This window comes from Pelophylax lessonae (genome assembly GCF_965119305.1).
Source record: "Pelophylax lessonae genome assembly, chromosome: 2".
Taxonomy (NCBI): Eukaryota; Metazoa; Chordata; class Amphibia; order Anura; family Ranidae; genus Pelophylax; species Pelophylax lessonae.
The window spans coordinates 252,245,335-252,317,423 of record NC_138769.1 but is presented as its reverse complement, the minus strand read 5'-3'; positions in this window follow the sequence as shown (position 1 = coordinate 252,317,423).

Sequence of the window (72,089 nt, the reverse complement as noted above, 5' to 3'; positions counted from 1 at the left end):
GCCCCAGGCCGAGAAGGCCTTCAGCGCTCTTAAGTCTGCCTTTGCCACCGCCCCAGTTCTGTCCAGACCGGATCCTACTAAGCCGTTCTACCTGGAAGTAGACGCATCCTCTGTTGGTGCTGGTGCTTTGCTCATGCAAAAGACTACGAGAGGCAAGTCGGTTACTTGCGGGTTTTTCTCTAAGACTTTCTCTCCCGCTGAAAGAAATTATTCTATTGGGGATAGAGAATTACTCGCCATCAAGCTGGCCTTGGAAGAGTGGCGGCATTTACTGGAAGGATCGGTACATCCCGTGAACATCTACACGGATCATAAAAATTTATCTTACCTCCAGTCTGCTCAGAGACTAAATCCCCGCCAAGCTCGCTGGTCTCTATTTTTTGCCAGGTTTAACTTCCGGATCCACTTTCGTCCAGCGAGCAAGAACCTCAGGGCCGATGCCCTCTCTCGTTCGTCTGATGTCACAGGAGAGGAAGTCAAGCCACAGCACATTGTGCCCCCAGAATGTCTGGTCACCGTGGCACCTATAGACTTGCGTAACCTCCCTCCCGGAAAGACCTATGTTTCTCCCCGTCTTCGCCTAAAGGTTCTTAAGTGGGGACATTCTTCTCTTCTCGCAGGACATCCTGGCATCCGAAAGACTCTACAACTTATCTCCAGGAGATATTGGTGGCCATCCTTGGAGAAGGACATCTCTGAATTTGTACAGTCCTGCTCTGTATGTGCCAGAGACAAAACCCCTCGCCAAAGACCCGCCGGCTTTCTCCAGCCACTTCCCATACCAGAGACCCCTTGGTCCAATATCGCGATGGACTTTGTTACGGACCTACCACCATCTCACGGGAAAACGATAATTTGGGTCGTTGTAGATCGCTTCTCGAAGATGGCGCACTTCATCCCGTTGCCAGCCTTACCATCCGCACCTCAGTTGGCCAAGCTTTTTCTCCGACACATCTTCCGGTTACACGGCCTGCCTTCACATATTGTCTCCGATAGAGGAGTCCAGTTTGTGTCCAAGTTCTGGAGGGCTCTCTGTGGACGGCTTAAAATCAAGCTGGATTTCTCTTCTTCATACCACCCCCAAACCAACGGACAAGTAGAACGTGTCAATCAAATCTTGGGCGACTACCTTCGCCACTTCGTTTCCTCCCGTCAAGACGATTGGGTCGACCTCCTCCCATGGGCGGAGTTCTCCTATAACCACAAAGACTCTTCCGCCACCAACAAGTCTCCCTTCTTCGTGGTTTACGGTCGTCATCCTCTGCCTCCTCTGCCGTTATCCTCCTCCTCCGGTGTACCTGCAGTGGATGACCTGGTGCAAGACTTTTCTGCCATCTGGCGTGAGACGAGCCTGTCCCTCTTACAGGCCTCATCCCGCATGAAAATCCAAGCGGACAAGAAACGTCGGTCTCCTCCTGTCCTGGTTCCTGGGGACAGAGTTTGGCTCTCCTCCAAGTACGTCCGCTTCAGGGTTCCTAGTTACAAGCTTGGTCCTCGTTATTTGGGACCCTACAAGGTCAAGAAGAGGATCAATCCTGTGTGTTACCAACTCCATCTCCCTCCCTCCCTTAAAATTCCCAACTGTTTTCATGTCTCCCTCCTCAAGCCTGCCGTCTTTAATCGCTTTTCCCCCAAGAATCTTCCTCCCACGCCTGTATCCGGTACCTCGGATGTCTTCTCCGTTCAGGAGATATTGGCCTCTAAATTGGTCAGGGGGAGAAGATATTTTTTGGTGGACTGGGAGGGCTGCGGTCCTGAAGAGAGATCCTGGGAGCCAGAGGAGGATATCTTGGACCGTAATCTCATCCTCAGGTTTCTGGGTACCAAAAAGAGGGGGAGACCAAAGGGGGGGGGTACTGTAACGCTCGCAGCGTTCATTCCAGATCCACTCACCTGTGCCCGCTCCGGCTCCCTCCTCCGCTCCCCGCTCACATGGTTCCCGGAGTGCGCGCCCCTGCACCATAGGGCGCGCGCGCAGGTCGTTTGAAATTTAAGGGGCCTGTGCACCAGTAATTGGTGCCTGGTCCAAACCTCCCTTCCTGTTTCCTGTGACCTGTTTCCTGTTTCCTGTTTCCTGTGACCGGTTTCCTGTGACCTGTTTCCTGTGACCCGTTTCCTGTGACCTGTTTCCTGTGACCTGTTTCCTGTTTCCTATATAAGTGACCTGCCCCTTCCAGCCATTGCCGGATCTTTGTTGCCTTGTTGCCTTAGTGAAAGCGTTATTTGTGTAATCCTTTGCCTGTTGCTGAACCCTTTGCTAACGACTATCGCCTCTGAACCTGTGCTGCCTGCCCTGACCTTTGCTACGTCTGACTACGCCTCTGCCTGTCCCTTTTGTACTACGCCTATATCAGCAGTCGGTGAGGTTGAGCCACTACCAGAGGACACGACCTGGTAGTTACCGCCGCAGCAAGCCCATCCCGCCTTGCGGCGGGCTCTGGTGAAAACCAGTAACTACTTAGAACCGATCCTCCGGTACGGTCCACGCCAATCCCTCACTGACACAGCGGATCCACTCCCTGCACCGCTCCTGCTACCAGTCCGGACCCTGACAACCACATCTTATAAATGCAGAAAAATGATTGATACCAAAATTCTGGCAGGTAATGGAGAGTCCAACAATAAGAGACTGGGTCAAAAGAATAGACTACATCTATAATATGAAAGAATTATATTATAATAGAGAAGATAAAACAGAAAAATTTTGAGAATCTGGACAGAGTGGACTGCAGATTAAGAGCTCAAGGAAATATACCAAACTTGTTGTAATATAGGGGGGAAGATGAGGGGACCGAGACAAAGAGTGAAGGCTGAGATGGATAGCGGAATAGTACTGAGGAGGGAGGAGAGGATACACTTATTTATTTGTTTATTTATTCATTTCTGATGGTTTATTGGTGTAAGGGGAGAAAAGGATTTAGAGGGAGGGAGGGAGGGGGGGGTGGGAATAGGGTAAAATGTTGTGCTGCGATAGGGGCTGAGATGATATTATATGTCATTTGCATATTGAAAATGTTAAAAAAAATATATAATAAACAAAACATTTTCAAGACAACTTTTTTTTCAAGGGGTTGTCAAACAAATGGCATGATTATTGAGGAATATACAGTATCAGCCACAAAATAAAATTAAAAACAAAAAGCCCCAGTAATAAGAAAAAAAGACAGCAAGAGGGTTGATTACCCAAATAACTACAGTAGTATTCATAAATAAAGTACAGTTTCCTAATCATCCCAATATATCCCTATGTGGTTTGTCTGCTTTCCCTGCAAAAACATCAAAATCACCCCTAAATTTCATATCTTCGTATTAACCTCACGCCTACAATCTCTTTAATGGCTAAATATCCCTCTTGTGTGTCCAAGATTCGTGATTTGCTTAAAGTTTGGCGCTCATAACTGATATTCTTTCTGGGTAAGGTCACAGGTGAATGTTAATATTAAGATGAATGTTTTGCCTAAGCTGTTATATCTTTTTTACAGCTCTACCAATTGTCATCCCAAAATATTGTATTAATCAGTTTCAACATGATATAAGTAGATTCATATGGCAGGATAAATGTCCTCGATTTTCTAAATATATCCTTTATAAATTACAGTCTGCTGGCAGTCTAGAATTACCCTAATTTTGGCTATATTTTTTGTTTTTCCATTTTTCTCAATAAGCTGACTTGGAACATCATTACCTCTAGTTCTGTGGGCTACATTTGAGGTAGGCTCAATACGCCCATATAACCTCCCTGGTTTTATGTGGTCTTCATCCATTTCCAGTCATAATCTAGTCTTTATTAATACCCTAGTTGCTCAATCTCTACGCTCAGGGTCTCTATAAAAATGCACCTCCTATTTCACCAGTGTCTTCCTCCTTGAGTGACCCTGTTTTCTTATTGGCCTTAACTTCCCCCACAGATTTCTTCTTGTGGCATGTTTTGATTATTTGCACACACAGAGAAGAACGATCTGAGCTGTTAGTTTTATCGCTTTTCGCAAATTAGACAGTTTTATTCCACCCACTGTGGTCTCTCTCCTACTTCACTAATAACACATTTTGAAAGGCTTTGCCCTGATTCTTCAAGAGGGAAGTGCCTGATATTGGATCGCTATTGCTTGGTTGTTGGGACCCTGTTTTCTAATTCTCTCCTTTAAATGTCTAAATGGGGGACCAATTGCTCCACTCAAATTTCTTCCGAAGACTGAGACACGATGTTGCATAATTCATGCAAATTTACAAAATCATTATCTGTAGGGGAGACTGCCTTTAAGTTACTTACTAGATGGTACTACACTCCCACTACACTTCATGTTATTTGCCCAGGGGTCTCAGACCTGTGCTTTCATGGTTGCTGATTGAGTGTATCATTAAAACATATGTTTTGGGAATATGAAAAACTGTTCATAGAATGGCATACAATTTCTGCTATAGCTTCTGCAATTTCAGGTCAGACCCTTAACCTAACAATGCCTATATACCTTCTAGGTACTACAATTCCAGGGATTTTACAAAGGGAGGGACTTATTCATACCATTTGTTTAGCAAATTTATGGACTGTAGCCTTGAAATGGAAATCTCACGTAGTCTCTTTGTCTTTAGTGTTTGGATAAGGTTGATTAGATTTTGATAATGGGAAGGATCCTTTATATTCTACAAGATAAAACGCACCTGTTTTCTTGCAAGTGGGATTTTCTTGCAAGTTGGCCCACTCATCACCATATGCTCATACCTTGAATTTATTTTTTTTTTCAATTTTTTTCCCTGTCTCACCAATCCTTATTCCACACACTCTCACTGGATTGATCACCTGCACTCAATCTGTATCTGCAACATATTGCCCCGTGTTCCTTGTGGTGCATTTTTCATATTAAAATCCAACAAGAAAAATGTTGTTGTATGTTCCAGCACAACCATACAAAGGTAGTCCCCTAATTAAACAGCCAGCCCTGGCAATCCTCAGCTACTGGTTGATATAATAAACAGTGCATTAGTGAAAAGATATTGAAAGCTCAATAATATAATATTGCTTCTAATATTTGGTTTATATGCAGGTGTACTCTATGATATAGATCAGAGTCTCTCACTCAACAAGAGCAGTCTACTTTGAACTTTTTTTTTTTTTTTTTTTAACAGAAGGCATACACAGAATGCTTATACAGAAGGCCTTGCCTTCTGTACATAAAATGATGCAATAACCAGCTCACTATCAAGTAAAAAACATTTGATCAGGAGTATCATTGGCCACCTGTTCCAATTTCTGCCCACAACTACAATTCCTATTGCATGAAAAAAATTGTTTCTACAAGCAGCATGCACGGTGAGTGGAAGTGATGGCACCACTTGCTTGATACCTCCTCCGGGTTTCTAACTGTAGCTGTTCCTTCTTCCTGGGATTTATGATGTGACAGAATTTTAAATTGGCATTTTATTATGTACAGATGTAATTGATGTTATGCAGTAAATTTACTTGTGTCCAAGATTACAGCTTTACAGCTTTAAACTGTTTATTTCAAGATAAAGCCTACTTTGTCTCATTCCCTTACATTTTGGCGTTATTAATCTGCTTACATACCGTCTAGCCACAGAGCAATAGTTGTGGCTAATTGTCTCTCAGATAATATACTCTAATTTTTATTCCAACTTGCCTCGTCTCTCCTTCTTTCAACATATATTGCGGCCTAACAAACCAAATGTCACTGCCAAAATGATCTAAAAAATATTTTTTTCAAATTAAAAATAAATCAGTGCTGCTACTGTTTTTTAACTCCATATTTTAGTACACTTTAAATAGTTTGTTTGGGCCAAGTTAATCCAAATGACAGCTATTTCATATGTTAAGGAATAAAATAGTTCAACACTATATGAAGTGTATGTAGCTTTATTAGTTAATATTAGCAAAAAACAGGGACAAAAAATACATATGTATCCAGGTTTGTTACAAAATTAAAGTCATATCTGTCCTGAAAAAAAAAAATCCTAATATAATACCAACATGTAAGGGTAGACTAAAAAGTCTAAAATATATAATGTGAAGAACTGAGACATAATTTAAATGATCATTTTAATAATGCTCTGAGGCATCTCCCAAGCCTTTAATTTAAAGAACTGATTTTTTTCAATGTTTGATGTCCCATGGCAGTGTCCACCGCCATACTGTATGCATGTTTAACAACAGATTGCCTATTAGCCTTGAAAACTGCCAGAAGTTAGTATTAAGATATGCCCCTCCACCCCCATAGGCCCTAAATGGATTTGCTGGTAAGTGTTGGTTTTGTGAAATTAAAATAGTATTTGATGACCCCCCCACAAATTCAAACATGGGCAGATACACCCAAACATATTCAATCAATAGCTCAGTATTATAAACATCTAAATCAGGGGTGGGGAACCTTTTTTCTGCCAAGGGCCATTTGGGTATTTATAAAATCATTCGGGGGCCGTACAAAATTATCAACTTAAAAATGTGCCTGTTATATTTGGTCAAAAATTTAATTAACTCACCCCTAATGTGATGGCTGCAACTACTTCTCTTTGGTGAGGTGTGTGATGTTAGCTGGTATTGATGATGTTGCTACTTGCAACTGGTTTTCCAGGTGTGCGTCGGTCAGTCTGGAATGCAGTCGACTTTATGGTGGTAAGCTTTGAAAAGAACTGCTGGCGGGTAATGCTGGTGGGTATAGCTGGCTGGTACTGCTGGTGGGTACAGCTGGCTGGTACTGCTGACTTGTACTGTGGGTACTGCTGGCTGGTACTGCTGGCTCAGGCTGGTACTGCTGTGGGTATTGCTGATTCAGGCTGGTACTGTGCTGTAGGTACTGCCTTGGGTACTGCTGGCTAAGGCTGGTACTGCTGGCTGGTATTGCTGTGGGTACTGCTGGCTGGTACTGTTGTGGGTACTGCTGACTCTGGCTGGTACTGCTGTGGGTACTACTGGCTCTGGCTGGTACTGCTGTGAGAACTGCTGGCTCTGGCTGGTACTGCTGTGAGTACTGCTGGCTCTGGCTGGTACTGCTGTTGAGTACTGCTGGCTCTGGCTGGTACTGCTGGTTCTGGCTGGAACTGCTGTGTGTTCTGCTGGCGGTAAATGCTGGCTAGCAGCGGCGCCGCACTGGAGGGGAGGAAGTGGCGATGTTTCCTGTATTGGTCACAGGCAGAGTGCATTTGATATCACTTTGCCTGTGACTCACTCAGACTGTCAGAATGGAGCCAGAACTATACAGGAAGCATTGGCTCCGTTCAGACAGAACAGCTGAGAGACAGAGACTCCGCTGCATGGGGGGCCGGACCAAATGACTTCGAGGGCCGCAGGTTCCCCACCCCTGATCTAAATCTACAAAGAGTGTAAGATTTGAATGTAAGAGTGTAAGATTTTTTACCAAAAATAAAATGATCGATCAGATTCTTTTGCAAAGGGCAAGAACTTATCAGACATCGTTTTGACCTTAGCTGTGCCAAAACTTGTCCTCTGCTTACTGTCCCCAGGATATTCCTATTAGCCAGCAAAAGAAACCATAGTGATGGGCCAATAGCAATTTGTAGAGGACAAGAACCAACAAGAAGCCACAGGGTTTAGCCATAAGTGTTTTGGTGTCTGCTACACGTATGTGCACTTTATTCCCGTAAAAAAAAAAAAAAAAAACCTTCTTGCATTTGACATGACAGCAAAGTTGTCCCTTATAGAGGACAGGTTTCCACACATTTCCTGAGCGTCTACGGGGAGCAACTGTGGTGCTCTGCTCAGTGGTTAGGGGATTTCCCTTGCCAGGATCAGAAGACTTTGCAAGGTTGCAGCTGATAGATTAAGGTAAGTATATATCAGAGGCAAGGGAGGATAGGTACATTTAGATTACCAAGACAACTATGATTGCTGTATTTTTATGAGACAGTACAATAATGCCTTAGGGAAAGATTATATTTACCAAAATACATACCCATCAGTGGACCCTCTTACACGTAACATGCTTCTGACTAAAATATCTTGCACACCCCAACAGATGCATATGCTGCTCACAATTTTACAAAAGAGCTAGTGAGAACCTCAAAAATACATCACACATTTCAAAACATGTATGGGATCTACTGAACAAAATGATGTTATATCCTTGTCCTGTAAAACCAATTTACACTTTGATTCTCTTTGTGGCACCTCTTACAAGCTAAAAAGACCTGTTTATTTTTTTGACAGCAATTACACTCAGATCACAAAGTATTATACCGTTCTATATGTTATATATAGAAAAACTAGTCAAGTCACAGCTGTACTGTCTGCCAGGTTGATGTGTTATCGCAAAGCAGCAATTGCATTTTAGCAACTTTTGAAGGTTTGCTTTGAAACTAGATGTAAGCTTTCAATAGAAGTTGTGTTAAAAAAATAAAGAATTTCTGGTCTTCCTAATTAAGACACAAAAAAAAATCATTAGGTAAACAACAGGTCAAGCAAAACATAATAAAATAAACTGAGAACTATTTATTTTTACTGAGGAGTGGATAGAGAGCAATTATGACACAATGAAAGAACCTCAGAGACCCTGAACCTGAGGGTGTAAAAATAGAGCTATATGACTAGTGCCATTACATGTTGGTATGTGCAGATTAGCCCTTGTATGGTGAAGAGAGGTTGTCAAGCACATGCAAAGCAATTAGCTTTAAACTGTCCCTCAGTTCAAGAAATGCCCCTCTTCTGGAAGTAAATGCCTTTGTCCCTCTTTCCTCCTTAATTGAACCTTTTTTTTTTTGGTCCAATTTATAAACTAAATAATTAAATTAAGTTTTTAAAGTGGTTGCAAACCTCAGGAATGAAATATGAACAAAGCTTTATACTGTGTACTCGTCTCAAAGCATTAAAGCGGTAGTATACTCTGCTTTTTAACTTTTACCTACAGGTAAGCTTATAATAAGGCTTACCTGTAAGTAAAATTAATATCTCCTAAACCTGCACAGTTTAGGAGACATTCACCCTGCATGCAGCCGCTGACACAAGCGGCGCATGTGCTCTGAAGGTCCGGCGTATCTTGCCGGCTCCTTGTCAGAAAGTGAACTCCCGCGCGCATCTGTGGGAGTGATGTCACCGTGGCTCTGGCCACTCACAGCGCCGGAGCCGTCAAACCCAGAAGAGACACCAAGGGGACATGTCTGCTCCCTTAGCGGTGACCGCGTCAGGGCTTCATTCTAAAGTAAGTATTTCATAATGTGCTAGTATGCGATGCATACCAGCACATTATGCCATTGTCCTGCAGGGTTTGTTTTTTTGGGGGATACAACCTCTTTAAGAGTCATTTGTGTCTGCAGCTTTGTTCTTCTGTTATCAGCATGAATCACTTCTGAAAATGGTGACAGGGGAGGCACCTCCAGCATGAGGACAGCCTCAACTCTGTTCCTATGAGCTGTGTGAAGGGGGTGTGTCTCTTCCCTCCAGTCAGCTTTCAGACTTCTCCTCACTGAGCTCTGCATAGTGTAACTTCAGCTCTCTGCTCCCTTTTTCTGAGCTCTCAGACAAACGTATAAATTCGGAACTTTGAATGGATGTAGAGAAGAGAAGACCGCAGAGAGACAGATACAATCTATGTATGAAGATTTATTTAATCTCTGTGTATCACCTAAGTATAGTCCCTTCCCTGGGTATATGTAGGGGTTTATAATTAAATTAGGTAAGGAAAAGTGAGAGAAAAATACTCTTTTCCAACCTCTAAGATATTGCTTTTGTAATTTTGAAAACCAGTATAAAGGAGCAGTGAAAAACCTCTTGTGAGTTTAAACAATCATTTAAAGTTTTGATGATAGCAATGTAAAAGTGGAATGAATACACTGCACCTGACATGCTCATTCACTTTGCACAAGGTGTGCTGTGGTAGTGATGTGTGCAGTGTAACAGTGACAGAGATACACAAACTTGTCTTCAGAAAAATGTACAGTTACACCTATAAAGTTACAGATATAAAGAACACAAGGGTTTGAAATATATCCAACTGTTGTCAGATTTTTTAGACGCTTTCTAAGCAGCACACTCTAACTTCCATGTGTTAAGGCCCGTACACACGTACCGATTGTCGGCCGTAAAGATTTGGCAGACGACCGATCGGCCGATTGTAGGCTTGTTAGTATGATGCTTCCGACAGCGCATTTTCGGCCAAACAGAATCTGTCGTGCAAGCATTAAAATTTTTGTTGGCCAACACCAGAACGGCCGATTGTTCGCCAGTCAGTACAGATTTCGGCCGACAGACAGCAGATTTGCAAGACTAGGCATGCTCAGAAAAGAAAAAAGACAAGGAAAGTTAACCATCACATGACATCACTTCTGCAGTCGGCTGTTGTTGGCCGACAAAATTCGTGTGCAGTCTTTTGCACTTTTCAACAAAGACAGCCCTCGGACAAAAGACGGCCGATTGTTCGGCCGACGATCGGTACGTGTGTACGGGGCTTTATTGTGTTAAGTGTCATCAACTTGGGTCCAAGTCCTAGTGATTTGATGAATTAGAAGCCTAAAGTGAAGTCTGTTTTGTGCTAGTCTGGTGAGATCATCCAGTGTCATCCCCACAGCTGCAGTTAGTGCGTCCTACTATCTAGAAGCTGGTCGCCCCCTTCTCCTAGTTCCTTCGATCTTACCAAACTTTATTTCCTTCTCTTGTGATTTATTTTTTCTGACAGTGTGACCAAAACAGGACAGTCGTAACTTCATGATTTGGGCTTCTAGTGACTTAGCCAGTTTGATCTCCTCCAAAATCCATCTGTTAGTTCTATGGGCTGTCCACAGCACACAACAAATTCTTCTCCAAAATCAAAGCTCAGATGAGTCAATCTTCTTTCTGTCCTGTCTCCGTTGTGTCCAGTTTTCACTGCTGTAATTGGCAACTGAGAAAATAAGTACATGGACAATTCTGATCTTAAAGCGGAGTTCCGGGCACAGAAATCATTTTTCAACAAACATACCCCCGGGACAGTCAGGGCTAGTACATTCCACAATGGCTAGCCTCTGATCTGTCCCGGTTCGCACTTACCTTTTAGAAGAAATACTCACTTATAAAATTTCTTCCACAGCGTTTCCATCTCTCTTGTGGGCAGCTGAAGCCGGCGCGGTCCTCTTCGGCGTCTTCTTCCGCTTCTTCTACTCCCAGAATGCGCCTGCACCGGCCCCTCTCGTCACTTCCGGTGCGGCGCCGTGGCATGCCCAGAAGCTGTTTAGCAGGGGAATGCGGCATCGCCCGGAAGTGACGAGCGGGGCCGGTGCCGTCGCATTGATTCCTGGGAGCGATGACGTTCAGCTCCCAGGAATCAGTGCAAGCCCGGAAGTGATGGCGGAGCCGCGGCACAGAGGGAGGAAGTGAAGACTAGGTGAGTATATTCGATCTTCAATTGCAAGGTGAGTAAATTAAAAAAAAACAAAAAAAAACAAAAAAAAAAAAAAAAAAAAAAAAAAAAAAACATAACTATCCAATTCCTTTTCAGGTGATGGAGAACTAGCGGACGGGCACAAAAAAAAATATCGATTTTGTGCCCGGAACTCCGCTTTAATGTTAAGTGTAATTTCTAACGTCCATACACATGTTTTGTCTTTGACGTAGGGTATACCACAGTCAAACCAGGACTAGAATAGAATGAACACTGTCTGAGGTTGATTTCAGTAGAAGGCAACCCTTTTCAAAGAAGCAGGTTCATAAGTCAAAAGTAAGTCCATACCGGCTATATGTGTATAGCCATTTTGGTTACCATAAAGGTAACTGGGGCTGCCTACATGCATGGGGACTTTTTAGGTGTTTTAGGTCTGGTTGCAAAAATTCAAACAAAAATATAAAATAACCAAAATATGATCATTTGCATCAGTAGGTTAAGCCACAAATTTTCAAAATTGGGGTGTTCCTTTACACCTCTCATTCAACAGCGGGGGGTTACGCATGATAAAAGCCTCAATTCACTATAGCCATAAGAAGCTATAACCTGCCATAATGATTATTATCTTTAGCAATGAGAGGCAATGATAGCTGAAGATAGGTGGAAATAACAGTCATTATGGCAAATGACACATGCATTATAATTTAGTGAATTGAGACTAATTTGAGTTTTTTTTTATAATGTCAGTATATATTTTCTTCTAGCTTTTTAGTTAGACTCCCTCTTTAAGAGTGAGTAGTATTAACATTTTTGGACACTGGCTTCTTTTTGTTATTAATCCTATAGTTTAATAAACAAAGGTCTGCTGAAATAATATGTTCAGGTAATCATTTTGCCCTCTTTTATTTCATGGGAAAGAAGCTAATATACAGGAGAAAGCACCCTGAAACTCTTTGGGCTTAGTCTCTGCGTTCACCTCTTCTTTTAATTCTAGCTTGTTGAAGGACATCTATCATTAAACAGGAGACATCTGGCAAGTGTACTAACAAAATTAATTTTTTTTTACTTAAGTTTGAAGAACCTGTCATAATGAAAATATAGGGACCACTATTGTTGCCTAATAAAAATATTTAGTCCCCGGCTAGTGTTCTGAGTCACTAGCTTTAAAGTCATACTAATCTCTGGTTTAAAAAAAGCATGTATGGAAGCATGTATTCCTAACTCAAAAAAGTACAGTAACTTTTATTGTTCTTAGGTTTCTCCAAATCTCCAAATCCAATTTATTTGCTGCTGTAATCTCATTTTCTGTTGGAAGGTGGCTACATGTGTTTATCATGGTCCTTATTGTTTTTAGGAATGTAGCCACCCACCCTTTCTTGCTCCTGAAATGGACTATGGGATCTGTAGTGTGCATAGAGCAGTGCACATGGCCCGAACTAATGTGTACTGCTGGTTCCAAACAAATGGAAGTGAGCGGAAAAAAGAAAGGTTTGGTAGCTCATGGAGGACATTACAAGGAGGCCAAGAACCCCAGAAAAAATTATTTAGTTAGAAATGGATTACATCATTACAATATTAGGTATTGGATGTGTATGGATTATTTTTGTAGAAAAGGATATTTAGTATAAGGGGAGTTTTGGGACTTTGAATGAGGCCAATGACATTCTATAGTGATATGCCTCCACCCCTGAATCTGAAATTTGAAAGGAAAAGGTTTGTAACTTAAATGAAGCACGTGACACATAGCTGGTAAAGGGTTCAAATGCATGATGGCATATTTATACTTTCATATACATACAGATATCATGATGGCGTATTATCATTATAATTCATATATTTACACAGATTTTATGATTAACACATTGCAGTATAAAGTATAATTGTTGTGGGCTCGCTTGTGATCTTTAGCATAAAATATATAAAAAAATAATTAATGATTGCAGAAAATAATAATAATCTAGGCTGTAAACGAATGATTAAAATGCATCTAAAAAAGCTTGACACGTGCATTTCATGGAATTCACTCCACTTCTTCAGGAGTGGATGCAAGTGCGTACCTGCAAAAAATATATAGATAACAATGTAGTTTGATGATTTACTCAAAAAATAATAGGTGGGAGGAAAGGGGGAGGGGCAGGGACAGTGACGGCACCCGGCGGCTAGGCAGAACCAGCTCCCAGGAGTGTAGGCTGACAGCTTTGCAGGCACGAATGCAACTGCTGTTGGAGGATATTGTGTGTTTAGACTGGTGCGCTGGAAGCACCAGCAAAATGTGAGTACCCATATTTTTAATAAAGATATGCTTTTAAGGGTATAAGCACTATTGAATTTTTTCTTCGTATATGGCATTGCAATGGTGCTGTGAAGGAGTGGAGTGAGAAGACAAGCAGTATGTATTGGGGCTAACTGGATGCTCATCCCCAGGCTGGGGAGAGGCAAAAAGGCATTATTAGACCAAGCTTAGGTGCAAGGTCACATAATTTGCAGGGATAACCCAACAATAAGGGGGGGAGCACTCATTGTGGTGGCAAATAGATGTGTTCTTTTAACTGGAGAAAGAAGACCCAATACAACACGGATGTTGGTGGCGGGAAGGATTATCACAATATATTTACATAAAATTGACATAGTTGTGGACTTTATGTTTTTAAAGAAGCATCCTATTATATCACAAGTATTGATAATTCACATGTTTTTTTATAGTATAGAACACATTTGTCACAACCGAGCTTTTAGTAGTTGTTATTATTCATTAATTTTTAAATAAGTTAAATTGAATTAACTTTTAAATTGTGCCTTTTGTTGAAATGGTGAAAATCGATGCAGACAGTGTGAGTTCAGGGACATTCACCCACACTGATGTCAAGTTGGGAGCAGTGGCTATGTCCTTGCAGCTGCTGCGTCTCAATTGACAGGAATTGGACTGCCTGCACTGGAATGTATTGAACACCTGTGCATTCCTGTGCAGCTGCTGTGTCCCAATTGACATCGATGGGACCGTCTGTATGGAGATGCACAGAACACCTGTGCATGTGCAGCTAAACACAGCCCTGTAGTAAGTAGTATGCCCTGCGTGAACGAGACCTTAGGCTTTGTTTAGACTTACGGTTGGGAAGGGGTAGCAAAAATGCACAATTGCTTTTCTGCCACCCACCGACCACACCCCTCAAGCTTAGATAGGCAGCAGATAGAGGTATTAACAAACTAGGGCTCCAATTCTTTGTGCCCATGGCAATGTTGACCTGACTTGAAGCGATGCTGCCTGTCGAACGCTACACATTCAAATGAATGGGGAAGCGTCATAAATGCCCCGCAACTGCGTGCAATGCATGAAGTTGTGGCCCATTTGTCGGCAAAAATGGGGTTAAAACAGGCGGTGAGGAGGCATTGCAACGCTTTCTCACCAATTGTCAGTAGCCTCTGGAACGTAGCCTTGGGCTTCAGAGGCAAGGGTGATTTAGACGCATGTGCTAATATACTCTTAGAGCCCTTTTACATGGGCTGTCCGATCAGGTCATCGTGTCAGACCTGATCTGACCCCCCATTCACTCCTATAGACTGGTGGATGTCAGCAGTGACATATTCGTGGACATCTGCCGCTATCCAATCTGATCCTGCCTGCTGAGCAAGCAGATTCCATCCCACAGAGGCGCCCATGTGTTGATCACATGTTTACCAGCCCCCCCTCCCCTCCCCTCCATCCTGACAGTCAGCAATGTGGACTCCCTTCCAAGCATCAGTTGCAGCCATCGGGAGGCGGGGCGGGAAATCCAGCTGGCTGTAGTATTGGGAAGGGTTGCAGGAAATTGGGAATGGGGGGCACTACGGACGGGAGGGGGGCAGAGTACCGGTGTGGGGATGTGGTCGATTTTTTCCCCTCATTTTTTCTTTTTTTTTTAAGTCCGCGGTGGTGCAAAAACCCATAAGTGAACAAAAAGCGTGCATGTGGACACACAGTAAAAAATGCACTTAAGGGTATGCTTTAGTTCACCCCCTGAAGGGGTAGGACTCCTACCCTGGTCCCCCAGGGCACAAGGCTCCTCACAGGGATTAAGGTTTCCATGGTCTGCCAAGCCAGAAGGCCTGGGCCTCATGCCTCCCCTCATGTAGCATTTACGCTGGCAGGAGGACAAAGACAGGAAGCTGCAAACTGCAGGGAAGGATCCTGTTGTGGAGGGGCGGGAGTTAGTGTACAGACTTAGTGAGAGGTGAGGTAGGGATTAGTTAGGTGGGGAAGGTCTGTACTTTAGGGTAAATCAGGACACATGTCAGTGTGGCAGCGGGGGGGGGGGGGGCACGTTTTTGGGGGAATTGCTCTGATCAAGAGATTGTCATCCGCTGATCAGAGCTATGGTTTTGTTCAGCAGAGTCTGCTGAACGGTTCTGATATAAGCACTAAAGTGACCATAAGCTTTTAACACAAGTATCTGACCCGCTGGAAGCAGTTCAGACCTAGTAGTGGAAGTGTTAACAATTTAATATGTGTTTAATGATATGGATATGTGTGTGTGTGTGTGTATATATATATATATATATATATATATATATATATATATATATATATATATGTGTGTGTGTGTATATATATATATATATATATATATGTATATGTATGTATGTATGTATGTATGTATATATATATATATATATACATATATATATATATATATATATAGTATATTCAGGGCTTTTTTTTTCAGCTGGAACTTGGTGGAACTCAGTTCCACCACCTTTGGCTCAGGCCCTCTGCTCACTGCTCACCACTATCACTCATAAACACAGAGGTCTGGCTTCCTGTGTTTTCCAAGTGCAGTATGGGGACAAAGAGATGCTGGTTCCTGGGGTGCAGTACGAATGCTGGCACCCCCACTGGATGATCTCCCTGCCATTTAGAGAGGTTACGCCATCTACAGTGTGTGGGGAGGTACTAGGGAAGAAGAGCGATAAAAGTGAGATGTGGATGGGGGAAGCAGAACTAAGCAGCTGTGGAAGAAGGCTGAACTCTGCACTCTGTGTGTAGCCCACCCCTGAACTCTGCACTCTGTACATAATGCACTCCTGGTATTTGATGCCCTAATGAGGCCCTCCGACTGTTAGTGAAATGTTGACCATTTTTTTTTTTTTGGGGGGGGGTCGTGGTTGAGTTCCTGCACCTTTTTTCTCAGAAAAAAAAAGCCCTGTATATATATATATATATATATATATATATATATATATATATATATATATATAATATTATAATGATAATATGCTATCATGATATCTGTATGTATATGAAAAATAGATATCATCACACATGGACCAGTCACCTCACCACCTTCCTCAGTTCATAGTAGGCCAAGCTGTCACCATGTCAGTACTGTTTGTAGTAGGAGAATCACATCTGATGCATGTGGATTGCCTTCACACCTTTCCACCTATCTCTGCCCTTCTATATCCTGCTGTGCACCACTCCAGTGTGCAGCTACTATTTGTTTAGGAGCTCAGTATGTTGACAGTCATTTGTGAGGCATCAGTGTATTGTTCTTGCTGTCTGAAACACTCTGCCTCTCTCTACCCCAATTTTCCCATTCACCCACTTACTGAGCTGCCACTAACCCTCAAGAGGCAAACCACAGACTGTCTACAGGGCTCTTGGTAGTTATTGTTTGGCATGGCGAGAAGACATTCTGAAATAAGCAGATGTATTGTGTTTACAGGAGACATATCTTTTGGGTCCAGAAGCTAGAAAATTAGGAAAAGGCTGGATGGGGGAGTGATAGTTTATTCCTTGGTTTGGGACTACCAAATATAAGGCGCTACAATAAATAAAAAATCAAAGGAATGTGAAGTGCTTCCTATCCTGCTATATCAAATAATTACATATAATGCAAATGCTTGTTAAATATTAATGATATAAACGTGGCAATAGTGGTGATGACCTTTCAGTGGTCAACAAAAACAAATTAAAAGGCAATAGTGACATATCATACTTGTGAACCATTTGATATATACTATACTCAAAAGTAACATACAGTTGAAAAAAACATAACAACTCAGCAATCTTAAATGGATACTGTAAATCGTCCTTATAAAAAAGTGATCATAAAATCCAGTCTATTCATCTAGTGTACATGCTCATACACTCTCTGTGAATAATCAGAAATCCAGTAATAAACTTCAGTTCAAATCAATGTATTTCTCTTGGAAAAAAAAAAGTGCCCTCCACCATTTACACTATTCACTCACCTCCAGGGGAGACCTTCCCAGGGGTCTACAGTAGTGATGTCGCGAACCTAAAATTCGCCGTTCGCGAACGGCGAACGCGAACATCGGCAAATGTTCGCGAACCGGCGAACCGGGCGAACCGCCATAGACTTCAATAGGCAGGCGAATTTTAAAACACACAGGGACTCTTTCTGGCCACAATAGTGATGGAAAAGTTGTTTCAAGGGGACTAACACCTGGACTGTGGCATGCCGGAGAGGGATCACGCAAAAAAAAGTTCTTAAAAATTATAATTTTTTGATAGAGAGCCAATTATTGGAAAAATTAAAAAAAAAATAAAAATAAAAAATTTCTTTGGATTTAGCATCTGGGGGGTCTAAAAAGTGTACCTGTGAAGTTTCAGCTCTGTAGCATGTCCAGAACCCCTAAAAAACAGCATTTGTCTTATATTTTCAGGAATATGGCTTCTCTGCGGCTGGCTTTTTCTCTTGCAGGCATTTATCGGGCATTTTTTTAGGCAGGCATGTCATTTTTTGTATTTAGTGTCTGGGGGGTCTAAAAAGTGTACCTGTAAAGTTTCAGCTCTGTAGCATGTCCAGAACCCCTAAAAAACAGCATTTTTCTTATATTTTCAGGAATACGGCTTCTCTGCGGCTGGCTTTTTTTCTTGCAGGCATTTAGCGGGCATTTTTTTAGGCAGGCATGTCATTTTTTGTATTCAGTGTCTGGGGGGTCTAAAAAGTGTACCTGTCAAGTTTCAGCTCTGTAGCATGTCCAGAACCCCTAAAAACAGCATTTTTCTTATATTTTCAGGAATACGGCTTCTCTGCGGCTGGCTTTTTCTCTTGCAGGCATATATATCAGTGGTGGGTGGGCAGTGGCACAGTACACTCTCTGTGGACCTGACAGCAGTCACTGGCACCCAGGCAACTGCAATTTAAAAAATATATATATATTTTTTTACTTTGCAAGCTGCTGTGCCACTTTATATATCAGTGGTGGGTGGGCAGTGGCACAGTACACTCTCTGTGGACATGACAGCAGTCACTGGCACCCAGGCAACTGCAATTTAAAAAATATATATATATATTTTTACTTTGCAAGCTGCTGTGCCACTTTATATATCAGTGGTGGGTGGGCAGTGGCACAGTACACTCTCTGTGGACCTGACAGCAGTCACTGGCACCCAGGCAACTGCAATTTAAAAAAATATATATTTTTTTTTACTTTGCAAGCTGCTGTGCCACCTTATATATCAGTGGTGGGTGGGCAGTGGCACAGTACACTCTCTGTGGACCTGAAAGCAGTCACTGGCACCCAGGCAACTGCAATTTTAAAAAATATATATTTTATTTTACTTTGCAAGCTGCTGTGCCACCTTATATATCAGTGGTGGGTGGGCACACAGTGGCACTGCAGTGGGCACAGTACACTCTGTGGACCTGACAGTAACTGGCAGCCCAGGCAACTGCAATAATAAAAAATATTTTTTTTTTCAATTTATTGCAACAAGATGCTGTGCCACCGTATATATATCAGTGGTGGGCAGTGCACTGCAGTGGGTACAGTGCACTCTGTGGACCTGACACAGCACTCACTGCAATTATGACAGAGGAAAAAAAAAATATTTTTTAAAATGCAAGGTACTGTGCCTGTGCCACCCGAAATGAGTGTGGTGTGCACACAGTACAGTCTGTGGTAGGTCTGTGGCCTCTCACACACAGCGGGCAGGCAACTGCAGTGTACAATAGATATATATAGATATATATATAAAGAAAAAACTCTATTACCTTACCAGCCCTTAAAAGGGCTTTTGGGGACACTATATATATATATATATATATATATGTATATATATAAATAAAAAAAATCCTCAATTACCAGCCCTTAAAAGGGCTTTTGGGGACACTAGATAGATATAGATATATATATATATATAAGAAGAAACAACTCAATTACCAGCCCTTAAAAGGGCTTTTGGGGACGCTAGGTATATATATATATATATATATATATATATAAAAAAAAACACAAATACCAGCCCTTAGAAGGGCTTTTTGGGGTGCTGATATTACAGCAGTAGTGGACCAAGAACACTGCAAGACCAGGAACACTGACTAACTGTCCCTAGCTTAACAGCAGCAGCAGCAGCAGCAGCAGCAGCAGCAGCAGCAGCAGCAGCAGCTCTCTCCCTACTCTGACTACACACACTGCTTCAGAATGATCTAAGATGGATGCTGCCCTTGCTTATTTATAGGAGGTGGGAGGGTGTGGGAGGGAGGTATGCTGATTGGCTGGAAATGTGTCTGCTGACTGTAAAGTTCAGGGTCAAAGTTTGCCTCAATGATGTCTTATGGGGGGCGGACCGAACATCGCATATGTTCGCCGGCAGCGGCGAACGCGAACATGCTAAGTTCGCCGGGAACTGTTCGCCGGCGAACAGTTCTATACATCTCTAGTCTACAGTAGCATTCCCCTTATGGGTATATATCCAATGTGGCTGCTTTCTTGATGATTTTTGGACTCTTAGACCAGTGATGGCGAACCTTGGCACCCCAGATGTTTTGGAACTACATTTCCCATGATGCTAATGCATTCTGCATTGTAGTTGAGCATCATGGGAAATGAAGTTCCAAAACATCTGGGGTGCCAAGGTTCACCATCACTGCCTTAGACCGTGTGCATCATACATATATGTTGTAAGAGCAGGAAAGAAAACGAACACGGTGTTGAACTGTATAAAAATGGGTCTTTATTAAATAAAAATAATCACACTCACATTTATAGGTGCACTAGCTCTGGTGCACACAGATGGCTTTCTTTGTACAGTTAGTTGGGATCATAAAAACCCTTCCTGGTCACTCAAACATTTGCAGATTTTCAGTCCTGTGCTCCTCAGTGGTATTCTGCTTCCTGGTAGTATGTGATGATGTCACAGGCTCTGCCCTGACATGTTTTTTCACTGGTTATGTGACTTTTTCAAGAGGTGGACACTTGCCCCGTTTACAATTTCACCCCTCTCTTCCACACTTAAATCATTCTTGATTTATAGACACACATTTGTTTTTCAAATACTTGTACATGATTAAAGCGCTACACTTTTTATGTTTTGACAATATAGGAGTGTTAGGGACAGGGACAGAACATTGTCGTTCTATAACAGGTAGTTTCTAAAAAAGGACCTTCATGATAGGATCAAGACAGAGATATTTTTTTTAAAACAAGTGGAAAATTTTAAAATACTAAAAAATTTAAATCATATTACCATGTTAAAGCTTATATGAAGAAACACTTTCAGAAAATTAGCATTTATATAAACCCTCAGGCTTCACTTCTTTCCCAGTCACCTCACTAAGCAGAACAAGCATTCAAAATCAGATGGCTCATTGAATAGCACTTTATATCAGAAAACACTGCTGATAACACTATTCTTCATGCCTGCAGTGCACATCCAAAATCCCTTGTCCAAAGTATCCCATATAGTCTATATCTTCAAATTATAAGACATTTCTGTAATGACGGCGATTTTCAAAGGGAGTATGACCTATTAAGGGACAGACTCCAATAGAAGCAGTGAGGTTATAGCCAGTACTTATACAGGGGCTCTTATAAAACTTGGTTGGTTTACAACAATCACAAACAACAATCAAATATAAGTGCTAACAATCATAAACTTTATGTGTTCAAATCATAATAAATTAATATCTTGCCGACCGGCTGCCGCATATACTGTATACTGCGGCAAAGTGGCGCTATTGCATGAAACTATGTACCTGTACATCGTTTCGTTAAATAGCCACCAGATGGTGCCATCATGCCACCAGAGGCATGATAGTGCCATGTATGGCTAGCAGGGATGTCAATCAACGGGTCCGGCAGACCCAATGTAAACAAGGAAGATCGCCGTTCTGCAAGGGGACACAATAGAGATCTTGTGTCCCAGCTAAGCAGGAACCAGGATCTCTGTCTCCCCCCCAGTCAGTGTAACCCCCCCTCCCCCACAGTTAGTAAGCACCCCCTAGGGACACACTTAACCCTTTGATCATCCCTGATGTTAACCCCTTTCCTACTAATGCAGTGACAGTGCAATTTTTTAAGCACTGATAACTGTAATATTGTCACTGGTCCCCAAAAAGTGTCAAAAGTGTCAGTTAGATATCTGATTTGTCAGCCGCAATGTCACAGTCCTGCTTAAAATTGCTGATTGCCCCCATTACTAGTAAAACAAATGAAAAAATAACATTTCCATAAAAATATTGCATCGTTTGTAGATGCTATAACGTTTGCGCAAACCAATCAATATATGCTTATTGGGATTTTTTTTTTTACCAAAAATATGTAGCAGAATACATATTGGCCTAAATTGATGAAAACATTTGATTTTTTACATTTTTTTATTGGCTGCGTTTTATAGCAGAAAGTAAATAATATTGTTTTTGTTTTTTTGTATTTTTTTTCAAAATTGTCACCATTTTCTTACCACCAAAAGAAAGCTCTATTTATGGGAAAAAAAGGACATCAATTTTATTTGGGTACAGCGTCGCACGACCGCGCAATTGTCAGTTAAACTAACACAGTGCGGTATCGTAAAAAAAAGGGCTTGGTCATTAAGGGGGTAAAACCTTCCAGTCCAGAAGTAATTTTAACTTTGGGCAATATTAGTGAGAAAACATAAATAACACAGTTTATGGGCAAATATTAGTGACAATGTCCCCAAAAGTCAGTGCTATATAACACTGAATTTAACCACTTGCCTACTGTGCACTTAAACCCCCTTCCCATCCAGACCAATTTTTAGCTTTCAGCGCTCTCACACTTTGACTGACAATTGCGCGGTCATGCTACACTGTACCCATATGACATTTTTATCATTTTTTTTCACACAAATAGAGCTTTCTTTTGGTGGTATTTAATCACCTCTGGGTTTTTTATTTTTTACAAAAAAAAAGAAAAAAAGACAGAAAATTTTGAAAAAAAAAGTTTTTCTTATTTTCTGCGAGTAAATTTTGAAAATAAACAAACTTTCCTGACAGACTCCATGGCAGCATACGTTTGGGTAGCCCCGCCTCCACTCCTACCCTATAGGACCCCACTCCCATAAATCCTTGCTCCCTTTCAGCATCCGTGTTCTTTTTTTGTCCTCCTCCTGCACCTGTTTGGTGCTGAATTCCTACAATTTCGATGCTAAATCGCTTGAAGACGCAGGGTTAATGAGGGTCGGCAGGAATTGTTTCCCCTGTAAGCCCTTGCTGCTGCGGGGTATGGGGTCGGCATGCTGAAGAGGAGCCTTAAGATGCCTGACAAAGCAGGCCAAATGGCATGGCCAGTGAGCCCGGCTGCTGCGGGTGGCCTCATGTGCATTGCCCCATCGATGGATATTGCTTCCTGGTTGCTGACTTGGTATTTCCCTGGTGTCTAGCGGTAAGCTGCGCGGACAGGTAAGTGTTTTATAACCCTTATGTGTATTATATTTTACTTGCCTGGTGATCTAGCGCTTCCCTGGTGGTTTAGCGTGCTGCTCCTCGCTTCTCTGTGTACTTCCTGGTGGTCCGGGAGGTACTATGGATGCCGTGGAACGCACTGCGTTCCATTCGCGGCGTTTTCGGACGCTCTGCGCATGCGCGCGGGCTGACCGAGAACGAGGCTTGGTCCGCGCATGCGCAGTAGCGGCGATCGCCGATACTCGCGCATGCGCTGTATGCCGCGGCCGTGACGTCACGGCCGGCGCCAAATTTAAATGGATGTCAGTCCCACAGCCTATGGGACTGACTGTAGAATTGCGGCGTTTCCACATTGGTGGTCTCTGGTGACAAGGTATGTGGGTCCTCTGTATGAGGGGTCTTGGGGAGCATTACTAAGTACTTTTGCATTGGTCTTTCTAGTGTACCCCTGTCTTTCCTTATGGATACAACACTGCTCCCCTGTGACCAGCTCTCTCTTAGGAGTGCAGAGCTGGAGTAGGGGGGGGCCGGATATATACGGGTGGTCTTGTGGTTTACTCCCTTGTATGTTCCCTTACAGCTCCTCCTCTAGGTCCGAACAGCCTTTAGGCACGCGAGAAGATCGCCATGCGAAAACGCAGCAGCCTCGCTCTTCCTCCAGACATGGCTCCTCTTCCAAGTCCAGACACCGCAGTAATGACCGGTCACCTGCTAGGTCTTCACGCCAATCCAGCGAGACAAAATGCTGGGGCTGTGGGATTCGTTTACTGGACGGAAAATCGCTATGCGACTCCTGTTATTCCCGAGCAGCGGGTAAAAGGGGAAGCTCTGACCGACAACTTGAGTCCATGGTCAAGCGCATAGTCAAGGACTCCCTGGCTGATCTTATTAGACGGCAGTCTCCAGTACCAGAACCATCCATTTCTCATGTTAGAGAATCTTCTGGCGGACGGGTCCTTGAATCATCTGAACTTAGCCATCCCTCGATATTCGAATCTGAGAGTGATTCTGACCAAGATGAACCTAGTTTGGGTTTTTCTTTCAACCTGGTTCCACCGCTAGTGAAAGCCGTCAGAGAAACCCTGAACTGGGAAGACCCAGTGGTCTCTGCCCCCAAGCAGAGAAAATATTTCAAGCAGCTGAGCAAAGAGCGGCTATATTTTCCTTTCATCCCTGAATTAGGAGACATCATAACGGAAGAATGGAGCAAGGTGGAGAGAAAAAACTCCATGGTCTCAAAATTGGCTAAACTCTATCCATTCAAGGAAGATGAGGTCAAACACCTGGAATCTCCTCCTTTAGTGGATGCGGCTGTCATGAGGCTAGTAAAGCACGTCACTTTGCCTCTTGAAGATACGGTTTCCTTTAAGGATCCTCTCGACAGGAAAATTGACACGGATCTGAAGCGTGTCTATCTTTCTGTGGGAGCTGCTTGCAAACCAGCCCTAGCCCTGGCATCCCTGTCCAAAGCCATGGAAGTATGGGTGGACAATGTTGATGATTTTCTCAGAAGTTTCTCTGAAGAGGCAGCCAAGAATTCTCCTATCCAGGAGCTAAAACTGGCCTCAGCCTTCCTGGGGGAGGCGTCTATTGATATGATACGCCTGTTAGCACGAGGGATGCTATCATCTGTTACAGCAAAGCGTGCACTTTGGTTACGCCCTTGGTTGGCTGATCCTGCTTCTAGCAGGTATGGTGTCGCATTCCTTTTGAGGGTTCTTCCCTCTTTGGGAATAAATTAGATAGCGCCATCTCTGAGGCTACTGGTGGTAAATCGGGCTTTCTTCCCCAGGACAGGCGTCTTCTTGGTCAGAAAAGACTACCTCCTAGAAAGCAAAATACTGACCGTGCCAGGGAAGCACGTAGTTATAGGCCAGGAAGGGAGTTTGGAAGAAACTGGAAGTCCAGGCAGTCTTCCTTTCGGAAGGGCCCCAAGAGCAACACGTCTGGGGACAGAGATACCACAAAGTCCTTTTGAGATTGGGCCCGCTCAAGCCAGTCAGGTGGGAGGTCATCTCTTTCACTTCGGCGGGTCTGGGCGGCCTCAGTCTGGGATGCTTGGGTCGTCAACACGGTCTCTGCAGGTCTTTCTTGGACCTTCACCAGTATTCCCGGAAACAGATTTGTTCCTACCTCCCTTGCTCGGTCAGGCGACAAAAGAGAGGTTCTCTTATCTTACGTAGACTCGCTAGTCACTCAAGGAGCAGTGGTTCCAGTGCCAGAATCAGAAAGAAGGCTCGGAGTGTATTCCCCTCTTTTCATGGTGCGCAAGAAGAGCGGCGCCTGGAGACCAGTGATAGATCTGACACACTTGAATCGCTTCATCAAAGGAGAAAAATTCAAGATGGAGACTCTATTCTCCATTCAGCGAGCCGTTCAACCGGGAGATTGGATGGTCTCAGTAGACCTGAAGGATGCATACTTCCACGTGCCAGTGGCAACAGAGTTTCAGCAATATCTAAGATTCTCGGTCGGCCAGCGTCATCTGCAATTTGTATGTCTCCCCTTCGGGCTTTCCACGTCGCCTCGTACCTTTTCGAAGGTCTTGTTAGCGGTGGTAGCCTTGATAAGACTGAGAGAGGTCCGTCTTTATCATTACCTGGACGACCTCCTTCTTCTGGCCCAAGACAAGTCTGTTATCCTGGAACATCTAGCTCTGGTCATCTCGACTCTAGAGAGGTTCGGCTGGATCCTGAACAGAGAAAAGAGCCATCTGATTCCCACTCTGTTCCTGGTCTTTTTGGGCGCGCTGTTCAACACCAAGAACAGTACCATCTCTCTGCCAGAAGGAAAGATTCCGGTAATCAGGGACAGAGTATCTCTGGCTTTGTCGGCATCCCGTCTCATAGCCAAACAATGCCTGAGGGTAATTGGCACCATGGTGTCAACAGCCCCTATGGTGAAGTGGGCTCTCTGGAAGATGAGGCCTTTTCAGAGGTTTTCTTCAGCAGTGGAACGGAATCAGCAATTCTCAGCGAATAGTGATAACCGCAACCATGAAGAGCTGGCTTCCTTGGTGGCTACAGCTGAAGAATTTGCGCAATTGTCACTCCATAGCCCCCATATCTTGGGTGATAGTGACATCAGACGCCAGCAACACCGGCTGGGGCGGTCATTGCGGAACAGAGATGGCACAAGGGAAATGGGACTTTTGGTCTCGCCAGACTGTGTCCAACATCTTGGAACTACGAGCGGCCTTTCAGGTGTTACTAGCCTTCGGCCACCTCATTCGGGGCAACACGACAACACGACTGCAGTAGCCTATGTGAGGAGACAAGGCGGAACTCGCAGTGCATCCCTGCTTCGGGAAGTAGAGCCAATAATGACCTGGGCTCAGGGAAATCTGGTCAATCTGTCGGCAGTTTACATACCAGGGGCTCAGAACACACAAGCGGATTTCCTCTCCAGAACACAACTCAACAACAACGAGTGGTCTCTCCACGAGGATGTGTTCAATTGGATCCTGTCCTTGGGGTTCATCCCAGAGGTGGATCTATTTGCCTCCTTCAACAACAGGAAGCTGCAGAAATTTTACTCGAGGAACAGAGATCCCAGAGCATTCGGGGTGGATGCCCTGACAGATTGCTGGAAGTTTCACAAGGCTTATGCCTTTCCCCCAGTTCCAGTCATCTTTCAATTCTTGCGGAGAGTCAAGATGGAGCCAGTCAAAGTGGTTGCAGTAATTCCGTTTTGGCCCAACAGACCGTGGTTTCCTCTACTATTCCAGCTGAGCTACCGCGACCCAGTCCCTCTTCCTCTCAGGGCGGATCTGCTGTCCCAGGGCTCCATCCTTCACCCATGCCCAGCCCGTCTGCACCTTCGGGTCTGGTTTTTGAGAGGGGAAGGCTGGAAGCATTAGGATGTCCGGAAGTAGCCATACCAACTCTTTTGAGTGCTAGAAGACAAAGCGCGAATAAAACCTATGAAAGGATTTGGGCTAGGTTTACTTCTTTCCTGGAGTCCAAAGGAAAGTCCTGGTCATCTCCTTCCGTGGAAGATATTCTATCTTTTCTCCAGTCAGGATTGGAATTGCCTCTCTCAGTGAGCGCCCTGCGAGTCCAAGTCTCAGCCATGTCTGCTTTCACAGGCATTTCCTGGGCTGCACATCCTTTGATCAGGCAATTTTTCAAAGGGGCAGTAAGGCTAAGGCCACGGAAGAAGCTGAGATTCCCCAAGTGGGACATGCCTTTGGTCCCTGATTTTCTGTCCTCAGTTGGCATGAATCCAGAAGAGCCTATATCAGTGAAATATCTCACCCTTAAGATAGTCTTTCTAGTGGCTCTGCAAAAAGGGTGTCTGAGATTCAAAGTCAGGGAACCCTTTCTGACTTTCTTCCCGGATAGGGTTGTCCTTATCCCAATGCTGGGAGCAAGGCCTAAAGTCACTTCGGTCTTTCACGAGAACCAAGAAATTGTTCTCCCTACTTTCAATTCATCGGCCGAACCTTTGGAAGTTCATCCACTGGACGTAGGCAACACGCTCAGACAGTATTTGGAAGCTACAGCCTCGTTTAGAAAGACAGATTATCTCTTTGTCCTATTGTCTGAGAAGAACAAAGGTATGCGTGCCTCTTCAAGATCAATTGCCTCCTGGATAGTAGAGGCGATTCAGTGGGCTTATAGAGAGAAGGGCTTGGTTCCTCCTAAAGCGGTGTCTGCGCATTCTACTCGTGGTGTCGCTACTTCATGGGCAGCTTCAAGACATGTCGCTCCGGATGTGGTCTGCAGAGCAGCGTCTTGGTGTCCATTCATACATTTATGTCACATTATTGTGTTGAGCCGGCGGCTCTTTCTTCTGTTGGTTTTGGTGCTCAAGTGTTATCTGTTGCAGGTGTTAATTAAAATTTATCAGCATCTGCCCACCCAATTGTGTTTTGGCGAGTTATTTCCCAAACGTATGCTGCCATGGAGTCTGTCAGGAAAACGGAAAATTTATATCAAATACTTACCGTAATTTTCCTTTCCTGATGGACTCCATGGCAGCAGGAGTCCCCTCCCAGTTCCTGAGTAGGCTAGTTACAGAACACGGATGCTGAAAGGGAGCAAGGATTTATGGGAGTGGGGTCCTATAGGGTAGGAGTGGAGGCGGGGCTACCCAAACGTATGCTGCCATGGAGTCCATCAGGAAAGGAAAATTACGGTAAGTATTTGATATAAATTTTCCGTTTTTCTCCTTCACTGATGTGCGCTGATGAGGCGGCACTGATGGGCACTGAAAGGCTGCACTGATGGGCACTGATGAGGTGGCACTTATGGGCACTGATGAGGACGTTTAAAGACGGCCTCCCGAAAATTAGAGTCCGCACTGCAGCCGTATTTCGGCTATAGCGCAGGCCGGAAGTAGATAAAGAACCTGTTGCAGTGCCACAAGTAACACTTCAAAACACGGAGAGTGCTGTGCCACTTTTCTGGCATTACTCCCTCTTGTTATTGTATTGCACCAAATTCATGAAGCACTTGTGACACTTTTGGTTCTGACAGCGCTTCATGCACCAAATTCTGGTAGACCTAAAATGTGCCACTTTTACTTTATGTCACATTAACCACTTCCATACAGGGCAGTTACACCCCCTTCCTGCCCAGGCCAATTTTCAGCTTTTAGCACTGTTGCATTTTGAATGACAATTGCGCGGTCATGCATCACTGTACCTAAACCAAATTTATGACATTTTTTTCCCACAAATAGAGCTTTCTTTTGGTGGTATTGGATCACCACAAGTTTTTTCTTTTTTGCTAAAGAAAAAAAAAAAAGTTTGAAAAAAAAAAACAACCTTTTTTTTGTTTATGTTATAAAATTTTGTAAATGAATACGAGAACTGGAGAAAGTGCAGGGAGTAAGAGCTGTGAAAGTTTGGAATAGACTCCCTCAAGAGCTGGTTCTGTCCAGCTCAGTAAATTGCTTAAAAAAGGCCTGGATTCTTTCCTAAATGTACATAAAATAACTTTGTACTTGAATTTATTGGTAAAGTTAAACCAGGGATCATCCAATTACCTCTTGGGGGATAAGGAATTCATTTTTTGCCTTGCTGGAGCAAAATGGATCAAGCTTTACTGCGGTGTTTGCCTTCCTCTGGATCAACTGTGAGATGGGGATTGTGTATATAGGATTGTAGAAAAAAATGTTTGTTTTTTTTTGTTTTCCCCTTTTTATTGGTTGAACTAGATGGACTTTGTGTCTTTTTTCAGCCAGACTATGTAACTATGTAAGAAATTATTTTTACACGTATCTGCTAGTTTTTAGAGATGTTTAAAAAAAGAACATGTGCACATCAAACATTTTATGCAACAGATGTTAACTAAATGTTTCTAATTAATTCACAGAGCTTACCCTATAACGGCTTTGGAATTTTGCCTCCATATTCTGATATAGCTGTTCTGCAATGTTTTCCTTTTTCATAATATTTAGTTTGGTCTTTCATGTACATTGTAATTATGTGTCCATTGTGATAATTAGGAGTTGTTGGCAAGCAGAAAGAGCTGATGCATAGATGGCGATAAGGAGATAAGAGGTGGTGAAGAAAGGGATAATATAAGAAGTGATAGCTAGCATTGAGTCATGAAAGACAGATGTTGTCAAGCCAAGAAAATTTAATTTCTGATCAGTAAAAAAGCAGTAATTTTGAAAGAGGAGTAATTGTGGAGTAGCTAAAGCATTTGACATGGTTCCTCCCCATCGTCCAATGTGTAAATAAAGATCTACTGGTTTAAAAATACAACATGTAAATGGATAGAGAAATAGAACTGGAGAAACATCACGATAAGACTGATAATTTTAAAATAACCATCTGCACACAGTTATACACTCTGATATATTTCTAGCTAGAGATGTCGCGAACATAAAATTTTATGTTCCCGAACGGCGAACGCGAACTTCCGCAAATGTTCACGAACGGGCGAACCGGGCGAACCGCCATAGACTTCAATAGGCAGGTGAATTTTAAAACCCACAGGGACTCTTTATGGCCACAATAGTGATGGAAAAGTTGTTTCAAGGGGACTAACACCTGCACTGTGGCATGCCAGAGGGGGATCCATGGCAAAACTCCTGTGGAAAATTACGTTGTTGACGCAGAGTCTGGTTTTAATCCATAAAGGGCATAAATCACCTAACATTCTTAAATTGTTTGGAATAACGTGCTTTAAAACATCCAGTGTGTGAATACGATCAGGTATGATGTTGTATCGATCAGGTAGTGTAAGGGTTACGTCCCAAACAGTCCATTTGCAGTGGGCACAGTACAGTCTGTGGGCCTGACACTCACTGGCAGGCAACTGCAATTATATTACAGAGAAAAAATTCAATTACTTTTTTTATCTGCAAGGTGCTGTGCCACCCTATATGAGTGCTGGGCAGTGGGCACAGTACAGTCTGTGGGCCTGACACTCACTGGCAGGCAACTGCAATTATATGACAGAGGAAAAATTAAATATATAAATATCACTACTTGTACTAAATTAATAGACGATGTTGTAATCCACTGCGCTTTAGGAAATACAGGTGACACCAACCTGACAGAATAACACAAATAACACAAATTGCTGCTATTTAAATGAGTAAATATAATAAAAAATAAAATTCATCCAGAAAAAACAGGAACTGGCTTTTTCATTGGATTTTCAGTAGCGCAGGGATGGTGATAACCTCTTACCAAATAAATAGGATGATAACATATACCAAAATATATGAATCAGATGTGATAAATATAAGCATAAAATCATAAATAGTGCACTATAAATTTACCAGGAAATCTTCCAGAGGAGTCTTTGCAGCACAAATCAGAGATCTGGAGGAAACCTGATTTTACTATATGCTGTTGTTGCCCAGTATATGAGAGTGGTTAGGCATAGGCGTCTGGTGAGTCTGAATTTCAGATACTTCTCCCGTCACTGTGTGGTGGTGGCAAGCAAGGGTGGTCCCCATAAGTCGCACCTGTGATCCTTCATGTTTGCACTTTCATTGCTCTATGCACTTTATACCTATGGACTTTATGGACTCCTATTGATGTGATTTCATGCTTTTATGTATTTATGATTTTATGCTTATGTTTATCACATCTGATTCATATATTTTGGTATATGTTATCATCCTATTTATTTGGCAAGAGGTTATCACCATCCCTGCGCTACTAAAATTCGAATGAAGAGAAGCCAGTTCCTTTTTTTTCTGGATGAATTTTATTTTATATTATAGGAAAAATTAAATTAATTTTTTATCTGCAAGGTGCTGTGCCACTCTATATGAGGGGTGGGCAGTGGGCACAGTACAGTCTGTGGACCTGACACTAACTGGCAGGCAACTGCAATTATATTACAGTGGAAAAATTAAATGAATGTTTTATCTGCAAGGTGCTGTGCCACCCTATATGAGTGGTGGGCACTGGCAGTGGGCACAGTTCAGTCAGTGGGCCTGACACACACTGGCAGGCAACTGCAATTATATTAAAGGGTAAAAATTAAATTACTTTTTTATCTGCAAGGTACTGTGCCCCCCGATATGAGTGGTGTGCACACAGTACAGTCTGTATATATATATAGAAAAAAAGAAATAAAAGCAGACTGATATACCAGCCCTAAAAAGGGCTTTTTGGGGTGCTGTCAGGACGCTGTCCTTACAGCAGGAATGGACACAGAACACTGGCCTAGCTAATGATTTCCCTATTAATTCAGCAGCAGCAGCAGCAGCACTCTCCCTGCTATAACTAACTCTGCAGCTTCAGAATGAATCTAAGATGGATGCTGTCCTTGCTTTTTTATAGGAGGTGGGAGGGTCTGGGAGGGAGGGTATGCTGATTGGCTGGAATGTGTCTGCTGACTGTGAGGTATAGGGTCAAAGTTTGCTCAATGATGATGTATAGGGGGCAGACCGAACATCGCATATGTTCGCCCGCTGCGGCAAACGCGAACAAGCGATGTTGGCCGGGAACTGTTCGCCGGCGAATAGTTCGAGACATCTCTATTTCTAGCAAACTTTTCTATAAAAAACAGGGATTGTTAATCTGCACATATTACAATGCATGTGCAAGCTGGCCAACTGCATCAAAGTGATCTCTTTCTGGCCAGTCCCTACTCTACTACCAAATACCCACTTGTTCATAGCACACAATAACTACTTGACCTCCAGAAGATTTACCTCCCTTCATGACCAATGAAAAGTTTTTGCGATACGGCCCTGCATTACTTTAACCACTTGCCGACTGCTCACAGTAACCCTACTGCTGCAGTGCGGCTCTCCTGGGTCCAGCGACGTAGACCTACGTTGCTGAAGTTCATGTGATTCCGGCAGCACGCACCTGCTGTGTTTAGACACAGCGGGAGTCTGTCCGGGGGAGGAGAGGATTGCCGCCTCCCTCCCCCGATCGTTGTGCAAATTGTGAGAAGACCCAACTGCTTATGTAAACAAAGCAAGCAGATCTTCTCAGTGACATACAGGAGGAGATCACAGGATTCAGCATAGCTGAACCCTGCGATCTCTGTCTGTGTCATGGAACCCCCCCCACACGTCAGTAAGCATGAGGCATACATTTAACCCCTTGATTACCAACAGTGTTAACCCCTTTCCTGCCAGTGTCATTATTACAGTAACAGCACATATTGTTAGCACTGATTACTGTAGTAATGTCACTGGTCCCCTCAAAAGTGCCCAATGTCAGTTAGGGGCCCAATCAGTCTGCCGCAATGTTGAAGTCCCGCAAAAAATCACAGATCGCCACCATTACTAGCAAAAAAAAACCAATAAATCTTTCCCATATTTAGTAAACGCAATAACTTTTACTCAAAACAATCAACATTTTTTTTACCAAAAATATGTAGCAGAAAACAAATTGACCTAAACTGTTAAAAAATTAAGATTTTTAAATTTTTTTGGGGAATGTTATATAGCAGAATGTGAAAAATATATATATATATTTTTTTCAAAATTGTCGTTCTTTTTTTGTTTATAGCGCAAAAAATAAAAATTGCACAGGTGATCAAATACCACCAAAAGAAAGCTCTATTTGTGGGAAAAAAAGGATGTAAATTTAATTTGGGTACAGCTTCAAACGACTGCGCAATTGTCTGTTAAAGTAACGCAGTGCTGAATCGCAAAATAGGGCCTGGTCAGGAAAGGGGTCAAATCTTCCAGTCTTAAAGTGGTTAACTGAAAATTGTGCGTTTGTATGACACTGTACCTAAATAAAATGTATGTAATTTTTCTCCACAAAAAGAGCTTTGGTGGTATTTGATCACTAAAAAAAGACCAAACATTTTGAAAAAACTCAATGTCTTTTACTTTCTATGTTTAATAAAAGCAAGCACACAAATGCTTCTTCTTTGCAAGTATTTATTCCAGCACTGACACCGATTGCAACATGACAAATACTAACGCGTTTTGGCTTAAAGCCTACCTCATAGCATTTTTTACTTTCTGTTATAAAACACATCCAATAAAAAAAATCCTCATACATTTAGGCCAATATGTATTCTGCTACATGTTTTTGGTAAAAAAAGAATCCCAAAAAGCATATACTGATTGGTGTACGCGAACATTATAGCGTCTACAAACTATGGGATTTATTTATGGAATTTTTTTTTTAAACTAGTAATGGCGGCAATCAGTGACTTAAAATGAGACTGCTATACTGGGGCAGACATTCTGACACTAACTGACTCTTTTGACACTTTGCCTGGAACCAGTGACACTAATACAGTGATCAGTGCTAAAAACAGGCACTGTCACTGTACTAATGACAATGGCTGGGAAGGGGTTAGCATCTAGGGTGATCGAGGGGTTAACTGTGTGTTTATTTTACTTGGGGAAGTAATGGAACTGTCAGAACTGAGATATGCCTTGTTTACATAGGCAGAGCTCAGTTCTCTGTGTATTGCCGACAATCGGCTGGAGGCGGAGGACATTGAGTGCCCGGCACCCACAGACCAGCTTCTGCTGTGAATTATCACAGCAGAAGTGGGCGACTGGTGGTGGCTCACATGCCCCCTGCAGGTGGAAGTCCAGAATCATGTAAATATACATGATCCAGTGAACAGCTGTCACCCAGTAGCAGTAAAAGGGTTCATTTACTAAAGGCAAATAGACTGTAAATTTTGCAAAGTCATTTTCAGTTAGAAAATGCAGTGAAAATTCACATAATAAAGTGATGTTTTTTTTACATTTAATTTTTGATTTCCAACTGTGTGGGCTCCCCTGTTTTATGAATAGCCATGTTAGGAGCACCCTATATTATATATTATTTTAGATTGTAATCTCTCATGGCCAGGGCCCTTCTAATGTAGGTTACACACTGTATATTTTTCTTTTTTTGTTAGTTCAATCTGGCAGGCTGAATGAAAGAAATATACAGATTGCAGTACTATAAACCAATGTTAGTCCATCTCCCCCACTGAACTATTGTATTTTGACAGGGGGGACCACCCCCAGCCATTGCCTGCAAGCACTGATCAGATGCTGGTTTTCAAGCATGCTCATCCAACGGAAGCAAGTCTTGAGACTGGCTTCTGTCAGACAGGAAGCTGTACAGTTCCTGCTGAGTTCCGTACATTTCCATACATATTAGACAATTTTTAAAATGCATTAAACATGTAAAAAAGAGGGGATTGGGGTGCTCTCATAGGTCCTACCGCCTCCACGATGGTCTCATGGACCTCCGGGAGTCACCGCTGCTCACCCGACCAGTCCTCCGGTATGTCGTGTGGCCACACGCTGACGCGTTTCGTCACTTTCGACTTTGTCTAAAATGTACCTGCAATACGAGAGGTTATCTCTTAATAAAATATTTAAAGCGGTACTACACTAGTGGAGCCCTTTTGTTTTCTTTACATGTTATGTGAGAGAAGAAAGGCTGGTATTGGTATAAACATCCTGATTGCCACATTTGGATACTTTTGCATTATGAGCCTGATCTATGATAATGGAGGGCAATAAATAGGGGTGAGTTGCTTGGCTGAGGGGTGTGCAAGCACAGAGGTGGTGGAGCTTTCTGGTGTTCCTTTATTCAGCATGCAACCTAATTCTCATCTGATCAGCTACAATCACAATTCCCACTTTTATTTTTTGGAGCACAGGACAGCGGATGTTGACTGTTTAGGTGCTTTGTTTTACCTCACAACACTAGGAGTGTAACTGTAATTTCGTCTTTTATTTTGTAAATCGCTGCACGAATATAAATATTTTTTTTCATTGCTTGTGTCATATAAATCCTGTAATATTATAATATTAGTTAAAATATTATTGTTACAATGTACAAAATACAGTAATTCAATGCACCAAATTTCAATCAGCCAGTATAGTTCTAATTGACCTGCACTAATAAAAGATGGATGTAAGTAATATTATTGTACACTGTTCCTAGAATGGCGATACAGAGAGCGCCTGTGTCAAAAAAAGAAGAAAACAAACAAAGCTTAGTCTGCTTTATGTTTCAATGCTCTTATTCAAATTTCATTCAGTTATAAAAACACCTAATTCAGTTTAGTCAAAATTCACTGTAAGCTATTATTGTTTCTGTAATCAAAAATCAGTACATAAGGGGGCACAAAAGCAATAGAAATGTTATCAGCTGTGAGGCGTGTTTAGTAAAGTTCATTCAGTCTGTGTGAAAAATGCAACATTTTCAATTCACTTTACGCACCTAAAAATGAATTCATGTATTAGAATGAGCACACCCTGAAAGAATAATGACAGTTCCTTTTATCTGCATGCAGCAATGGTCTGTGAGACCTTTTTTTTCCCTTGATATGGAAGAATAAAAGAGACATGTGACCTCGAAAAAAATCCCAAAAACTTGGTATCATTTTATTTCATCTCTTCGTTCCAAGAAAGCACAGTCCTCTAAATTCCAAAAGACAGCTGCTAGATTCGTGTGCTATGCATTGCTTAGGTGTGGTTTTTTGGGGGAGTGAACTATCAACTCCCCCTCAGGTAAGCAACACCTGAAACCCACCCTTGTCAAACACATGCGTGTTCTGATAGGTCACATCATGTTGTCTGTCAATATCACTTTAACTGACGTGACATACAAAAAGCCATCAGCCTAAAATGGGCAGATCAGATGACTCCCTCTGCACAATGCTCACCTGGCAGTCTGCTTTTGTGTATTCCTCTCTTTCTGAATCCATTACTACCTCCCTCCCTCCCTTTCATTCTAACTCCCCAGCGAACAAATGCAGCCATATAGCTTTTTGTTTTGTTTTTTTGTTTTGTTTTTTTTTTTTGTATTTTTATGCTGTGTCTAATTTTTTTAAAGTAAAAAAAATATATATGTGTAACTTTCTTTTTAGAGACAAAAGTTACAACTAGAGAGCAGATCATTGCTTGACTCAGAATTATAGCAAGGCATCTTCTACTGTTAACTTTAACAAGTTCTCTTTTGTTAACCAGACCATATGCATAAGGCTTACTGCGACTTCTTCTGCTGTTTTTTGACATGTTTCACATACTGAAGATATTTAGAAACTTCCAAACATTAAGGCAGTGCTTTACATGTTGATCTTCTATCATTCCCTATTCCTTCTTTTCTATGGCAAAAGAATGATGATTTTATCACTGATGATTGATAATTGAAAGGTGAGTAGAACTTTTCTTTCACACTTTGTTTTAGATGATATAGATAAAGCAGTATGAAAGCAAGCAAAAAAAAAAAAAAAAAAAATACATTGGATAACCTTATAAGTATCACATTGTCGCATTTAAAGAGATACACTTTTTTTTCTGTTTTCCTTTTAAAAAAGAAAAACATTTCATATAGACATTTTTAAGATTAAGTTTAGTTTTTGGACTTAAAGTGTAATTATAACTTATCCTATTAACGCTAGACTTTTGTATCTTTAGATTTAAGACCTTAGCCTTCATAAAATGCAGCATTGCTCTTTATTTTAGTAAAAAGTCTGGTTGCTTCTATAAACATGTATGATTATAGATACATTATTTCTGTGCAAAATCTACCATTTTTTTCTATGCTGACCCCAAATAATTTTAGAGAATACCAGAGAATTTTAGAGAATACCAGAGAATATATATGTATATATTTGAATGTAAATATGTGTTCATATATAAATATGGTGGAGTTGATTTACTAAAGGAGTATAGGCTGTTCAGATAGGAAATTTTCATTTTACAAAGGGAATTTTTCACTTAGTCTAGTAAATAAGGTAAAGTCGTTTTTTTTTTTTTTTTTCAATCGTTCTTTTCAAATTTTCTTTACAAATTTGTTTTACAAATGTAAGTTTCACTTAGTTTAATATAATTTACTAAACTAAGTAAACATTCACTTGTTCCATTCCTTAAGTAAATCACCCCTATTCTTTTCTAGAAGATACTACTTGGAAAATATTTATATAGGATAGGATATTTTCATTTTACAAAGTGCATTTTTCACTTAGTCTAGTAAATAAGGTAAAGTCGTTTTTTTTTTAATTGTTCTTTACAAATTTTCTTTACAAATTTGTTTTACAAATTTAAGTTTCATGTAGTTTAATATAATTTACTAAACTAAGCGAACATTCACTTGTTCCATTCCTTAAGTAAATCACCCCTTTTCTTTTCTAGAAGATACTGCTTGGGAAATATTTTCTTGCTTTGATAAACCCGTTATGTAACTGAAATCTTCTTCTAGAATTTTTGCCTTAAAAAACTATTGCCGAGCTTGCAGTTAAAGTACTGAACTAAAGTTTGGTTGAGTTTGATATTTTCAGGTTCCTACTTAAAACAAACACCTCAGCAAAGTTTCACTCTTTGTTATGCAATGAGGTCTTGAAACAGGCATTCCTAAAGGGTATTTGACTAAATAAATGTAAACCTTTGCTCAAAGTGCTATTGTTATGGCTGCGTTGATTTAGGCTCACTACTGTATTGTATTGCCTGTGAACTGATAAGAAGCTCTTGTGAAAGTGTGTGCAAGTTAAAACAATGCAGGTATGGTTTTCCTATAGCCTTCAATCTCCAGCACATGCCAAATATAGATCTATAGAGTATTTCCAGAATGGTTATATACCACTTAACTTGCCTTGAAGTTTGCATTTTATAACCACAATCTATTTGACTAACTACTTATTTGCTTCATTAACCTAATTTCCCTTCTTATTTCTCATTTGTATACACAAGCAATTTTTAATCTCATAGACACAAAAAAAAAAGGCACTAAGAATAAAAATATGTATTCAGTGCTATGGTAAGAGTTTTTTTTTTTTTTTTTTTTCCAGCCACTGAGAGATTAAGCTATGGCAACATATGCAAATTCTAATCTCAGAGACTGACAACATCTCATTGAAATAAGATCACTATTCTTATCACTATAGTTGCAATTATTAATAGCTGAGCAGTGCTTTTTAATTTGCAATGTCTTTCAATTTCTTGTGTAGCAGCTCTCATGGATACTAATGGAACATAAAGAAATGTAATGCAAAAAAAAAAAAAAATGTAGTTGCATCACCGAGCAAAGGATTACCCATATAGCCCTTGTATAAAGTTAATTCTTTCCAGTATATCCTCAGTTCAGAGGATCTATTGAAGTAAATTTAAAAAGTATGAGAATAAGAATTAGGTATACATCTATGAAAAAGAATTGCAATTGCAGATTTCTCATATAATGAAAATTGATAGTTAATTTATCATAATAAGGAGCTGAAATAAAAACATTTTTAGAGAACAAAATGCTATTACGTCATACATACTGTATAAGTAATCATTTGATAACTAAACTGTGGTAGATACGTATAACTCTTTATTTTATTGCAAAACCAAATTACATTATGCAACAGAATCTGTTTTTTTTTTTCAAAGAATTATTGTGGGAATTCTCCCTGAGTCACATCGCAGTTCCTACAAAGCTCTTTCAGATGATTATTGCCTCTGGCTATTTTTTTTTTCCTTCTCAGACTACTTTAGGCCAGACCACTGTTTGATCATGCAGTGGAAACTGTGTACTATGTGAAAGCTCGTCAAGACATGTCTTGAAGAAGGAAGCATTTCATATAGGCCCAGACTGCGTGGTGGAATTCAAAGCTCCAGGTGCATCCCATCCCATATATGGTGATTAAACAGCTCTAAACAACGACAAGCCCTGACAGAAAAAGGGCAAGGCAATGAACAAAGTCTGAATAATACAAGCTATAGCCATCACATGCTAGTAAGTTAACCAAACAAATTAACAAGGTTCACATTTTCAGTGGCTTAACCAGGACCAAAGATTCATTAGCTTAACATAATGTAATTAAGTCTTAGAATAATCATATTTATTAACCATTGTTTGCTCTCAACACTATGGTACTTGACTCAAATGTATTGCATGCCCAATACCAACAGTATTTTAACACCATTGGGACATCTTTAAAACTTACTTTTAAACTAGTAAATCTGTATTTGCCCTAAATAGTTGGGAAGGGAGGGGAATGGTTGTATGTTTCTTACCCTAAAAAAGTTGGCCTTTAATTAACCTATATTTTTGGCCTAATAACTCATTGATAAATCATCTCATCTTTGACATTTAAAGCACGTAAACTCAATAATCTTTGATAGGAGGATTTGTTGTACAATCCAGTGAAGATTCAATGAACAAAAATTTGTACATTCTAGCTGCAAAATATATAAAAATGGTACATTTTGGCTGAAAGTATTTACTAACTCCTCTGGTAATCTTTCTCTGTAGATAGAGATTTCTGGTAAATGTTTTTAATACAGGATGTTGCTTAGAATAGAAGGAAAACAACCTAAAAGATATCTGTAATTTTTTTTTAAGAACAGTCAAATGAAAACAATGTATCACATTAAAAGTATACAAGGTACACACATTTTTGCAAATGCATGTTACTATTGTTTGTTCACTCCTAATCATTCCATCTTCCATGAAGATGTTAGATGTTAAAGTGCGACTCCACTTTTGTTGCTGTTCAGTTGAGACATAAGTCATATTGTAATTCAGGGATCCTCAAACTACGGCCCTCAAGATATTGCAGAACTACACAACCCATCAGGCATTTTAAAACTCTGACATTCACAGACATGACTAGGGAATAGGAATTGTAGTTCCTGAACAACTGGAGGGCCATAGTTTGAAGACCCCTGTTGTAATTGAATGTTTCCTAAAAATGAGCTTTCCTTTTCAAACTGCAGTGCTGAAATTTTCTGTAAAATGCAACTCAATATAGCTACCTGGAGGTATTCTGTACACAAATGGTGTACAGAATGCCCCCTGAAAATGTCATTACCTGCTTGTGTGATTGGCTTACTGATTTTCCCAGAAGTCTGCACTTATATTCAAAAACGATTTTGAGCATTCCCTGCAACAAAAATGTAATTTTTGGTGAAATATTCCCAAAGGGAAACAATTTCTAAAAGAATGCAGACCCTACCACTTTCCTTATTAGAGCCCTGCAGGTGCAGCAGGCAATTGATAATTATAAAACCACTCCCATACAGATTCACGGACAGACACAGACAAACAGCTATTTCTTTAGAATAAAAAAGGTAGGAATCTGCAATAAAGTTTGATAAAATCCTTGCAATGTACATAGATCACCCATAGAGGACTGTTTTTTTTTTCAACAAAAGTGGACTTACTCTTTAAACGATATATTCTTAAGATGGTTGTAGCTATATTGGTACACTTGCTCACACAGCAACCTCTTCTTGACTTGTAATCAAGGCTTGGTAATGCTTACAAATATTTGTAGAATCTTTATCATGCAGAGGGGAGAGGTGGAGCAGGAGCTGGCTTATCAGCAGTTAACCTTTCTGCCATTGTGACAGCAGAAATTTAGTCTATAGGCATTAGGTTGTCAAAACTGGCTTTCATCTCAAGTGTATTAGTACCTATAGTACTGTTAATGAACAAATTAAATTGCTTTTTAGGTTTGTGAAATCTAAAGATGTTTGGAATGTGATGTATTATTAATACATTTTTTTTTGCCTTAGATTGCTTAGGTAACTGATTTTACCTTACAAATATTCATGTACATTGAAATGATGTTATGTAGTGGGTCATTTTTCATCTTGTGTTATGTTCATAGTCGATGCTGCAATTGTTCCTATATATTGTTAAGCATTACAAAAACCAGAGATGGTCTTGTATATTAACATCTTCTAGTTTTAAGACAGGTACCAGCTTCGGGTCACCAGTTTAAAGATAGATCCACGTGCCCTGCTGTCCTTCATTCCACCGGAGTCTGTCTCATATATAATCAGATTTCAGTGGGGTGAAGCACAGTAGGCACGTAGCAGTGTCACACAACGTACAATGAAGACCAAGCCAGGACTGAATACCTCTTCTGATATATTTTAAATGAAAACCAAATTGTTAATTTGGAACTTACCAAAACCAATAATGTGTAAAAACACATACAGGTATTTGAACAAATTGCATTGATTGTTTTGTTTGCTAAACCGATTAAATATTCTACAGCTCCTCTAGATGTCTGCTCTCGTTTTTTTCCACTGTTTTTTTTCATGATCACTGTGTGCTTTTTTTTTTTTTTTTTTTTTAATGAATTCAATACTACTGACATCATGGAGCTGGTTTACTAAAAACAAATAGGCTGCTTACATTGCAAGGATTTTTTTCTTTGCTTAGTGAATGCGGTGAAACTCTGCTGACTTCCTTCATGCAATCACTCATCACGAGCAAACAGAAATGTTTTTTTTTTTTTCCCTGCATGTGATTAGGTTTTCCTTGCAAGGAGAATTTTCACCACTTTTACTAAGCCAAAGGAAAATTCCTTTGCAGAGTGAACAGCCCTTTTACTTAGTTAAAAAAAAAAAAAGAAAATAACCCCTATGAGTATGAAGGCAGAAAATTGCAAGCTTTCAAATTATGTTTTGTATTAGTAGTCCATGTAGTTGCACATTTCCCTAGGAGAAAAACAGCTAAACCCATTTTATGCCTTTCAATAAAAGTATTGTGGTATGAAATAAAAAGGAATTATAAGAACAGCTATGAACACACTGTAACTAGAACAGTATAACGAAAATAATGGCAGCCCATTAGAGTAAATGTTCTAATACATAAATTTTGCCTAAATGTATCATTGCATATACTGTACTATTATCATTTGGAAAACCAATTGCATATTAGTGACAGAAACAGTGGCTGCAGTGATTTTTTTTACAGAACCAACATATTTATACTTGCATACATATTACTGATTGTTCAAGGAAAGACAGATAAAAATTGATCTCAGTAAAGTCAGTACAGTACTTAACAAATCATAATATTGTAGTTCCCCCTCAAAGACTAAAATCATCATTATTTTCAAGCAGTTGATTATAGTAGATAATGCCAATGAGTTGGATTGTTAACCTTCTTAGCGGTATTCCCGAGCGTGGCTCGGGGTTAAATTTCAGAGCCAAAAGCGGTAACCCCGAGCCACACTTGGGGTACCACCAGAAGCATCCTGGATCCTGTAAAAGAGGTTTCTTACCTTGTCACCGGGATCTCGCGGCGGATCTTCCTCCCGATCGTCTCCGTGCCCCGGCTTCCGTCTCCTGCGACGTGACGTTCGCAGGGGGGTGGAACCGGCGGCAAATTCAAATGTAAAAACACACCAAACACGCTGATTCCATTCAAAATAAAAAAATCACATTAGTTTGCCCCCCAGTGCCCTTTCCTGCAGTTTTACTGTACTTTTTATGTAAATATATATATATACGTAATTCTTGTGAATGAGCAGCCCAAACCAACTGTATACATTATATATATATATATATATATACATACACACATATATATAATAAATGTATACAGTTGGTTTGGGCTGCTCATTCACAAGAATTGCATGCAAAATAATGGTACCGCTTTCAGCACCTAAAATCTAAAAGAATCATACCGCCAGGGAGGTTAATGAACTTACAAAGGTTATATTTGTATAAAACCACTCTTTGTTCTGATGTGTGGCGGCAGGCAAAAAGAAAATATTTCTACAGAAGAACCACTCATGCATATGATCATGTGTTCTTTGCGCTACCATATGAAAACCCATCTCCATGGTTGTGGCTTTTTTAACCCACTTTATTTAAAAACAGTCATTGCTAAGCACTTCTTCTCCCTTCCAGACTCCCCCATTGCACTTGTATCCTAAAGCCTAGTACACACGTGTCTAATGTCGGGCAACATCAGTTGGTTCAATAAAAACTGGCCGACATTCGGCCCGTGTGTATGGCAGTTGGTCTGACAGAAGTCGACTTCTGTTGGACATGCATGCTGGAAAATCAGCAGCTGACCAGCTCCCAATCAACACTCTCAGCCAATGGCTGAGAGCGCTGAACAGAGTGCTCTGGTGGAAGGGGGGGTCCCCCTGTCAGAGCACAGTGGGGAAGTTCATTGTACTAACATCAGATTGTTAGTACAGCAGCTTTGACCGGACTAATAGTGTGTAATAGGCTTAAGTCCTCCAGCACTGATCCTCTTCTGCGTTGAATGGTGTCTAGCATCAATTAACATCTTTTGTTATCCTAAGTTGTCATGCAAACACCCCCTGGGTGCATTATCATGTCAGCCTAGGCTTTTAAAGCACAATGATGTGAGTGCTCTCCTCTGCAGTACTAGGACCTCCCACCATCAGAGAAAAGGAAGAGGGCCCCTCTCATAATGTGACTGGCCAGAAAACACCTGGAAAAAGTATATATGTTGAGAATTTAAAAAAATAAATCACGGTGGGTAAAGATTCCGAGTATGGGATGGGGGGGGGGGGGCTATATCTACTTATTTACTATTTACTATTTTACTATTTAATTGACCTTGTAAAAGGGAAAACTACTCTCTGTATATCTTGATATACTTAAGGTAAACCTGGCACTTACTTTTATTCTTACGAAGAAGTACTGCTCAAGAGGAGGCACAAAAATAACCAGAATCACTTTATCTTTTAATATAATTTTCCTTTTTTTTTCCCTAGAACTTTTCTTTAGAGTCCTGATACTTGTAGCCCCCTGTCCATTGAGAATGCCCTTTATCAACAACTGAGCCCTTCTCATTGAACAATGATAGCAGGTGGGTGGGATTTAGCCCATAGGAACAGGCTTAAGACTAAAGTAAGGGAGCGAAAAAAAAAAAGTAAAGCATGATTAGAGAGGAGCGTAGAAGAGATTTTTTTGACTAATACTGTTGGGTGCCTACTCTTAGAAAGACCATTACAAAATAGTTTTAAACAGAATTATTTTCAACTGTATAAAGTCCGGAAATTGTCAGTGTCACATTTAGCTATATATGTTTATACAGCCAACTGCATCAAAACATTCTCTTCATTGACTATGTGCTAACAGCTTCTCTAGTACCTCTTGAATTGTATATTTACATATGGTTTTTGGATGAGCACACACTTTTTTATTGCTTCAAATAAGCAACCAAAACACAGGATTAGCTGACGTTAACCACTTTAGGACTGCTCACTGTGCTGCTACTGCGGCACAGCAGCTCCCCTGGGTCCAGCGGCGTAGACCTACATCGCTGGACTCCTAGTGGTCTCGGTGGCATGCGCATGCTGCCAGAGGCTCGCTCCTGCTGGGTTTAGGCACAGCAGGAGTTGGGCCGGAGGAGGAGAGGTGGCAATTGCTGCCTCTCTTCCCCCGATTGTCGGGGAAAGTGTGAGAAGATCTGCCCGCTTGTGTAAACAAAGCAGGCGGATGTTCTCTGTGACAGACAGGGAGAGATCACAGGATTCAGCATAGCTGAACCTGCAATCTCTGTCTGTGTCACAGAACCCCCTCCCCCCACACACGTCATTAAGCATGAGGCATACATTTAACCCCTTGATCACCAACAGTGTTAACCCCTTCCCTGCCAGTGTCATTATTACAGTGACAGTGCATATTTATAGCACTGATTACTGTAGTAATGTCACTGGTCCCCCCAAAAGTGTCAAAAATGACAGTTAGGGGTCTGATCTGTATGCCGCAATGTCACAGTCCCACAAAAAATTGCAGATCGCCGCCATTACTTGTAAAAAAAAAAAAAAAAACAATAAAAATGACATAAATCTTTCCCGTAGTTAGTAAACGCGATAACGTTTGGGCAAACCAATCAAAATACACTTATTTTGATTTTTTTACCAAAAAAATGTAGCAAAAAACAAATTAGCCTAAAATGTAAAATAATTTTGATTTTTAATTTTTTTGGGGGAATGTTATATATCAGAATGTGAAAAATATTGTTTTTTTTTTTTTCAAAATTGTCGCTCTTTTAAAAAAAATTAAAAACTGCACAGGTGATCAAATACCACCAAAAGAAAGCACTATTTGTGGGAAAAAAAGAACGTAAATTTCATTTAGGTACAGTGTCGCATAACCGCGCAATTGTCCGTTAAAGTAACACAGTGCCAAATCGTAAAATATGGCCTGGTCAGGAAGGGGGTAAAATCTTCCGGTCTTAAAGTGAATAAAAATACGCTCATTGAGAATGTTTTTGTCAAAGACATATAGCTAAATACATTTTGGCTTAAATATATGACAAAAATTTAATATATTGGATATTTTTTAACAGTCAAAGTAGAAAATGTCAATTTTTAACAACATTTTTGCTCTTTTTTTGTTAATATCGCAAAAAATAAAAATCGCAGAGAGATCGGGCAATTGTCAATTAAAGTTGCTCAGTGCCAAGTTGAAAAAAGTGGCCTGGTCATTGAGCAGCAAAATCTTCCGGGGTAAAGTGGTTAAACGTTAACTCCAATTTCAGACAACACATATAGCAATTTAAAAAAATAGCCTATTCAGGTGCTACACAAGCCATATTGTATTGTTATTAAAAAATGACCTCTTCTTTTCAAACTTCAATGCTGTAAAATGCAGTAAGATTCAATGCAATATGGCAACCTGGAGGCATTCTGTACAAAAAGCCCCCAGAAATGTAATTTCCTGTTTGGGTGAAGAATTCTGCATTTTTAGGCACCCCCTGCAACAAAAATTACATTATAAGGGTCAGCTCCTTCTAAGGCCCCTTTCACACGGGCAGTGCGCCCGATGGACTCCGTTTTGCTCAGCGGGGATCAATCCGCCGATCCCCGCTGAGTGGGCGGATGACAGCTTTGTCTCTGCTCTGTGTGCAAAGACGGAGCTGTCAGAGCCCCGCTCTCCTCTATGGGAGATCGGATGAGAATGGACCGCCTGTCCGTTTTCATCCGATCCTATCCGATCCCCCAGACAGATGGAAATAGGGTTTCCATCCGTCCGGATTTCATGGACAGGATCAGATCAGATAGCCACGGGTGTCAGCGGAGATGTCTGCACTGACATCCACTGCTCCATAGTATATGTGTGTTTTCACTCGCGCCTCTGGAATGTGATTTCTAAAATGGTAAGCAGCAAGTTTGAAACTATATATATAGTTAGGTATGTGCAGATGGTTGGGAAAAAACTGTGTTACCACTGGTGGTGGGGGCTAATACAACCCCACTGCTTTGTATACTGTAATATATTAAATTTTGTGCTTTATACCCATATAAATCATATATACTGTGTATTAGAGGTGTCACCAAAAATATAACAGCAAAAAATGTCACCATCAATATTTAAAGTACAATTATTAGCTGGGTTAGTGGATACCATCCATAAAGTGCATTGCATGTGCTGACGGTTAAATTCATAAACGTATTATATTTTCATATATAAAGTGCAAATTTATAAATACAATGAAATGACCAGAGGCAAAGTGCCAATGGTTTAAATGAAGTCTGTGACAATATTGTGCTAGAAAGAAGAAAGTGCAAAAGAGTGCAGTAAGTCCTTTCAGTGCAAGTGCTGATGCAGTAGTGGTGTGACCCTCCACTTCACCTCGGGTGCCGAATGTTAACCTCCCTGGCGGTATGATTATGTCAGGAATTATGTACCAAAAGCGGTACAATTTTTTTCATGGAAATTTGGCGTTACGTATTATAGGCCTATAATTCTTAGTAATTACTGACTTAAACCTGACCAAAACAAGACTCTAGTAGACATCCCAGGTGTGATAAATTTGAAACACAAACGCATGAATTATAATCGAATCAATAATATAATTTTATTATATAATATATATAATAAAATTATATTATTGAATAGATTATAATTCATGCGTTATATATTATATATATATATATATGTGTGTGTGTGTGTATATATATATATATATATATATATATATATATATATATATATATATATATATATATATATATACACACACATATATATATAATATATAATGCATGAATTATAATCGAATCAATAATATAATTATATATATATATATATATATATATATATATATATTTATATATATACGTGTGTATATAGGTATATATATATATATATATATATATATACATATATACACATATATATATATATATATACATATATACACATATATATATATATATATATATATATATATATATATATATATATATATATGCACATATATATATATATATATATATATATATATATATATATATAAAATATAAAATGTGTTTGTGTTTTGTGCAACGTTTTGAATTTCCCTCCCTAGTTCCGCTCCCATGCAGCATTGCTGCTGCAGGGAACGGAACTAGGAAGTCATCACACCAACGGACGAGCGGCGGGGATCTCGGCTGGATGTCACAGCAATGAGAGATCATCGCTGGATCACCAGGAGAAGGTAAGAGACACCGCTGCGCTCTCTGCACATCTACCCAGAAGCGTGACTCGGGGATACTGATCCTGGACTAAAAAATCCACCCCGAGTCACGCTCGGGATTACCGCCAGGGAGGTTAAGGTAGCTCGCTTACCAGATCCTGTGGATTCCTGTTGGTGTATAGCAGCAAGAATCAGTGTGCGCTTGATCTCATATACTCCAAGTTCCTGTAGGTCTGTAGGGGTCCTCTGGGTGCACTTTGTGGCTCAAAATATAAAAGAAAGAAGGCTCCTCATTGTGTAGAAGGTTAAAAACTCCTTTATGTTAAAACTCTTCACACGAACATCAACGTAAAATCGTTAAAAATCACTGCAGTTCATTCACTCGAAACAGAATAAAACAGGAAAAAAACTTCTCCGCTAGTGCCCTTACAGACTAATTCCAGCCTCGGGGCTGCTCTCCGTTGTCTGTAGGTGATGCTCGCGCCGTGCTGCCGTACCCAGAAATGGGAACTTGCCATGTGGTTCACCGATGGGCTCAGAGCGAGGCAGCGTGTGTTACAGCTTGACGCGTTTCGTTAGAGATGTGACATCTTCGGAAGCTCTCCATAGGGCTGCATAGAGCATCCGATTAGGTCCGACTGAATAAACTGACAGGTGTACAGGGTCAGAAAGCCTGTGTGAAAGGGGCCTAATGGGATGCAAACACTGCAACTTTTCTGATCAGATCCTTGAAAGTTCATCAGCTGAATAAAATGAATTGAACATTCCCATTCAGTATCACTGTGCTCAGGATATTGTCTAACAAAGATATTCCTTCCAAACAGAAACAGGAGGGAATCTGCTACAACAAAGTTTGTTAAAACCTCCACAGTATACAGTACCTTGGTTATCCAGAGGAAACAGTTTTTTTTTACTCAACAAAAGTAGAATTAATGTTTAAATTATTCACCCTATAGTGGGCTACTTACTGTCAGGGATACAGCCATTTTGTGCTGCTAACAGCATGAAAGGGAATGATGCAAATCTACTCACTTATTATGCACATGAGAAAAATTTCAATACATTTGCTGTGATAAAGGGTTATGAGATGTCATGCCATTCTGTATGCTAGAAAATGTTTGGAGTTTCTGGAGTGTGTGGGAAATTCTGACTGAGCTGCAAGCATAGGTCTCAACATAAAAATTGTCATCTTGTGGAATTACTTGGAACATACAGGTAAATCTAAATTAAAATGTTAGTTTAAATGAGCTGAATACATTCCAGATGCATCAAAGGAGTGAACTAGAGATCCCCAATTAGAAAAAAGGATGAGCTTAGTGGATAACCTGTCAGACCTCTGCAGAAAGACCACTGTTTCTACACATGAGTCCTTCTGAGATTGCTGACAGGGAACATCATTTTGTACTCTGGCTGTGGTTGATATCTAAATAATAAAAACTGTAAATCTTTTTTAAATGTATTTGGTCACCCCATATATCACTTAGTGCAAAGCATATCAAGAAAGGTTGTGCAAACCAAGTATACATGACTTATATACACATTATCTACTATTTTGAAAAATGCATTTAAAACACCTTAGGTAATATGGCCTCCTATAAATGTTGTGGATTTACAACTTTTTAATAATTTCCATTATGGGATGACATGCAAATGGTACACAGAGGACAGTGTAGCTCAAATTCTTGTAATACTTTGAAAGTGTGGGTGGGAAAGCTGCTGCTCTCAATGCCATCATGGGGAGGAGGGGGGAGAAGAAAGCACAGGAATCAAAGAACAAGAGAAAAAAAGCAAGCAGACCTATTTAGTAGGAATAGATGTTAGTTCCTTATCTGCATCTCCTTTCTTGTCCTAGAAAGAGAGGCAGGGACTAAACAATGTATTTAGGGATGATAATAGGCATGTGTTATATTTCTATAGAATAAGTAAGTGGTATTCCTGTGGGAATTCAAAGTTGGTTCAATAGATCCATTTATCCCTCAGAGCTGGTTCACACTGCCACGACCATAAAGTCGCCCCATGTCAGAGCGACTTTTTACCGCAACTTTACCGCGATTTACCGCGATTTTACAGCGATTTTACCGCGACTTTACGCGACTTGTGAATTATTTTGCAGGAATTATATGACAGACGACTTTGTGTTTGGCCAATCAGAATATGATGTGTTGTGACCTAATTCCCCTTTTCTGTTTTTTTTTTTTACTAATTTCCTCATTGCCCACCGGTGCCACGTATCAGTGTCCACCAGTGCCACTGCCCACCAGTGCCACTGCCCACCAGTGCCACGAATCAGTGTCCACCAGTGCCACATATCAGTGCCACGAATCAGTGTCCACCAGTGCCATGTATCAGTGCCACGAATCAGTGTCAACTAGTGCCACGTATCAATGCCACTAACCAGTGTCCACCAGTGCCACGTGTCAGTGCCACGTATCAGTGCCCACCAGTGCCACATATCAGTTCCACGTATCAGTGCCACGTATCAGTGTCCACCAGTGCCACCTATCAGTGACACATATCAGTGCCACTAATCAGTGTCTACCAGTGCCACGTATCAGTGCCACGAATCAGTGTCCACCAGTGCCATGTAATGGTATATATATTCCATTATAGGCATGGCTGCAATGTGGGGAATGCCTGGCTAAGCTCTTTCTTCTTCCTGGAAAGTCTGATAACAAGTCATGTCAATTAAGATAAGGAGGCGACTCTCATTGAAGTATATGGGACAGGTCGGATCACAGGTCACCTCAAAGTAGTACAGGACCCTTTTCTGAAGTCGGAGCAACTTCAGTAGTGCCAATTAAGACGGCACTGATTGATTAACATTGCTTTTGTTATGTCAAGCTACCTGGGGCGACCTGGGGCAACACAAGTTGCCTCACAAGTCGCTCTAGTGTGAATGGGCTCTCAATGTTTTTTCTTTCTGCTTTAAAAAACAATACGATTATCCATCTGGTAGGCCTCACTATCAACAGATCCATTAACTGGCACCTTTTGTTTTGCACATTTTGTACCTAAAGTGTTTTTAAAAAAATAATTTAGCTCTTAGTTAGAACTTACATCAGGTGTGTATTGTCTATGTCCTCAGTAAGGAGGTTTACCCTCACTTTCTGTACACAAACATCAACAATGAAATATTTAATAGGAATTGGAAAGGGTTAGAGCCTCTTCATGTATTTAATGATGCTTGTTGTTTCCTATTTCTGTGAATCCTGATTTCTTTTGCTGCTTCCACACTCACATTAAGTGAAAGGAAATCTGCACAATGAAGATGAAAACAATAAAAACCTGATAGACATTGTAACTCCTTCCCAGGCTATGCAAAACCAAACAAATTTTAGATTGAGTTGGTGCTTGTTCATTTTTTGTCTAGTAAAAATCTGAGAGTCTTTAAAAAAATGAATATAAAAACCACACAAAGAACTGAAACAAACTTATTGGGAAAATTTAATATTGCTTGTAGACATTTGTTTGTGACTTTTGTGTATAACTGCATTATGCTGGAAGAAAACTGAAGAGCAAGCATTATTATGGTAAATATAATAACTATGTATAATGTAGGCTTGGCACAGAGAAGGTAGAGCACTTAAGGGCTAATTAAAAAATATGCTGATACCAGCAGTTGTTCAGCTTACTCTTAAGAATTGTACAAATGAAGTGTAATAAAATAAATGAATAAAACTAAACAAGGAATTAAAGATCCAGCATTTTTAGTAAGCAGTTTTACTACTTAATTATAAATGACAACACAAGTTAATTTTTCTGAAGATATTTTAAAAAGATATGCACCAATTTTTTAAAGACATATATGGTAATAAATGGTACTTAAAGGCTAAGTTCACTTTTCAAAAAAGTAATTTTTTTTTTTTTTTACTGGAGCCTACAAAGCATTGCACCTGTGATCAGCAGATCGTGGGTGCAATGTCAGGCTTCTGCAATCTTCCTCTTCCTTTGTGCCCATATGGGCTTTCTATTTCAAAGCAGAGGAATAATTAATAAACAATGAGCTTGCTGAGCAGCTCGCTTACAGCCCATTCAAAATTACAAGTATGTCTGCTGTGGTGGAAGACGGTACTTGCAGTTTTTTCATTCACAGATCACTGTGAATGAATTATGTGGCCCTGCACAGCCACACTTTTTTTTTTTAAAAGTGACAGCAGGTGTGGGTAGAAACCCTTGCCCACTGTCACAGAGAGAGGATCTCTGTAAGCAGGAGGCAGTTGTATGCTCCTCAAGGCAAACGTATCCTTTAAATCACCACTAAGCAAATTTCAATTTATTAAATTAGAACTTACATGGCAGTCACTAGGCTGACTATAAATCACAAGCATCATTTATATTATATTATATTATATTATATTATATTATATTAATATATTCTTATATTAATATTCAGTATATTACTATATGCCAAACCTAGTATGCAATAAGAGATGGTAAAACATTTTTATAGCAGTATCAGAAAAAATCAGTATGATGAAAAGCAAATTTAAACCAAAACAAAAACAAAATATATTGTAAACCAATTAGTATTTGAACAGTGAGGCTGCATTTGTTTTCACTTTTTGGGTGTAAGGAGTAGCATACAAATCTAAAATAGCCAAAAGTCAGAATTTGCGACTTGTAGCCTGCAGATACCCACAGTAGACTCTATCAAATGCTTTCTCTGCATCCAATCTGAGAAATACTAAAAGTAATTTACAGGGATTCTGCAATTTTATTAAGGTTGAACATTTGCCTCATGCCATCGGAGGCTTGCCTACTTTTTACAAAGCCCGCTTTTTCTACTTTAATGAGTGTGGGACTAACAAAGGCTAACCTATTTGATAAGATTTTTGTATAGATTTTTAGGTCAATGTTCAAAAAGGGCCAGAAGTTTTGAGGGCAGTTATGCCCCGTACACACGTGCAGATCGTCGGCCGAACGATCGGCCGTCTTTTGTCCAGGGCTGTCGGTGTCTGTTGAAAAGTGCAAAAGACTGCACAAGAATTTTGTCCGCCGACTACAGCCGACTGCAGAAGTGATGTCATGTGATGGTTAACTTTGCCTGTGTTTTTTCTTTTCTGAGCATGCCCAGTCTTGCAAATCTGCTGTCTGTCGGCCGAATTCTGTATTGACTGCCGAACAATCGGCCGCTCTGGTGTCGGCATACAAAAATTTTAATGCTTGCACGACAGATTCTTTTCGGCCGAAAGTGCGCTGACGGCTGTCGGAAGCATCATACTAACAAGCCGAAAATCGGCCGATCGGTCGTCGGCCGAATCTTTTCGGCCGACAATCTGCACGTGTGTACAGGCCTTTATGCTTTTTTGTTGGTTTGGGCAATGTTGCAAATGCAATTACAGCCTGTAACATTTCCTGTGGAAAAGAAGTGGATGATGCATTATTATATAATTTATTCAAATATAATTTAAAAAATGTACTCAAATATAATTTATATACGTTTTTCAAATGAGGAAGTAACAATCCCAATTCTTGATAATACTCAGCTGAAAGGCCTTCTACACTGGAGTGATTGGGTCTATAAGTGAAGATAATTTCACTTTGACCTGTTTAGCTCTAATACAGTTAGCAAAGAATTTGCAGCTTTGTTCCCTTGAGAATAGTAATCAGCTTTTAAATGTCTTTAAATACTTCTTATGTTTTAACAGCAAGATTAATCTAAGGTCGTGTCTGCACTTTTGTAATTCTGCTGTAACTGCAGGAGAGATTGTATGTTGGCCTTTAAGATGCCTAAAGAGTGTTTGTAACCCTAAAAAAAAAAAAAGGATCCTGTTTCTTTAAATCATGTTATAACAGCACAGTGCTTGTGCTGTGTAATTTGGCCCCTTGTATTACCTGAAACATGTGGCTGATCCTGCCTGGTTCTGCCCTTCCCCCTATAATCTGTCCTTGGATTATCATGGCTGCTGAGCCCTGACACCGTGGTCAGTTTATATGCCTCCATCGTCTGCTGCTCTCCTCTGTCCTCTCTCCCCTGTCCTCTCCCCCCTCCCCGCCTTTCAGCTTCGATAGGCTCCCCTCCCCTCCTGCTGCTAAAATAACTGTGTCTTCTTGCTACAATCTTCCTGGTATATCAAATTGTGTTCCTCAGTGTATTTGTTTTTTTTTTTTTTTAAAAAGGCAGCTGTATACCCTAGTTTATAGGTACTACTTCAGAACAGGTGTGTGCTCCTGGAACATTCCTTATAAGTGTTCATGTTCCTGGCTGCCAGCCACACTGCCTATATACCTTATTTTAAATCTAATGATGTAATCTCTGAGTCTCCTGCTTCTCAGGCAGATCATGGCTGGTGGGTGGGGTCAGCGGGTGCTTTACATAGTTTGCCTCAGTGTTCCTATCAAGAGCTCTCAGCCCTGGAGGGGACAGTGGGCTGGCTCTTAGCAAGAGTTATGCAAATATCAAAATTACTTGAAGGGTGTATGTCAGTCTGACCACCTTAAATAAAGCTCATAGGTGATGCTGAGCCTCATGACTGAAATAAATGAAATCCAATGAGTGAAAGGGGTGGGCCAGTAAGGCTGGGAGAAAAGTGTTAGATAATGATTATGATGGACCTCTTCCAGCCTGGAAATAAGGTGGGCTCAATCTGACATACTAAAGTTTCTAATATGTGTAGCAATGTTTCCAGGCCTTGGGCCTGAGGTGGGTCTGCCATTAGCACCGGTATCACTCCCAACACATTTAAGTTGTGAACCCAGGTGTGAGAACTGAGACAATGACCATTCCGGCATCTTTGGTTTGTTTTGTTTATTGTATATTGAGGATGGGAGAAAGGAATGAGTGGGATACTCCTCTTGCTCTTCTAGGCTTACCTAGGACTTTGTACAAAATATGCCCACTAGCTCTGTCTTGACACCAGCTGAATGCCAACCAGCGCTTCCTGACGATTGTAAATACTGCTTGGCTTAGTTAGTGCTGGAACCTCGACTTTAACTTGTTTGTTAACTCAGAAGATCCAGGACTGTAGAACTCTTGACTCCTGACACTCGATTTAGCTCAAAACTCACTGAACAGCTCCCTCCAATCCTTCACTGGCTGAGGTAGCTCCTTGTCACTGCTTGTGCTGCTGCAACTCTTAATACTGTACACTGAGTCTTCAGGGCCCAACCACTGGTGCCCCCTTTAACACTTCAGGGTCCTCTAACTAGGTACCCCCTCTAACACTTCAGGGTCCCCTGGCTAGGCACCCTTTACAGCTAGCTGACTCCTGGATCACTGGAACCTTCTCTGGAGTGGTCCCCTGTACACTTTGACAGGCTTTCTTGGAACTGAACCCCTCTTCCTCCACTGGTCCTCGACACACTGGATCCCCTCTGCAGCTCAACTCAGCATTCTCTGGATTCCCAGGCAGCCACCCGGAACGCCCGATCCTTCTGACAGGCGGAGAGACAGCCGTACTCTCCCTCCTGGGACTCTGCTTCCCACCAAAGATGCTGTGTCATGCGTTCCCTCAGAACTCATACCCACTCCCAGAATTCTCTGCGGCAGAATCTGCCTTCTGGGGTAGATACAGGCCTGGGTGTGTCTCTGATTGGGTTTCTTCCACTGCCCAATGAGAATCTTCTCATGGAGCCAGTAGAGAGACTCACCTCTCAGCAGACACACCAGGGAGACATGACAGCCAGCTGTAATCATGGCCCTGCTGTTAGTCAGCCAAGGCCCACTATACTTTTACCTAGCACCTACCTGTAGGGTGCTATATATGCATTGTGAGAATTTCACAATGTGCAGTGAAATCAAAGTGAGCAATTCCAGTAAAGGAAAGAACCCTGTACAACTGTGCAAGACTAAAGCTAAGTCTGGAGTTCAGCTTTAAAAGAAAGTTAGGCTTCCAGTTTTTTTTTTTCAAAGCTTAAAGTGATTGTAAAGTCTCATTTATTAAAAAACAAACAAAAAAAAAAAAAAAAAACAAACATGTTATACTTACCTGCTCTGTGCCCCTCCCTCCTGTTGTCCTGGCCCCTCCCTCCTGTTGAGTGCCCCCACAGCAAGCAGCTTGCTATGGGGGCACCCCAGCTGAGTCACAACTCCCTGTGTCTATTCAGACAGAGAGCCACGACCCAGGCCCGGACCCGTCTCCCCTCCTTATTGGCTGAATGATTTTGGTGGACAGCAGTGGGAGCTAATCACTCTGCGCTACTGTCTCAGCCAAAAAGGAGGGGAGTCTGAGGCAGCTTAGACACCCCTGCAACATCTGGATTAAGATGGGCTCAGGTAGGTATTAGGGGGGAAGGGGGCGGCTGCATTCAGGTTTATGCATAGAGTGCATTAAAGTTAAAAAAAAAAACTTCTGCCTTTATAATCCCTTTATTTAAAAAAAGCTGAATTTTGAAGCTAATTGGCTATCATGCAGAGCTGAACCAGATTTTGAACTCCCCAGTTTTAATTTATTTAACCTCAAGGGTCAGGAAGTATGTTTTTCACAGGAATACCAGGTGAAAATAATGGAAATAAAGCATGAAAAAAATTAAGCCAGTACATCCAAGACCTGATGAGCTGCAATGTATTCATTTTTTGCTTTTGGTTTTAGATGCACTTTTAGGCATTGTCATTTGTTTGCTTGAATGACATTTTGATTATACAACTAAGGTACAAATGATAATAAAAAATAACAATTTCTAAACTGTATATTTCTATTTGCATATCTAACAATTTTCTTGGAAATTTATATAGCAGATTTTACACAAACTGTAATGGAGTTTTTACTCTACACCACTTCACCACTTCCAGTTTGTCCTGAGGTAAAATCCTCAAGCCAATCCAAACAGGCATAAGGAAAGGTATGGTTGGCACTCAGAATGACTTTAAAAAAAATGGTATTCCTTTATTGAAAAGACATGTACAACGCTGTAAAAACAGTCTACGTGTTACAAACATAAGTCCTTAGTCATGGCTGTGTAGCACCATGGTGTGTAGTGCACACCTGTTTTCCCTCAATCCAAACAGGTTAACCTCTGCTCATGTGGTACTTTTTAACCCACTAGGCTTGGCATTCACTTATCTCTTTAACCACTAAACCAAACCTTTATACTTTTGAAAAGCACAGGGAAAGTTTCCTACCTCTAATATCCATCTATTGCAATCTAGGTCTCACTTTCTATTATCTTCTGCTCCTAAAGTGACTATATTCCCACACGAAATCATCTAGCAATACAAATCTGACAGAAGTTCCAACTCATGCCAACTGTTTTGCCCCAATAAAGCGATCTCCTAGTTTGGTGCTCACTAGAACAGGAAGAAAGCAAAAATTTCCCTAATGGACCAAACCTTGTTGGTTCAAGTAGACTTAACATGCCCAGCTATCCTCAAAATACAGCATCACCCAGTCAGAAGACAGAATATCTCACATAAATTATTTTGTGGTAACATAAAGGTTTATTTGCTAAAGTTAGGGAGGGCAAATTTTGTCACAATTCTGCAGGGAAACCAATAATCTTCCAGGTTTTATTGCTAAAGCCTAATTAAACAAGCTAAGGTTAGAAGCTGGTTGGTTTCTCTGCAGAATTGTGAATCATTTTGCCCTCTCTAGCTTTAGTAAATAAACCCTATGTTGTCCATGTGTTTCAAGTGTAATACCATGTTACTAACTTTCACAGCCCTATATGATACTAGTATTGTCCCAAGAATTGTTATGTTATCTCTCCAAACTGTAGCCATGTGATAGAAATAGAAAAAATGAAAATCAACATTTCAGGTTACCTCTGCATTGCTTCACCCCTTCCAAAGTATATGTAAAGTGACTTTACTACTTTGGAAGCAGTGAGGGATTAAACGGAAAGTATGTAAGCTGACAGTGTTGACCCTTCTGAAAACACACAAGAAAAAACAAGAATGCAGACTAGAACTTCATTGCACCTTTATAAATTTGCCTGATGGAGGACTGGCGGTCCCTCTGATGTGATTCCTATCTCATAATACAACAGCATTTTTGCATGCATTGTAAATTGCACCTCTCCAGGCTGTCAATTACAGTACCTGACCTGCTCCCCTTTGCCCATAGCCCACCTACCTCCTGGATGCTGCAGCGGGAAGAAGTAGGTGGGCATACAATGACAACATCTTATTTGTATAATGTCACATAAGTGTATGCCTGTTACAGCCCTCTTTCTTTCAGGGCCAGTCTGTAAAAGGCATAACATTTACACACTCGGTGAGGAGGAGGAGCTGGTGGACTTTTCTGTCTTGAAGCTAATATTTGCTGACGGGTGCTAAACAGTTTATCAAATCTAATGGCAGATTTCCATTTCAAGGTGGTGGTGGGGCAATAGTGAGCACAGAAAATGGCTATTGCAAGTTTTTTTCTAGTGTGACTGAATAAGAGGTTAAGTGGCTTTATGAATTCTAAAAATTTTTCCCAGAATATGTGTCCGGATAGGAATTGGGTTCGTTGGTGTTTAAAAGTTGTGTGCCAGAGGACAGTAGAATTTCAAGCTTTACCAAGACCATTTTTTTTTCAATTTAAATAATTTTTATTGTATTTTCAACAACAAACAGGTTACAAGAATAGCATAACATATAGTCGATAACCAACTTAGCAAGTAGTAAAGGAGGACAAGGGGGGGGGGGGGGTAAAGCAGGTACATTGTACATAGGTGTGGAAAACAAGCACTGCCATCTAGTGTTTGAAAGTGAGTTAGCATACAAATAATCATCAGATCAAAACAACAATTCTGTTCAGTTTAAGGGGTAGGAGAAGAAAAGCAGCGCCACCTCAGTGTAGATTAAAAGGTTATTTATTACATAAAAACAATGTAGTAACTCACACAGAGGAAATAGTTGATCAGCAAATGGTGATGGTTCATCTGCAACACTGCAGGGATGTTAGGGAAGTACACTGTGGCGGCTGTTGTCCTGGCTGTGACGGTGGAGTCAGACACTTCCTGTGTTTCTGGCAGTGTTCAGTATCCAGGCTTACATCCAATAGTGGCAGGGGGGTGCTCGCGTTCGGAGCATGCATGCTACTTCCTCAGGCGATGCTGATTTGTGTGTCAGACTGGGAGTTTTATAGCATGATGTAGGCCTATCAGCAGTCAAACATTTTCTAGAAGAAGACTCAAACATGAATCCTCACCAAGCACAATTTATCCTGGAAGCCACAGAATACTGCCTAACTCATAATTATTTTGAGTTTAACGGCTACTTCTACCTACAGACCCATGGCACAGCTATGGGTACGAATTTCGCACCCAGCTATGCCAACTTGACCATGGGCCTGTGGGAAAAGAGATTCATCTGGTCCAACAATCCTTTTTCCTCCCAGATTATATTCTATGGTCGTTACATCGATGACGTAGTGATTATCTGGGATGTACACCCCTCACCATCCAACCCTTAATAGATCACTGCAATCAAAACAATATGGGCCTTACCTTCACTTCAGTACAAAATCAAGACTCTTTAGCCTTCCTAGACCTCCTACTCTGCCACGACCAACAAACAATATTCACTGAAAATTATACCAAACCTACAGCGGGCAATTCCTATTTGCACTTCAAAAGCTGCCATCACCCCTGCTGGATAAACAACATCCCAAAAAGTCAGTTTTGCCAACTCAAACACAACTGCACACGAACAGAGGATTTCACCACTCATGGCAATCACCTGCCAAAAATTTTTTTAGAAAAGGGGTATCCACCAAAACTCATTGATGACGTCTTCACCTTCTATCAAGAAAATGAACCAAGAAACAACAGAAAAGAAGGAAACCTTCTCAATCCACATAAACAACCACTGAGATTCACCACCAAATTTCATAACCGGTAAAACAAATGGAACACATTCTCAAGAAACATTGGCCCATTCTCCAAGCTGATCCACATTTAAAAGCCAGTATCCCTGACCGCCCTTTGGTGTCATACAGAAGAGCTTGGAATCTAAAGAACAATATCGCTCCAAGTAAAATCCAAAAATCTCCCACTACACCAAGTGCACCCCTAACCTTTCTAAACATCAAAGGCATGTTCCACTGCCGCAAAAAAATATGTCTCACCTGCAAGCATGTTACACACGGCCTAAAAGAATTTTCTACAAAAGGACAAAAATATACCATTCCAGATTTTTTCAACTGTTCCACGGAGTTTGTAATATACTGTATGTCATGTCCATGCGGCCTACTTTACGTAGGCCGCACCATCCGCACTCTACGCAAAAGATTTGGGGAACACAGAAGGTTTGTTGAAGCTGGCAACGACAAACGCAGTGTCCCCAAACATTTACTGCAGCACCACCACCAATCTTCAGCGGACCTAAAAGTGTGGATTATCGAATCCATACCGAAAAATCTTCCTCCAGCAGAAAGGTTTAAACGCCTATGTGCTCCAGAATCCTATTGGATATATCTCCTGGACACCCTGACACCGGGGGGCTTAAACGAAGAAATTGAGGTGAACCCACTACTTTAAAACTACTACCGATTATCCTAAATATAGCAATACTTCATATCCTGCATTATTTCTCCAGAATACTTCATATTCTTCTTTTTCCTCTACCTTTAAATACTACCACCCTCATCTCAATTAACTATGAGAAACCCCTCTCCATCATAGACTTATCTCATTCCTATCTTTACGTGCCTATACATATGAGTATATATACATTATCTCTTATTTTTTTAAGGTTAAATATTATCAATTTTTTCATAATTTTATTTTTATTTTTATTATTTTTATTTTCATTTTTTGTTTTTTTATTTATTATATTATTCTTTTTTTATTTATTTCAATTTTTTTTTTACAACTGATTGTATACATCACATCTCCACAGCAACAGGCCCCCACCCCCGGAGACTCTCTGTCATATGAATTCCTGTTTCGGCCATATTACTCATTGTATATACCGCATCTCCACAGCAACAGGCCCCCACCCCCCGGAGACTTTCTATCATATGACTTCCTGTTCTGACCTGATGACTCATTGTTTATATCGCATCTCCACAGCAACAAGCTCCCGCCCCCTGAGTCCCTCAGCTATAAAACTCCCAGTCTGACACACAAATCAGCATCGCCTGAGGAAGGAGCATGCATGCTCCGAACGCGAGCACCCCCCTGCCACTATTGGATGTAAGCCTGGATACTGAACGCTGCCAGAAACACAGGAAGTGTTGGACTCCACCGGCACAGCCAGGACCACGGCCGCCACAGTGTACTTCCCTAACATCCCTGCAGTGTTGCAGATGAACCATCACCATTTGCTGATCAACTATTTCCTCTGTGTGAGTTACTATGTTGTTTTTATGTAATAAATAACCTTTTAATCTACACTGAGGTGGCGCTACTTTTCTTCTCCTTCCCCTTTTTGTCTGTTGCAGAGTCCCTCAAGCTCTGTATGAAGCCTGCAGCCACCTCCACCATCCATCTCCACTAACCCCAGGGATTGAACTATCCTGCATACCTCCTAAAAAGACTACCTACAGCCACAGATGAAACTTTTTTCATAAGATCGAATGTACTTGACTCTTTCACTGGCGCAGGTCGAACGTTGTGTATATGAATTCTGTTCAGTTTGCCTGCCTTGTTGTTAGTGGCGTAGAACCTAGCTTTGAATTTCCTCTGATTTCTCTAGTATGTGGCTAGTAAGTACGATCTAAGTTCTTGTCTCAGTGTCAAGAGTTTGTGGTTTAAGTCGGTAATGTCAGTCGTCAACTTGTCTATGCATTGTGATCGCTACCTGTTAGTCTTGTGGAGCAATTGGATTGATACACCTCTGCTAAATACCTTATGGGCTCCCCAGAGAGTCACGGACTCCGCCACTGATCCCACATTGTGTTGAAAAAATTCTGAAAGCGATTTTTGCAGAAATGCAGTGTTTTCTGTAATTTTTAGGATATCAGCTCTTGCCCTCCATGGCTTTTGGTTGGTGATTTTAGGGGAAAGGGAAATCCTTCCACAGATGGGAGCGTGGTCTGACCACGTGATGGAGCCTATCTTGGAGTGCGCCACTCTCTGGAGAAGCCACTTGTCAGCTAAGATAACATCTATGCGAGAATAGGTGTTGTGCACCACCGAGTGGTGCGTATACCCCCGTTCGGAAGGGTGATGACATCACTAGATATCATAAATATCATTCCGGTGCATGAATCCCTGTAGGGATAGCTGGTGTCTGTGGCAGGTAGCGGTTGGGTCCACAATCTGTCCGGAGGCAAATTAAAATCCCCGCAGAGGAGTAGTGGACCTTTCTGTGCTGCACGGATTTTCTTCATTGTGTTGTTCAGAAATCTGATCTGGTGCGTATTCGGAGCGTAAAGGGCAGTTAGAGTCAGTGTTAGGCCTCCTATGGTGCATATGATGATAATGTATCTTCCATTGGGGTCCGCTATAGTTGAGATGATATTGAGGTCTAGGGATTTATGCAATGCTACAAGGACGCCTTTTCTCTTTTTAGAGCTCGAGGCAGTAAGAACAGTTGGAAAGTCTTTATGTGCGCACAGAGGTGTGTGAGTTTCCAAAAAGTGTGTTTCCTTTACACAAACAATTTGGGCTGCTTGTTTGGTGGCAGAGCACTATAATGAGGTGCGTTTGGCCGGATTATTCAGGCCGTTGGCGTTAATTGATAATAATTTAATGAACATCTGTGGATGGACAGTCACATGTTGTGCGGGTACTCACGGTTCCAAGGAATTTGGGGTAGCCCAATTGGTCCTTCGGAGGTCCTCTGCTTGATAAGAGATTGTAGTAGTAGCTGTGGAGCAGTAGGGATGTGACTCCAGATGTTAGATCTTGAGACCAGGAAAGCGCTGCGAACTTGCATACAGCAGTGGATGCTTGCGAAATGTTGTAACCTGCAAGGGGAACAAAGGGGAGAGCAAAAAAATGAACAAAACAGACAAACACTTTAAAGATAACCATGTCCGTAGACGGGGGTGAAATAAGTTCATAGCCAAACGGGCACGTTGGCACCAGGCAAGTAGTGGTGTGACCGGGCAGTACGTCTAATTCTCAGTCAGGAAGAACGAAGCGTAGTCAAGTGTCCCTTCTATTATGCGCGTTCACGTTATGCCAGGCAGCCTGCCTGGGGATGATTACACCCCTGCCGGGGGGCCTGGATCCGGAAGAATATCCCAAGCCTAGGCTATCCCCCTTTCTAGGGAGGTGATGGAGTGTGAGACACTGTCATTTTCTAGGACAATTTTTGAGGGGTGCTTCCACTTATAAGGAAGATTGTGGTTCCGCAATGCTTTGGTGATGGTTAAAAGTTGCCTCCGTAGGTCCAGGGTGTGTTTGGAAAGATCAGCAAAGATCTATATGTTGGTGTAAGGGTCAGGGAAGTGGCCAAGTGACCTTGATTTGGAGAGTATGGCCTCTTTAGTCTGGTAAAAATGGACTCTCAGTAGTACGTCTCGAGGAGCTTGCTGGGGGAGAAAGGGCAGTTTTGGCACCCGATGTATGCGATCAATGGTGAGCCCTAGAGAAATTGCCCCAGGGAGGATAGCTGAGAACAAATCCTGGGCAAATTTGTGTAGCTCAGAGGGTTGCACTGATTCAGGGATGCCCCAGAGTTTAACCACTTAAGCCCCGGAAGATTTTACCCCCATTCCGACCAGGGGGTATTTTGCGATTCGGCACTGCGTGAATTTAACGCACAATTGCGCGGTCGTGCGACGCTGTACCTAAACGAATTTGACGTCCTTTTTTTCCCACAAACAGAGCTTTCTTTTGGTGGTATTTGATCACCTGTGCGATTTTTTGATCACGCGCTATAAACAAAAAAAGAGCGTCAATTTTGCAAAAATAGCAATATTTTTCACATTTTTTTATATGAAATTCCCCCAAAAAAAAATGTAAAAATCAAAATTTTTAAAAATTTTCGGCCAATTTATTTTATGCTACCTATGTTTGGTAAAAAAAATCGCAAAAAGCGTATTTTGATTGGTTTGCGCAAAAGTTATCGCGTTTACTAACAAAGGGAAAGATTTTTGTCATTTTTGTTGTTTTTTTTTTTAACGCGTAATGGCGGCGATCTGCGATTTTTTTTGCGGTACTGCGACATTGCGGCGGACAGATCGGACCCTTGACTGACATTTTTGACACTTTTGGGGTTACCAGTGACATTTCTACAGTAATCAGTGCTATATATATGCACTGTTACTGTAAAAATACACTGGTAGTGAAGGGGTTAACTTTATTTGGAAGGGAGGGGCTGTGTGTGTCCCTAGGGGCGTGGTTTCTACTGTGATTGGCTGTGGCTCTAGCTGTAAAGACACTGATCAACGGATCTACATACCAGATCCGTTTTATCAGTGTCTTTGCAGCGAAGAGAATGACAGGCAGTTTGTTTACACAAGCTGCCTGACATTCTCCCTCTCCCCCGCCGATCGCCGAGTGACCGGCGGACATCGGGTCCGCTGGTCACACGCGCGGGGGGGTCCGTGACCACGCGGGAGCGGGAGCGCGCCCCGGGGGGCGCGCGCTCGCTCCCTAGACCCTCACAAGCAAGCAACGTAGCCCTACGTTAGTTTGCCTGTGAGGGGCTGACCGCCGACGTAGATAGTCGTGCGGCGGTCGGCAAGTGGTTAAGGTTGTTTCTCCTTGAGTGATACTCCAGATCAGCGATTTTTGCTTTAAGCCAGTGTCTCTCAGTGAGGTTTTCCTCATGGGCCTCAACTAGGTCATTAAAGAGGTTGTACACCAAGAATTTTTTTTTTTCTCTTCTTTACAACCTGAAAGAGAAACCCATAATGAGCTAGTATGCATCGCATACTAGCTCATTATGAAATACTTACCTTAGAACGAGCCCCCGCCGTGCCGTCCGCTTACCTGTATGACGGGCGACATGTATAGTCGCCCGTCTTCCGGGATCGCGGCATCCGGCCATCTGATTGGCCGGAGCCGCGGTGACGTCACTCCCGCGCACGCGCGCGGGAGCCGACGGTCACGGCACGGGGCTCTGAAGGAACGGCACGATCTGCCGTTCCTTCAGAGCGCATGCGCCAGTGACGTCACTGGCTGCATTAAAGGTAAATATCTCCTAAACGGTACATGTTTAGGAGATATTTACAGTACCTATAGGTAAGCCTTAATATAGGCTTACCTATAGGTACAACTTCCTGAGGAGGGTTTACTTCCTCTTTAATGGTGGTAATCATGTCTGATACAGAGGTTTCAACAGTGTGGACCCTGTCTCCTAGGGAGTGAACTTCAGCTGTAAAGCGGTTGGTGAGGGACACCATGTCTGCTTGCAGGGATGTATGCAGAGAGACTAACATCTCTTTCAGCGTAGTGTCTAGGATGGGCTGGCCTGCGGTTGGGAAGGCAGCTATAGGAGAGGATCCCAAGGTGACAGGCAGTGAGGGGTTCCAGTCTCATGCAAGACTTTGCAGGGCTGCTACAGGAGGGGCTGGATGGCATAGAGTTCTGAGGGGAAACAGTACCTGCATTAATGGTGAATTCTCCGGGAGGTCTGTGAAGTGCTCCCATCCATGCTCCTCGGGGTGGTGGTGGGAAGAACGCTGTCCGTTTTTTAGAGTCCTTTTTCATCCTTACGCTTGCGGGAAATCTCAGGGTGGTGCACTAATGTTTTAAAGCGAGGATGCTTTGAATTCACTGCCCGGATGGTGATGGATGCTGCTTGTGCTGTGTACCTGGTGCCGGAGCTCAGAATCAGGCAGCCATCCTCGGCCCGCGCTGGCCACGCCCTTCCAAGACCATTTTTTTCACAGCTGCATTTAGAGTAAGAATTGGCACACCACCAGTCGGTGACTAAAGATTTTTTCTTTGCTTTTTTAATTGCTGGTCCAGCTTTACTAGCTAACCTAGGTTAATTGTAAGTAAGTAAACTTATCTGATTGTAATATATTTCCACGAGTATAGTAATATCTATGTATGACCATAAAAAAACTTTTGTGTACAAAGATAATTTTTCTCTGAAAGTCTGCTGCAATAATGAAAGATAATAACGCTGCAATAATGGAAGATTAAAAACAATATATTTTTGGAAGTGGAATGTAAACCTATCAGAATGATTATATCCAAATCTCCTTTGCACCATTACAGAGTGTGGGCCTTAAGAGTGGCAAGGAAACATAACATGCTGTCTGGTTGGCTGTGCTGTCAAGCCTGAGACTCTGCCTTCAGTACTTTAGGTCTCTAACCTGAAACAAACGTGCAGGTAATTGACTGTGTAAAGAGAACATCGACAAAACCACTGTAAAAATGTTGAGATAGGTGGAGGGATAGTGGTCCTAGATGGCCTCCAACAGAATGACACCCTATGAAAGGACACTGGTTGAAAATTATTTAGGCCACTTATGATAGTTAAGAGACAGTAATTGTCTCCCGGTCTTTGATTGATTGACTGATTGACCACGTGGAGAAAGTTGAAGTTCTAGCAAAAGGTGCTCCAAACCACTAGTTACACAGATGTTTTATAAATATAAATACATGTTTTCCTAAAGCAGCACCTTATATAAAATTCCCAATGTCTCTCCACATGTTAACGATTAGGGATTAGGTTTGGCACAATGCAAGTTTTAACCCAAACTTTGGATGTTTGCAGTTACTGATGAGTTATAAAATTTGGCAGTTTCGCCAGCCTAAACATTCTGCTGCAAAGGCTTTTAAAATGAGAGTGACCCAGGAAACTGCCACTCTACAAGAATAGCAGGTACCTAGTACAAATGTAATGTAAAGTAAATAAAGACTACACACACCTCCTTCAAGTCCTTTATTTAAATGATGTAAAAAACAACTGTAAATTCATCATCAATCACATTGTCTAGCAATGTAGATCAATCATAGTGAACAGTGCCTATCAAACCATCACAAAAAAACATCCCCACTCCCAGTGGACTCATTGGCATGAATTACATTTTCCTAGCTTACAGATGACTGTAAACAAAGGAAGGGCATCACTGGTGATATAATTTACCAAATATAGACATGACCATATTTGGTCAGTGGCATCATGGAGGATACCTCATGATGTCACCAAATATGATTATGTCTGGCTGTCAGCTAGGGAAATTAAATTTGCAGTGTTTATAATGGTCAACCAGAAACAGCTAGTCAAAAATACTCATAGGGGTTGTTTTTTTTTTTCCATCAAAATAGTTTATTTAAATTCAAGAACAAAAAGAGGTTTACAAACTTTGCTCTAATGAGCATATGAAAATATAACAAACAGTTTGAATAATATCTTTAGCACGTAATACAATGACAAGACTAATAAAGGTGTCCAGAGCATGGGACACATATTGTGACCATGCGAGCAACAACCAAAATGGAGGTAACAGTGCATGTACAGAGGAATGGAGCCGCCCGACCCGCCAAGGGGGTCGAACACAATCGGGCTCTCCAATGCGTCAAAACCGTTAGGGTGAGGGAAAAAATTAAAAGAGAAGACAGAGAAAAAGAAACAGAAGAAAAGAGGGGAAATAGAGGGCAGTGAGAGGGGTTTGGGGGAAAGGTCCAGAGGGCACATAGAGGGGTGTACGCCCCAGCCCCCCCCCCCTCCAGGTCCATCATCTCTACAGGTAAGTCCAACCTATTCTGTTGAGACAGTCCCCATCACTTCCGCATACGTCAGTGAGGATTTAAAAGCAGACCAGCATAACCATGTAGCATGAAATTTGTGTATTCTATCCTGGGATGTAAGAATCAGTTCTTCCATTTCTTCCATTTTGTTAATTCTGGAGAACCATTCCGCCGGAGTTGGAACATGCGTGGATCTCCAATGTATGGAGATGCACATCCTGGCAGCGTTAACCATATGCATAGCTAAGGATTTGAGGTAGTGGTGTTTGGGCAGGGATGTATGGTGAAGCAGGTATTGGGCAGGAGAAAAGTCCAAAGTAGGAGGTGACACGGCAAATTATCTCGTGGACCATTTTCCAGAAAGGCTGGAGGAGGCAACAGCCCCACCATATGTGCAGTAGAGACCCGTCTCCTTGGTTGCACCGCCAACAAAGTTTAGAGCAGCTGGGGTAAAACCTGTGGAGGAGGGTAGGGGTTCTATACCATCTGCTCCGCAACTTGTACACGTTTTCTTGGACAGAAGTGTTAAGGGAGCTCTTGTGTACGCACTCATTGACGGTTTCCCATTCCTCATCGGTGAGGGAAATCTGTAGGTCGGATTTCCAGGCCTTGCGGGCCGTATCCTCGGGGTGCTGTGAGTCTGCCAAGAGGATCGCGTATATATACGAGATAGTATGAGATTGTGGCGATCGTCTGGTGCATAAGGCCTCAAATGGGGAAAGTTCTCTAGACCATTTGCCTGACATAGGTGAGGAGGTGAGGAAGTGTTGTATCTGTCTATAGGACCAGGATGGGAAAGAGCGCGTGAGAGATCTGGCCGCTAGTTGCGGCAAGGAGAGTAGCCTCCCCCTCTGTAGGAGGGAGCGTACTTCTAGGTTGTCAGTCGGAAATTATTCCCGTAGGAAGGAGTTAGACAGACCCGGAGCAAAAGCAGGATTGTTGCGGACCGGGGTCAGGGGTCCATGTAGGGAAGATAGAGAGGCTTTCCGGCAGGCCACGTGAAAACAGGTCAAGGTGGTGTTAACGAGAGGGTGCGTCCGGGTCTGGGGGGGGCGATGCTGCGGCATAAGCCAGGGCAGAGCACCAAGGACGGTGTTAGATATATGTGCTTCCAGCATCACCCACGCCTTAGAGCCAGAATGCAGCCTCCAGTCCACTATCCTTGCCATATGGCAAGCCAAGTAGTAGCCGTATAAGTCAGGTAGTCCGGTCCCCCCTTTAAGCTTCGGGAGGGGGAGTTTTGAAATCCCAAGGCAGGGCGGGGACTGCTTCCAGATGAAGCCCGAGCAGGCCTTCTTGTATTCAAAGAAAAAGGAGCCCGGTAGGGAGATCGGGATAGTTTGCAGGAGGTACAGTACCCTTGGTAGCACATTCATTTTCATGAGTGCGATGCGGCCGAACCAGGACAAAGAAAGTCCCATCCACTTCCGCAAGTCAGCTTGGATTTCAGTCAGGAGTGGCTTGAAGTTAAGGTCAAACAGTCTGTGTAAATGTCGGGGAATTTGGATACCTAGATAGGTGAGGGCTTCAGGCTTCCAGTTAAAAGGAAAGTTTGTTTTACAGGCTGCCTGGACCTCGGGAGGCAGTGTGATATTGAGCGCATGGGACTTTGTGTAGTTAATCTCTTAATTAGATAATGAATAAAAGCGTTCAAGGTCACTCAGCAGGTTTGGCAGGGTAATGTGTGGGTGGGATAGGAACAACAGGAGGTCGTCGGTGAAGGCTGCCACCTTATATTCCCTCCCATGTATGGTGATGCCCCTAATGTTGGTATTTGATCGAAGTCTGTTAAGTAGCGGTTCGAGGGTCAGGATGTAGATAAGGGGCGAAAGGGGGCAACCCTGTCTTGTCCCATTCCATGTCGAAGGCGTCCAGCAGGTGGCCATTCACCCTCACATGGGCAGAAGGATTAGAATATAGTGCTAGAATGCTGGCGAGCATGCGAGGGGGCAGACCCAAAGCCCGCAATACCTCGGTCATGTAGTGCCAGTCCACCCTGTCGAACGCCTTCTCGGCATCTAGATAAAGGAAGAAACCCTGCCTCCCCATAACAGTAAGAGCATGGTGGATGTTAAGAGCCTTAATCGTGTTGTCCCGGGCCTCTCTTCCGGGGACAATAATCAATTAGGGAATATAATTTTCGGCTCGCGTAATGTCTTTGCCTTCTTTTGGGATTACCGTAACATGGGCCTCTAAGAAGCTAGTGGGTAAGGATGGGGAAGACGGGATAGTGTTCATCTCCTCGAGCAGCCTCAACGACAGTAGGGTTTGAAAGCATTTATAGTATTGGAGCGACAGCCCATCCGGGCCAGGGCATTTACCTGGCTTTGAGTGCTTAATGGCCTGGGCTAGTTCCTCCTCAGTGAAGGGCCTGTCCAGGTCTCTAGCTTGTGACACCGAGATGGCCGAGGGGCTAAAACGCACTAAAAACTGTCTTATTCGAGGGGTGTGGTCTTGCATCGTGGCTTGCGTCAGGTCCGGTGGGGCGGATGTTATACAGTTCCCGATAGTATGTTTCAAAGCGGCGTGCAATCTCGTCGTTTCTCGAGAGCAACGTGTCGTCGTGATTCCGCAGTTGATGTATTTGGTTTGGAGTTCGGGCGGGTTGCACCGCGCGGGCCAGTAGACGACCGCTTTTGTTCCCCTGCTCATAAAACAGTCTTTGACCGAGTAGGAGTCTCCGCATAGTGCACTTGCCCAGTTCTTCTAGGAGTGTGGCGCGTACCCGAATAAGGTCCGAAAGGGTCGCTGTCGCTAAGGAACGCTTATGGGAAGCTTTGAGATGTCTAAGTTGGGCCATAAGGGCGTCAACGCGTTGCTGGCATTCCTGTTTTACCTGCGTGGCCATTTCGATGAGGGACCCCCGGATGACACATTTATGTGCTTCCCATATAGTGATAGGGTTCATGCCCGGCGTGGCATTTTCCCGGAAAAAAGTTGGAGAGGACAACCCCCAGCTTCTGCACGTCCATTGGGTCTTTTAACAGGGAGGAGTTCAACCTCCAGGTTTTAGACGACGCCAGTCTCTCAGAGAAGCGAAGGGTAAGGGTGGTCTGGCAGTGATCCGATAGGAACATAGGCTCAATGGTAGCTTTTGCGAGGGAAACCAGATCTCTCTGTGACAGAAATAGGCAGTCTATCCTAGAGTACCTATTGTGGGGGTGGGAGAAAAATGTGTAATCCCTATCTCCAGGGTGAAGGGTCCGCCATGTATCATGCAAGATCAGGGAGCACAATTGAATATTTATTTGGCGAATTGCTCTGTAGGGTAGGGAGGAGGTGCCAGAGGAGGTGTCCACTAGTGGGTATAAGGGCACATTGAAATCCCCCCCTAAAATAAGAACTCCCAACTGGAAGGAACGTAGTAGGTCGACTACCTTTCGAATGAAGGAAACTTGGTGCTCGTTCAGGCAGTAGACATTGGCTATCGTTATGGGCTTAGACGCAAATGTGCCCTTAAGGAATAGATATCGACCCTCTGGGTCCACCATTTTGTCAGTGATTTGGAAAGGGGAGGAGCGTGCAATCAACGTGGACACTCCGTTTTATTTCGCTGCGCTGTTGGTAGCATGATGGGCAATGGGGTAGGCTTTATTTTTAAGGATAGGGACATGGTCGGATCTAAAGTGCGTTTCCTGAAGTAGAAGGAAATGGGCTTTGTGTTTGGAAAGAGCCGCCAGGACTTGCGAATGTTTCTCGAGCACATTGAGGCCCTTGAATTGAGAGATACACAACGCAACTCCAGCAGGCATGGTCATTTACATTCTCCGGGTGTAGAGACCAGAGGTGCAAGGTAGGACCGGCGCAGAGGGGGGGGGAGATGGGGGGAGGGCACACACTGCACACAGAGAAGCGTCACCGTAGCGGGGCACCCCGTCATGTGGCCAGAGGGAGAGCCCGGGCACGGGCGGTCATAGGGGTTGTTTTACGAACATTTGAGAGTTCAATATCTTTTACAGCACTGCATAGAAACCAATTAGCTTTCAGATTTTATTGTCAAAGCTTAATTGAACAAGCTGTAGTTGGAAGCTGATTGGCAGTTTTAGTAAATCAACCCCTATAAGTATTGCTCACTGGCTGCTTCTGGTTGACCAATACAAACAGTCAGAAAGGCTGTGTGAAGAGCACATCAACAAAACCACTGCAATCATTTTGAACTAGGTGGAGGGACAGTGGTCCTAGATGGCCTCCAACAGAATGACACCCTATGAAAGGACACTGGTTGCAAATTAATGAGGCCACTTATGATTGTAGTTAAGAGACAGTAACCACTTGTAGTGTCTCCCTGTCTTTGATTTACAAACAAATACATTGCAAAACTGGAACAATCACTCAGTCACAATGTAGTCTGATATGTGAATCTGACATTATTAGTAAAGGGTGAAGTATAATTTACTGCTACTTAAAAAATGATTTACATAATCTTTCTATTGTCATTCAAAAACATTCTTGTTACCTATTTGTACAACAACTGTATTTAATATCAATGATACTTACACACACAACACAACAAAAAGAGCATTTAGTAACTGTAAAAAAAAAAACCTTCTTTATATCCATGATATTTACATGTTATGGAATAAATATGTTTTCATTGCACTTCAGGGAAACATTTTTCCTTTTGGGGATTAAGAATAATTCTGCCTGAATCATGCACCTGGGTTTCTAGATATTAGAATGCTGATGATATATTTGCATATATATTGCAAATGTATATTTCAGGTGTATCCTGAGGACAGATTACAAAAGATTAGGTTGGGAGGACATTTTAAAATGTCACATAATGTTCAGAAGCTATATTGCCTCTGGAAAGTCTGTTCAATTCATATAAATAGCCGATAATAAAATATACCAAGTTTAAAAAAAAATATAAATGTTTCTTGAAGTATGACTAGTGCAAGGTTTAAGTTACAACTGCATTAACATGTCATATATACTGGTCTACACATTTGGTATGTTTGGAAAAATAATTTATATTATCTATTTTAACGTTCTTCCTCAAAAAGGACAGAACATTCCAAAGAAGTAAATGAATTACCCTGTGGGATCCTTTTATTTATGGATAACCAAAGTATGCAAAAT